The 72,089-nt window shown below is 34.9% G+C and overlaps 2 protein-coding genes across 2 annotated transcripts in view; both read left to right on the top strand.

Annotated features, from left to right (window-relative positions):
- Window positions 1-18,948: 18,948 nt before the first annotated feature.
- Window positions 18,949-28,246, top strand: LOC123551861 (uncharacterized). The gene is made up of 2 exons (XM_045341098.2): window positions 18,949-22,467; window positions 27,797-28,246. Exon 1 carries the CDS (start codon window positions 19,167-19,169, stop codon window positions 21,900-21,902), a length of 2,736 nt encoding a protein of 911 aa, XP_045197033.2. The 5' UTR covers window positions 18,949-19,166; the 3' UTR covers window positions 21,903-22,467; window positions 27,797-28,246.
- A 30,391-nt stretch (window positions 28,247-58,637) lies between these two features.
- LOC123551863 (terminal nucleotidyltransferase 5C-like) overlaps window positions 58,638-72,089 on the top strand; it is a 14,971-nt gene continuing 1,519 nt past the window's right edge. Inside the window, exons 1-2 of the mRNA XM_045341099.2 lie at window positions 58,638-58,727; window positions 60,694-72,089. The exon at window positions 60,694-72,089 is cut by the window's right edge and continues 1,519 nt beyond it. Of these exons, the coding sequence (XP_045197034.1) occupies window positions 60,922-62,160 (1,239 nt within the window). The 5' untranslated portion in view covers window positions 58,638-58,727; window positions 60,694-60,921 and the 3' untranslated portion in view covers window positions 62,161-72,089. The remainder of the gene's footprint in view (window positions 58,728-60,693) is intronic.

Genomic DNA, 72,089 nt, shown 5'->3' on the forward strand with positions numbered 1-72,089 from the left:
TCAAACTTAAAATAGTTGTTCAGCATCATCACCCACATCATATGACACAAGATGCATAACTCTGGCACAATTTTTCATGAATTATTTCCCCTTTTTACTTAGAATTTCAGGTTTAAATTTTATGCACTTTCACTCTATCTCTGTTATTACTGAATGGATCTGATTCAAACATAAACAATTGTTCAACATCATTACCCTTATCATATGACACAAGGTGCATAACTCTGGGGCCAATTTTTCATGAATTATTTCCCCTTTTTACTTAGAATTTTAGGTTAAAGTTTTGATGCACTTTCACTCTGTCTCTGTTATTACTGAATGGATTTGATTCAATCTTAAAATAGTTGTTCAACATCATCACCCACACCATATGACACAAGGTGCATAACTCTGGCACCAATTTTTCATTAATTATTCCCCCTTTTTACTTAGAATTTTAGGTTAAAGTTTTGATGCACTTTCACTCTGTCTCTGTTATTACTGAATGGATTTGATTCAAACTTAAAATAGTTGTTCAACATCATCACCCACACTATATGACACAAGCTGCATAACTCTGGCACCAATATTTAATGAATTATGCCCCGTTTTGCTTAGGATATACTTATATAGTGTTTTGATACATTTTATCTTTACCTCTCTTATTACTTTAAGTTGATATTTTTGACATAGACTCAGGCTGTTGTTCAATATCTTCATCCAAAATTGGAGTCATTAAACACTTCAGTGACAGCTCTAGTTTCCTCAGATGTGCCCAGTTTCACTATCCAGCATCGAAATAGTCGAGCGCGCTGTCTCCTGTGACAGCTCTTGTTTTTATTTTCTGTCAAATGTTTTTGTTTGCTGTTAATGTTTTACATTTATTCTCCTACTCGTTTCTCCGGATTGGACTATAAGTAGACTGTCTATCATGAAATTTAGTCCAAAATACGTTGTTCAGGTTGTGTAGCATTCGATATATGATTCTTCTTACTCATACCCGTTCATAGGAGATTGCCTGTACTGTAGTGTTTTCATTCAGTTGTTAATTTTATTATTTTATCTTATTGTTTTTTGTTATAAAAATGTTTTTGTTGCATTTTACTTTTAGTCACCTACCAGTTATGTCAGCGGATCGGACCATGTAAACGCGTCAATTATACGTTATTAAGGTTCATTTAAATTTATTCATATTCATAATCTGTTTTTGTAGTGTATACGATGCAAGTGCCAAAACAAAACTCGAAAATGTCGAATGACACTTCGTGGTAAAACTTATAATAGTAGCTAAAAGTGTCTTTTTCTTAGTTTGTTATGCCTTACTGACTTTCAAACAGATTTTAAAATAACTGAATTTATTAATAGCATTATATCTAAATTAGACCGTATCCCAGTTGCGAGGTGTATTCCGTTGATACTTTTCTTTTAAGTCCCAATTAAGGTATCAATTGTTTAATCATATAATGAAGAATTGTAAGATCTCATTTCACCGAAAGCACATTCATGTACGGTTTTGGAAACAGATCATTTTAGAGTCTGTTTTGTACGGCCATTTTCAACATTATTCCAGTTATATCAGGCAGCCAGTTCATCTAACCATCGTTCCTGGGAAAGACCAGTACTAGAAGCCAAAGTCCGTAAGCAACTGCCTACTTTTTCACATAAAAAATCCTAGTCGGTAGCACAGCTCGAACCTGCGACCCTCCGTCAGTGAGAGGTTTCAGAGATTACAAGTGCACGAATGTATCTCCTACATTACGGACCCGGACTATAAATTAATATAATGAGTATACAAAGGCACATGTGAAATACTGAATACTGTACCATTTATAAAGCATTCCAGAGTATCCATGCATTATAATGCATGGAGCTCAAAGTCAACATTACCATTGTGTACTTTGGGATAATTTAAATGCATTCTTACCTAAAGTTTGAGTTTTAAATTTGAAAAGTACAATACTTCCATAGTGGACAAATTTACACACGTCTAGTATGCAATTGGAAGAAGCGATGTGTACATATGTATTACCGTTGCGGCGTAAAAACGATGAAGCGTTCTGTAGAGAATTACCACAGTGTATATATGTATGTTCCATGTGCAATAACAATTTAAAATATTACTGCAGTAGTGTATAAATGTACACCAGTGGCGTAGCTTCTATATGGCACTGCAGGCCCGGGCCTGCAGATTATCCGAGAAAGTGAAAAAAAAAAAGCCAAATATGCAATAAAAATCGAAGGGTAAAGGGGTTAGGCTGTAGGTAATGAATCAGTCACTAACGGGAGCGTACCTGGATGGTTTTGAACTGTACGCTAGATATGAGCAGCATAGTTACGGACGAAGCAGCGATGCTGCGAGTATGATGTAGGTCAGGGAGGGGGTCTCCATCTCCCAGAAAATTGAGATTTAGTGAATGTTTTAGGCAAGAGATGCGTTCTCTTGCTATATTCCAGCGTTAATCTATTTTGTTTGTCACATTTGTACTACATATTACGGAGGTAATCATTTAAAATCAAAGATTAGCACACCGCTCATGCTTAATGGCAGGGATCGTGACATTGTCTAAAAGCAAAACTGCAACTCGAGCAGCCCAGGATATTTTGAGGAATACAACCATTTTTCGTATACTTTATTTACAATGAAGAGTTCTAATTAACTTGACCATGAAATTGTGTATCGCTCTAGCACGGCTGAGGCTTAGAACGTTGAAGAATCAGAGTTCTGTGAATTGCTCTACACAATATACTCCCTGTTTTCGTACATTAGACATCAATAGTAACAGTAGATATATGGTTATGTTTCAAAATATTTGTGTTACTGAAACACTGTGTCATTCTATAATATATTTTGCTACACACTTGAAAGCATCGAATATTCGAACCGTGTGCAAAGCTGTCACTATGATTATTTATTTATTTATTTATTATTCATTTAATATCCTCCACAATGTCAAGATTACATAGGCAATGAATGGAACGTTACCTAGCACATTAAAGGTATACTAGGTTTTTTTTTGTTTTTATCGTAATTGAAATCTTCGTCATGAATTAATGCATTGCGTCTGCATCCGCATTTTGGTAAGTTTTTGATACCTCGCACTTTAAAGGTATAGCAGGTTTTTTTTTACTTTTGTTGTAATCGTATTTGAAATCTTCGTCAGTGTTTAATTTAATGCATTGCGTCTGCATCAACATTTTGGCAAGTTTTTGATTAATACAGTAAAACACCGCTCGCTCGAGGTCGCAAGGGGATGAGCAAAATGCTCGAGTTATCCATGGTTTCGAGCGACCCAAACATTGACCAACATACAAAGAAAACTAAAGTTTGTTTTACCAATTGTCATCGGGGCCGTTTTGCTGAGTAAACGGTGATGCGTAATAATAACATACGTGTGACATTTTCAAAAACAAACGTATTACAAACGTCATCTATTGACAGATGTTCCAATATGTAATTTGTAAATGGCACATGCGAAGAAACAACTAAGATTTTTTAAAAAATATTATTCATCAACAAGTGCATATCATAATTATCGTCTCAATTTTATGAAACGGCTATATTATTTCCTTCATTTGCATGCAAACAACTGCTGATTAAATTACTAAGATCTCGTAACTATCGTCTCTAAATGTATACCGTCTGGAAAAATGTCGTTACTGGAGAATGTCAAGAATGTGGCCGAATGGTTAGAGTAGTTGACTTTGAATGAATCATTTTCCCATCACTTGTTGTTTACAAAAGTAAACCCAAAAAACATTCAGATTTGTCGATCTGCCAGCATAACTGAATCTCTGTCTCGAGATTTCTCAAAAGATGTATCTCTCGATTCCGCAGAAAAGATGCTTTACTTTTGTTGATCGATATTTGATAATCATAATTTTTTAATGCATTTTGATCATAATTTCAAGTTATTAATATTAATATATACCGACAACAAACGTTTAAGATTTCTGGGAATAGACTTTTTAGCATTTCTTAATGTTGAAATGCAATTAACCTACATTCTAAGGGCCGCATCAGATGTGGATATTATTGACACTCTGTTATTAGCCAAGCAAAAAGTCTTCGATTATCACAGTTATAGCTAAGGTCACGGTTTTCTCATCGATCTCGGAGGGTTATTATATACGGAAGAATTTCTATCATATTTTTATTCAATTCCCTAAAATCTGCTCTGTTTTATTGCCAATAATCTATATATGACTAAAACTTCATGATTATAGCAGTCAGGCGCGGCGTGATCCTTTGTGCAAACAGATTCCGACATGCCCAAATTGAGTATACCGATGTTTAATGGGCAAAGTGATATGTAGGTATGTTTGTAGAGAAACGAGCGCTCGGTAGTTGCGGTAGAAACTTGCATGCACAACAGAATCTCGCTTTTGACTGAGTATCGCAACTAGGGGTTTGTGGCAAAATGTTTCGCCTGAAGTGGTGGTCTAAATCTAAAACATGCAAACATCCACTTAATATACATGTACCGGTATGCTGAGATTTAGTGTCAATTAAATATAAATCATTGGCTAAACTTTTTGTAATAGCAGCAAATATTTATACTGTGTTTAGCTATACATGCATTATGTGTTATTTTAAACCTAGGGCATATAGTACTGTTAATACAGATAAACCTGTTACTTTATGTTTACCTCAACTATATGTAGTAACTGTTCATATTTCCAAATATAAAAGTCTTTAGCTTGTATCCGCTTGTATCTTTGTATGTTCGAAACCTCGCACGAGGTTTCTATTTTTTTCATTTTTCATTGTGAGGAAACCATCAGGTTGGCTTTCTGAACAATTTATGGCTTTATCCAGGTATCAGTTCATACATCAGGTTGGCTTTCTGAACAATTTACGGCTTTATCCAGGCATCAGTTCATGGCCTAAAGTTATGTCCGAAGGAGATATCCGGGGTCTTCCTCCCAACATTAAACACTGTTAAAAGCTGGACAGTTCTTTTGAGACATAAACACGTACTTGTAAAAATTACAGTTGATGATTTTATACTAAACCTCTGAAACTGTTTAGAGTTTACCTACATAATTGTTTTCCATGGCATTAAAACACTTGCTTTACTTTCATTTTTTGCTTGTTTCTACTAAAGTTTGTCACTTAGGCAGACAGATTTTTTAGTTCTTGTGAGACATATCTATGCGAAATGTCTTCTACATGTATAGAAAACTTCAACTAAACGGATGCATAATATACACATATGTAATTAAGATCATATGACATTACGAATTCATTTAAAATATACGAAACTTAAAACGATTCACAAGATATGTTCGACATCAAATGATATGTCCGTATTCCCTATATAAGGTTTGTTCACTTTTACGCTATAGATCACAATAATCCAGATGCCACTGATCATATGAACTGCAAACTGCAAAGAAGATAAGTATGATATACAGAAATGAAGCAGTATCAGTATGCCCAGCTTTGTAAACAATGTGTAATTTAGAAAGGAGAAAAATACACATTTATCGTTCGAAGGTGTTGCCACCGGCCGTTCCTGTGCGGTTCCCACTGTGTTCCTTTATATGTTCGTTATGTTCTCGCTGACAGTTTGTGTCGAATTTCAATTGTACGCACAGGCGTATAGGCGTATGCCCAGATACGCGCCTGACCAATATTGAACACGTAATTAGAGCGTATTTATTAGATATTTCCATGATTAAAAAGATAAAACAGATACCAGTAGTTTTAATTATATTTTTGCTCGTATACCACCGCCCCGCCAATATCGCCCCACAACTTTATATATGTTGGCAAATAGACAGTACTTGCGCCGAAAAAAGGGGTTGCGAATGTCATGATCAAATTACGCGGACGGGATTCGAACCCGCGACCTCCGGGTTAGGAGTCCGACGGTACTTACAGGGTTTTTTACCAAGAGGGGAAGGGGCCAAGGCCTGTTATTTGAGGGGTGGGGGGAGGGGGAATAGCTAGGTATTTGAGCAAAGGGGAATAAAAACCTGATGCAAAGTCAATTTTTGTAGAAAACTGCATGATTTAAAAGAAATTTACTGAGGGGAAGGGGCCTATCAGCGGCCCCTATTATGAAAAGGAAAAATCCTGATTTAATTCTACCCCTACACCTCGGTGCCTCTCAATAATCCGTGAATCTAATGCATTTTGGAAACATAAACTGTTTCAAGTTTATTAAAGTTTGAAAGTATTGTTTTTGATTAAAGAAGTCTAGACTGTGCTGTAAAATCTGTTTCATAGTACAAAATGCATATCTTGAAGTGCGTATACAGCTTATTTTTCAGTTGAATAATTATTGAAATGTGCATCTGTTTAATAAATAATGATTTACTACATTTTATCGGTGAATAAATATAATCAGAACTTCGGATGCTTCGTAATTAAATCAGGAGTGTGTAACATGAGTGATTTAATTATTCGCATCATTTTATCCATCAACAAAATACAGGAACATATTTTTTATCAGACACACTGTGAGTGATATAGGTTTGCTGTTTCTTTTATTAGCATTCAGCAAAAAATAAACAGAATTTGTTTGCTGTGAATGGATATGGAATATCACATCGAGAACTGATACAATAACTCGCGCTACCTGCTCATGAAAATATTTAATTGCATCAACTGTCAATGTGATATATTCCATATCCACTCAAAACAAACAAATTCTGTTTATTTTGTTTTGCTGAATGCTAATAAAAGAAATAGAAAACATATATCACTCACAATGTGACTGATATGGAACTGATAATACTGATGTTGGGTCAGTTATACTTAGTTATGATAACTTAGTCATAAACTGAACTTTGATCGTTTTTTGTGTGTTTTTATTGAATTAAACTCTCCCGCTTAGCATTGGTTTTATTCCTCCAGAATGGCTCAGAATGCACCATAGAGACTCTTAGTTTTTCCAAATTTTCGTGGGGAGGATACCCCAATACCCCACTACCAAAGTCGCTTCTTCGGCGCATCGGGCCTGCAATTTATAAAATGCCAACTACGCCCCTGTACACTACACTGCTCCTGAGCTCTCGCCGCGTGCACGTCGCGGAGTAGGCATGCGGCTCTACCGGAAGTGGTCATAACTATATTGAGGACAGCCGGTAGAGTCACAACAAAGGGCGAGGGCAGTGGCCCTAAGAAGGATTGTTTTACCACCTCTTTGTATTGTCATCTTCCACGCTGAACGCTGAGATTGGTACTCCGCAAGGACTACGAGGGACAGCATGACAAGACGCCCGCTGACGCTCTAGGATGGACAGTGAAGGCGCGAATACTCTCGCTCATATGGGACTCCCGGCAGCGAGTATAAATAAAACTACATATCATCATCTGTACACTACAGTGAAATTTTGTATTTCATGGAAAAAGGTTCAGAACTACCGTAGTGCCACAGTGAAAGTAACTGGTGAAAAGTCTACAAAACGCATCAGTGGCAGACCTGTGGTTTTCAGACTTCTAGAATGCCGGAGCCGCATAATGCAGACGTAGTAAAATAGCTTTAAATACCGTAGCATAGAAATGAGTAATGAATTAAGTTTTAAAAACTGAGTTCGGTAATTACCGCGACGAGCAACCATCAAAACTAATGGGTATTTTTGGAGAGTAATGAGCCCTTAATTGTCTGAAAAGGACTTACTTATCAACAAATTGCGATATCAATGATTTTAGAACATTATTGCGCACGAGACGTTTGGTTTTGTTTTTAAATTTTATGGAGACCTGTAATTTGTTGCGTAATATTATTTAGTATGTCATATGAATGATTTAACTTATTAGTTTAACTGATTCTATACCGTTTTGTTAATAACATAAATGAAAGTTTACACATCAGATCAAATTCTGCAATAAATAAAAAGCATTCAAATTTCCCCCAGATACAAAGACAAATTAAAAAATTCCGGTAGTCCTACGCTGTACGATGTCGGTAATCTGGACCCTCGTTTTGGTGGTACGTTTTAGGCGTCTGCGGTAGTCAGTCGGTGTATGATAGCGGTAATAGCGACCCCCGTTTTTATGGTACGTATTAGTCTGCTATGGTTGCCGAAAGGATATAGTGTTACCCCTGTCCGTGTGTGTGTATGTTCGGGAAATGGTGGTGTTCGTGTCCGGGCCATAACTTTGACATGCATGGTCCGATTTCAGAATAATTTCACACAAATGATGAGCATGGATAGGCGATGTGTCAGGCTCAACAACCATTTCACTAGCTCAAAGGTCAAGGTCACAGTCCTTTGTTGAACTTAGCCAATTTTCACTACATATATACTGATAATGTGGTCTTCGTGTCCGGTCCATTATTTGGCACAGATAATAAGCACGGATAGACAATGTGTCATGCAAAACAACCAGGTCCCTAGGTTTACGGTCACGGTTACACTTAGAGGCCAAACGTCACATACAAGAATGACTTTTTCCTGAGGATTTCTTCTTCATGCATGGAGAAATTTTGATGTAAGTTGGCTGAATTGTACACCATCATGAGACAGAATGTCATGCGCAAGAACCAGGTCTTTAGTTTAGAATTACTTCCCTTTGTTTTTACTATAAATAGCTTATATTGTAATTTTTTTATAACTGGTCGTAGGGAAAAATCAAGAGCACTTTTCTGTTACATCCAATTTTGAGAAGTATTTTTACCTATCTCTACCTGGTAGGGATTTTTGTGTTGACTTAGAGGCTATATACCAATAAAAGAAATTGTTCTTTGTTTCATATAAAATTCAGCTACTACAGAACAATTTTGTTACAGTTTCTAGATTTTCACTCCGTCGTAGACCTATTTTCTAAAAGATATCAATATATTTGCTTCAAGAAAACGAAAAGAAAAAGGGGTGTTGAATAGTATGCAGTGAAATGCAAGTCAAATGAAGTCAGGTACCCTCATATTGCCGCATTTCAGAAAGTGGTACGCAGAATAAACACCCTACTTTCGTTTTCAAGTAAACAACTCGAAAACATGCGGATATTAGCATGAAAAGTGTCCTATTTAATGTACAAATTCATTCCAAGAGTTAATTAATGCCCATTTTGCCCCCAATTTACGCGCAAATGCGCGAAAATGAAAAAGTTAGGATTTATTTATTAGGGACTTCTTTCGACTTCACCACCGAAGCACATTTTTGACCGAATTACTGCAATATAACCTAGAATTTTTCTTTTTTTAAGATTAACTTCCCTTTGTTGTTACTATAAATAACTTATGCCTGTGACCTTTCTCATGTTGCGGGGGATCCGTGTCTGTGACACATTTCTAGTTTAGTTTTCTAATCATGTATACTTTTCTTCTACAGAAATGCAAACCTAAGAAGAAACCGAGTCTGACACTTGGGAAAAAGAAGTGAATAAAGAAGCAAAACAAGAATATAAATATTGAAGTAACTTTTCAGTTGCCGCAATCCGCCAAGAAATCACCAGCGAGAAAACAAACAAAAAGGCTGCTTACGCCATTCAAAAATCAAACTTACTATAACTCACGATTAAAGTTCAAGTCTTCAAGATCACTTTTTGGACCTGTAGTGATATCTAAGACAATGTAAAACAATTACAGTATGAAGAACTGCATAATACAGACAATGTTGGCCCCGTTGATGTGAATGATGAAAGCAGCACTAAAGCATTTAATGAAAACTTATTGTCAGAAGTTTTGTCGGTATTATCAGAGGAATGGACTTGATGAAGTAATGATAAAATTTCTAAATTTGGTTAAAGAAAGAAAATTTCCACTGAACAATACAGCAATTTCTTTTGTGGATGGAGGTTGTTCGTTGGTTTGGGAGCAGAAATACAACACAAATAAGATACTCGGATAAAACTAACTTAAAAATGTTTTGGAAACTTGGCTGGAGAATGTTTGGAGAACGGTTTATTCATTTTATGAACGGGTACAAATATAGGGAAGAGATCGTATTGGGAATGTTAGATCCAGGGCTGGCGTCACCCCAAACGTCTTTTATAAACTTCGCCGTACCAGATTTGCTAGTGTTCATGACATTTATTAACACATAACAAGTTTTACAAAGCTGACCTTTTACAGAAATTAAGTCTCGTATCGTACTAAAATCATCTAAAGAGTTCGAACTAATTATTGAAAAATGTTACCATATATTTTTCTGTAGCATTTTAGTCGATAGTTTCTTCGTGGAAACATTTAACAGAAAACGTTTCTTATTTTAGGCAGTATCATTAAAAAATACTACACTACATTTTGTATATGGGGTCTGGAAAACTTATCCCCATTGGCCAGGCCCACATATCTGCTATCCCCCCACCCCCGTACAGTATTTTTTAACATTATGGTACATCCCGAGATAAAAACAAACATACAAAATATATACATGTAGCCGTCATCGGATCACAATTTAAAAGTTCACCAACCTCAACGTATATGTGTGCGATACCACGCCGATGTGTGCGAACTGGGTGAACTTTTATATTTTGTACTGGGGATGTACAATAGTGAATAAGGGCCTGGCTAATGTTGGGCCTGGCAAAGTGGGTATGTTTGCCAAAACCCATGTGTCTGTGGGATATTTTTGGAGCGAATAAATATTACAGTCTTGGTATATCGGTAATTTAAGGCTTGTAATTGTTTCATAATACACTACCCGCGATTTTATGTATTTTTTGTTACTATGTTTATTGTAAAATGTTCTGTTGGCATTTCAAACGTTTATTTTTTTATGTGACGGTATCACATTTTTACGGTGGTATGTTTAGGACGTGCAATTATTTTTTTAGGATTAAATTATCTTGAGCGATCAACATCTTATCTCGTGCGCACGACATCTTATCTTGAGCGATCAACATCTTATCTCGAGCGATCAACATATTATCTTGAGCGATCAACATCTTATCTCGAGCGATCAACATATTATCTTGAGCGATCAACATCTTATCTCGAGCGATCAACATATTATCTTGAGCGATCAACATCTTATCTTGAGTGATCAACATCTAATCTCGTGCGCACGACATCCTATCTTGAGCGATCAACATATTATTTTGAGCGATCAACATCTTATTTCGTGCGCACGACATCTTATCATGAGCGATCAACATCTTTTCTCGAGCGATCAACATATTATCTTGAGCGATCAACATATTATCTTGAGCGATCAACATCTTATCTCGAGCGATCAACATATTATCTTGAGCGATCAACATCTTATCTTGAGCGATCAACATCTTATCTCGTGCGCACGACATCTTATCTTGAGCGATCAACATCTTATCTTGAGCGATCAACTTTTCTCGAGCGATCAACATATTATCTTGAGCGATCAACATATTATCTTGAGCGAACAACATCTTATCTCGAGCGATCAACATATTATCTTGAGCGATCAACATATTATCTTGAGCGATCAACATCTTATCTTGAGCGATCGACATATTATCTTGTGCGATCAACATCTTATCTCGAGCGATCAACATCTTATCTTGAGCGATCAACATATTATCTTGAGCGATCAACATCTTATTTCTTGCGCACGACATCTTATCTTGAGCGATCAACATATTATTTCGAACGATCAACATATTATCTTGAGCGATCAACATCTTTTCTCGGTCATCTTATCAATATCTATTAAGGACATTTGTGTGAATAAAAACATACGGCTGCCACCGTTTTTGTTTTTATTTAGATTATACTTACAACCGTTTCACATGTTTGCAGGGTTAGACATTTAAATACGGAAACTGATAAAAAAGGCAGCAAAAAATCAGTGATGATGCAAAGAAATAAATCTAAGTCCTTTACAAAAAAATAGTATGTAGGCTTCGCTATGGAAGCCCTGGAGGGACAATTGATTTCCGTACTTCCCACTTCTGACTTGTAACTTTTGCACTTCTCACTTCAAACTTCTTGACTTCCTACTTCCTACTTCTAACTTCCACACTTCTGACTTCTAACTTCAACACTTCTGACTTCCAACTTCCTGACTTTCGACTTCTGATTTCCAACTTCCACACTTCTTACTTCCGACTTTTGACTTCTTACTTCCTTCTTTTAACTTTCGCACTTTTGACTTCTAACTTCTGCACTTCTGACTTCCAGCTTCCTGACCTAATACTTCCGACTTCCAACTTCCACACTTATTACTTCCGACTTTAAAAAAGGAAAGTTGGCAGTCAGAAGTGCGGAAGTTGGAAGTCTGAAGCCAGGAAGTTAGAATTTAGAAGTGTGGAAGTCAGAAGTCAGAAGTGCGATAGTTAGAAGAGGGAAGTAAGAAGTCGGAAGTAAGAAATGTGGAAGTTGGAAATCGGAAGTCGAAAGGCAGGAAGTTAGAAGTCAGAAGTGCGGAAGTTAGAAGAGGGAAGTAAGAAGTCAAAAAGTCGGAAGTAAGAAGTGTGGAAGTTGGAAATCAGAAGTCGAAAGTCTGGAAGTGAGAAGTGCGGAAGTTAGCAGTCAGAAGTGCGGAAGTTAGAAGAAGGAAGTAGGAAGTCAAGAAGTCGGAAGTAAGAAGTGTGGAAGTTTGAAATCAAAGTCGAAAGTCAGGAAGTTGGAAGTCAGAAGTGCGGACGTTAGAAGTAGGAAGTAGGAAGTCAAGAAGTTTGAAGTGAGAAGTGCAAAAGTTAGAAGTCAGAAGTGGGAAGTACGGAAATCAATTGTCCCTCCAGGGCTTCCATACTTCGCCCATATATTAAACGATTTTCCTTATTTTCCCTTAATTCCTACATGCAACTTTTCTGCGCGAATTTATCAGTCGAACTGAAATTTGTTGCTGTTTTAACATGCAGTATGCATCATTGGTTATGTTCATTTGATTTTGAAGATAGGATGACCAATTATATGCATTGCTTTCCCAATTGATGTGATAAACTTGTACATGTACTTGTGGGAAGTTTAAATAACAGCCGAATAGACGGGACCTTAATTAACAACTTGTCCGTATGTTTTACTGAGGTCCTAAATGCACACACAAAGGGCATTAATATATATAAATAAGATGTCGTGCGCTCGAGATAAGATGTTGATCGCTCAAGATAATATGTTGATCGCTCAAGATAATATGTTGATCGCTCGATATAAGATGTTGATCGCTCAAGATAATATGTTGATCGCTCAAGATAAGCTGTTGGTCGCTCGAGATAATATGTTGATCGCTCAAGACAAGATGTTGATCGCTCAAGATAATATGTTGATCGCTCAAGATAATATGTTGATCGCTCGAGATTAGATGTTGATCGCTTAAGATAAGATGTCGTGCGCACGAAATAAGATGTTGATCGCTCGAGATAAGATGTTGATCGCTCAAGATAATATGTTAATCGCTCGAGATAAGATGTTGATCGCTCAAGATAATATGTTGATCGCTCAAGATGATATGTTGATCGCTCAAAATAAGATGTCGTGCGCACGAGATAAGATGTTGATCGCTCGAGATAAGATGTTGATCGCTCGAGATAAGATGTTGTGCGCACGAGATAATATGTTGATCGCTCGAGATAAGATGTCGTGCGCACGAGATAAGATGTTGATCGCTCAAGATAAGATGTCGTGCGCACGAGATAATTTAATCTTAAAAAAATAATAATTATGATAATTTAAACTGATTTTACTTTTGTTGGCTACATTGTCCATTGAAACAGTATTCCAGATACTTATGGGCGGATAGAAGCCTTGGAAGAACCAGCACAAGATCCAGTGGGACTCGAACCTAAACCCTCTATCATTTTAATTTCACAGTGATTAGAAGCTCGAGTAATAGTTCGGTTACTTTTTTATTGCAATTAAACACATAAGTGAACAAAACTATGTCACCAAAACATATGTAAAACAAATCTATATGATTTTTTAATTGAAAAAAATACTATCAAAGCCATTAGTTATTCTCATTTGCATTATCTATGCAAAATTTATGCAGCAAGTTTCCAAGAATAAATTAAAACAAAATGAAAGAGGAACACTGGTCATTAAAATTTTTTCTCATTGAGTATTTAAAACACATTTTTATTCTCATTCTGTATGTCTATTTATATCACATAATGTTCTTTTGCATTTAGCCCCATGATTTTAATTACACTGTTTTAACATTGTTCACTGAATATATCAAATTTTCTTTTCCATTTACTATTTTAAAAAGAGTTCTTTTCTCACTCAGTATTTATATCACTTCCCGTATTTGCATAAAAGGACCTCGGACATTTTTCTATTAAGATTGCCTATCCAATTAAGCAAAAACTGACCTAGGGCTAGACTTCTGAAATTGTATAATAAAGATAGTTAAAGAACATTTTTTGATATATTCGACTAAATTTTACAAGTTTGTGAACAAAAAAGAAGACTTCCGAGGGATCTACTTTCCAGATTTTATTTGTATACATTTCTCATTCTTATTTCTATTGAAATATGAACATTAATCAGTTTTAAGTTTTAAACACCTTTCCCCACAGTGACGCGACCTAACCAGTGTTCCTGGATTCTGTACCAGTACAAACTTGCGGAGAACAGGTTTGTACTGGTACAAAATCCAAGAACACTGGTTATGTTAACTGCCCGCCGTTGCATGACTGAAATACTGTTGAAAAACGGCGTTAAACCCAAAACAAACAAATAAACAAACAAAACAAAATATTTCACATGCCATTGTAAGTAATTATTATAAACGTCTGCTGCAAAAATGATACTTGGTCACAGGGGGGAAAGTGTTAGAAATTGAAAACAACTACATACAGGGTGTCAGCAAATGAATTTTACATAAAATATTTTGACACTTATTGCATGTGTTTGTTAAACCTTACATATCTACAGCTTTATTCGTTTTTGTAAATATTTCAAGCATAGAAAACACTATAATAAAAAAATAAATAGCGGACATAGAAGTCAAGCTTGAAAGCAGACTGATCCTGATAATTATATATTTTGAATTTTTCAATCAGGTCTGTTGCCTCATGACAATCTAAGTCCGTCGATTGAGTGTCATCTGGATTGAGACAACTGCGTCTGCCGCAAGTGATGAACCAAACAAGTGGCTTAAGACATATACAACTAGATGTATGTGTCTTTAACCTAAACATGACAAAGAGGTTTAGACGAAGTTCTATGGGAATAGTGCCACTGTGGTACACAATTATGGCGTACCTAGAGTGCATTTTAAGAACAACCTTTGCTTTAATTCGGACCAAAGAACCACTGGATCCAGCATCCTAAATTGTAACAGAACTACACCAGACACCAACTTCTGAACTGACCCTGGTGCCCCCAGAACTAACACTGACGCCCCAAGAACTAATACTGACGCCCCGAGAACTAACACTGACACGTCCAGAATTAACACCAATTCACTCACACGTCTGAAACCTATTCAGAGGCCGACCTAAATACTAGCAAGGACCTCCAAAGAACTAACACTTACACTCCAAGAATATCTTCATAAATGTTGATACTAGCTAGTGAAGTTCTGTCCAACTGATATATTGGACCAGTCGGTATTTTATTACTACATGTATTGTTATGTTGTTTTATTCTTTTTGTATTGGAGTAACAGAAAACACATTTAAATGTTTGCTGGGCATTAAAAGATATTGGCTTAATGTGCATGACTCTGTGGCGTAGCCGCTATTATATAAGCGCTGCAGGACTGTGCCTACAGATAATTTAGGAAACTGAAAAACTAAACACACCAAAATGCAATATGAAGGGACCTTGAAAAGAGCCCAAATGTGCCATAAAATGCTAAAACCCAGGCACCCCTGAACCCACAGTGTTAGAAACGTATTACATTTCTAATTTGAATTTACGTCTTTACCGCCTTTTCTAACGTGCTTTTACGCGACGTCCAAACATTGACGTCGACGTCATCATTTTCTGTTGTTATTGTTTTGAACGTCGCTTCCGTTAGCGCAAACATACATTTCAATTCAGGAACTTGATGTAAAACTTGGTAAAGATCAAAAATCGGTAAGATTTATCGAATTGAAATTGAGTGTTTTGTTTTAAAAGGTTGCTTATTAAATATTTGCACTTGAATACTATTTAGCGTATTTAAGAAATTTAATTAGAGATATTTGCGTAAGAAATGTAACTGTCGCTTTGAATATATTGTTGAATATATGTTTTTACCTGTGATTTAAATATACTTTTTATTATATGTATAATTGTTTGTAATTTCAGAGAATCGCTACGCTAGAGAATAAAATTGTAAAGTGAATCAGCGCATACTCGTTTTTTACTGTGGTATCCAAGTTCCCGAACAATTCTCGATTTACGGTGTATGTTGTGTAAACGAAGAAGATTGCTACCGGAAATGAATCCATTCCGACGCACGAGGGATTTGACAGCGCAAAACGTGCGCGCACAGCCCAGTTGTCACAGATGACGAAATTATACAATGAAATAGAACGACACATGATCTCGCACGACAATGAAGAAACTGTCAAAACTTTATACAGTAAAATATGTGAGCGATTTGAACAATTTAAAGCTGCTCATTTACGATGTTTGGATGTGTGCTCAGACTCTGAAGTTGTATCTAAATTAGAAATGAACTATGAAAGCTGTTATAAGAACTTTGTTGAATTCCGGGAAAGATTTTCACAGTGGATTTCTTCTGAGAAAACGCCTGATGATAATAATGATACCTGTTCTTCAGTCAACCATGTTAGTTCGTCTTCAACAGTGTCCTCGCGCTCCAGATTAAGAAGCGCGAAAGCTAAACGTTTAATTGCGGAACATAAAATTAAAATGTTAAATAAAAAGCAAGAATTATAGCGCGCACGCGTAGAACTACAAATGAAACAACAATTACTAGATCAACAGTCTGAACTTGAAGAAGCGCAGTTAGAAGAATCAGTATGGCAACAAGCTGTACAGGAAGAGAATGGAGTGAACTTAGAAGTCCATTCTCAGACAACAGTACAACATTCTACTTCCGGTGAAACAACTTCCGTTACTGGAAATGTGACAGGTACAGACAGTGATTATATTCTTCCGCCTAAAACCCATACGACAGCAAGTACGTCTTCTAACGGAAGGAATATAAATTATAATGATATGTGTAGCAGTGCACGTGATCACGGGCATAATCAAGATGAGGCTAAGAGTGCGCATTCTATAAACAATATGAACTCCGATGTTAGTGTTTCTACAATAGACATAGCGTTCCAGAAACTTGCATCTACACTTCAGGAAGGGTTCAATCTTCCGAAACCGGAATTACTGACATTTAGCGGCAAGCCAACTGAATATTGTAAGTTCGTCAAAAACTTCGAAACTAATATCGAAAGTAAAATTACCGATGATAGACTTAGGTTGAGCTATTTAATACAGTACTGTTACGGTGAAGCAAAGTGTTGTATTGAAGATTGTGTTTTGTTGAACCCAGTGAAGGATACAGGCGCGCACGTGACATCTTGTTCTCACGTTATGGAAGGCCGCACGTGATCGCTAGAACATATATTGAAAAGTTGGTATACGGTCCACAGATAGCAGCATCTGATACAGACGAACTATCAAAATTGGCATTAGAAATGCAAAGGTGTGGAATAACTTTATCGCAACTAGGATATAATTCGGATGTAGATAATTCTGAAAACTTGAGGCGAATTGTGAAACGGTTGCCTATGCATCTGAGAGTGAAATGGGTTGATATAGCATATGTAATTAACGAATCTGGCAGGGAACTTCATTTTACCGACTTAGTGAAATTCGTTGGTGAGAAATCACGTGTTGCCAGTTCAATGTATGGAATCGATCTCATTAAAGAAAATCGAACAGCGAAGTCAACTTCCGGTAAACCGCATGGTACAAAGCCTGTAAAAGATGTAACTACATTGACCACACACAGTAATACTGATCAGAGAAGAAACGAAAGAAAGTGCCGTTGTTGCCATGGTAACTGCCTGGATGTATCTGTATGTAGCAAATTTAAATCTATGAGTCTAAATGAGAGAAAAGAACTGGTGCGAAAATTCAAGTTGTGTTACAACTGTTTGAAAGGCAACCATTCATCTAGCAAATGCAGAAAACCAAAGTCATGTACAGTACCCGGTTGCGAAGTGAAACATAACATGTTGTTACATAGTTGGAACAGACCCAATCCTGAATCTTCGGCGACACAAGCTGTGACTTGTGCATCTGTGAAGAACTCAAATGTGAAGAACTTTAGGAATTATACCAGTTATTGTGAATGCTGAAAATGGAAATTCCTGTCAAACATACGCTCTGTTAGATGACGGTGCAGATAAAACCTTATGTGATGAGAGGTTGTTACAGTCTTTGAACGTCACAAGTAAACCTGTTACATTCAATATTTCAACGGTAAACTCAACAAGTAGTACCATTCACGGACAGGAAATAGATCTTACTGTAATGGCGGTGGACGAAAACAGAAATGAAGAAGTGACACTTTCCAAGGTGTGGTCAGTGAAGGAGCTTCCAATCTCAACAAGATCCGCAGCAGTAAATGTTGACTTAAAGAAATTACCCTACTTATCAGATATAGACATACCCCAAATTGACACAAACAATGTTATGCTACTGAACGGTACAGATTCTCCAGCTGCACATATTCCACTCGAAATGCGTTCAGGAAACATTGATCAACCGTACGCCGTGCGATCACGGTTAGGATGGGCAGTACGTGGTCCAGTTCAAGACACTTGTGAGCCTAATACCGTAAATGTCCACTTTGAACAATCCAGAGACGTGTTACTGCAACAGCAACTGGAAAGAATGTGGAATACAGAATTTAATGATAGATCATTGAGTGAAAAGGACTCTATGTCTGTTGAAGACAAACATGCTCTGCAGATTATGGAATCATCTCTTACCCATGAAGATGGTCACTACAAAATTGGATTACCATGGAGGAAGGAGAATGCATCCTTGCCGAACAACATATCTCTTGTCCAAGTACGCCTACAACAACTGAAACGTAAACTGTCACGTGACCCGGAATTACATAAAATGTGTACAACATCCCTGAATGATTATATTGAGAAAGGATACGCAGAAGAGGTGAAAGATGGCCTTGAAAATATTTCTAGACGTACATGGTACTTACCACACCATCCAGTAATAAATGTGAACAAGTCAGGCAAAGTACGTGTAGTTTTCGATTGTGCTGCTAAGTACCACGGCATTTCACTGAATAGCCAATTACTTCAAGGACCGGACTTAATGAACAGTCTAGTAGGAGTTCTCATACGATTTAGGAAATAGAAGGTAGCTCTAGCCGCAGATATTGAATCAATGTTTCACCAGGTGCGTGTTATGGAAGAAGACTGTGATGCTTTAAGATTTCTATGGTGGCCTGGTGGTGACATCACACAGCAGCCAAAGTGCTATCGTATGAAGGTACATTTGTTTGGAGCTACATCATCACCCAGTTGTGCAGCATATGCCTTAAAGCGTACTGCAACCGACAATGCCCGTTTATTTGGAAAGGAAGTGGTCTCTACAGTAGAACGAGATTTTTATGTCGATGATTGTCTGAAGTCTGTAGAAACGGATGATAAAGCTATCAAGCTGGCTACAGATCTGCAAACACTAATGAAGTTAGGCGGATTCCGATTTACGAAGTGGTTAAGTAACAGTAGGGCTGTACTGAACGCTATTCCAGAATCTGAACTCGCACCATCTGTCGTCAATCTGAGTCTAGACGAAACTTTACCATGTAATCGAGCACTTGGTGTACAATGGAATGTTAACAACGACAGAATCCAGATTAAAGTCAAGCTGTCTGATAAGCCACTCACGAGACGCGGCATTCTGTCAGTTGTAAGTTCAATATACGACCCACTGGGACTCGTCTCGCCCGTAACACTTCAAGCTAAAGCTATAATACAGAGCCTGTGCAGACTGAAGATCGGCTGGGATGACCAGATACCACAGAGCATCAACAATGAATGGCATACCTGGTTATCAACCTTACCTTGTCTGGAGAATGTGTCTGTAAACCGCTGTTTCCGACCAAGTGACTGTGTTAAATCTACGGAACTGCATATATTTAGTGATGGATCCGAAACCGCCTATGGAGCCTGTGCTTACCTTCGATTTGTTGATACCTATGACAATGTAACATGTTCTCTAGTCATAGGAAAATCTCGTTTAGCCCCGATCAAACAGATGTCTATACCACGTCTTGAGTTATCCGGAGCTGTTGTCGCTTGCCGTATTTATGCGATGTTGTCCGATGAACTAGATATAAAATTTGATCAAGTTACCTTCTGGACTGATTCCATGATTGTGTTAGGATACATAAAGAACGTATCAAAACGGTTCAAGACATTCGTTGGCAATAGACTCAGCATTATACATAATACTACCTCACCAGACCTGTGGCGCCATATTGACACAAAGTCGAATCCCGCAGATATAGCTTCAAGAGGCATACATGCGAATGACACTAAGAATCTACATATTTGGCTAAATGGACCAGATTTTCTAAGAAAAGATCATACTCAGTGGCCACAGAATCAGCTTGCACCGGAAGTAACCGACGATGATACAGAAGTGAAGAGAGAAGCCAAGATAAACATCACAGTGACTAATAGAAGTCTAGATGATATCATTGATCGCTACTCAAGTTGGACTAAACTTAGAAGAGCAGTCGCGTGGTTACTTAGATACAAGGTATTTTGCAGACAGAAATACTTAAATCACGAACTTGACATGGACGAAGGAAACTTAACATTAGCGGAAATCCAGAAAGCAGAACATGAATTATTGATACATGTACAACAGGACACATTCGCAAATGAGATGAACAACTTGAAACAATTCAAGCCAGTCAGAACTGATAGCAGCATTGCATCTCTAAACCCCAAAATGTGTGACAAACTAATCCGAGTACGAGGACGTATACAATCTAGAAACCTGAGTAAATGTCCCATTATACTACCAAGCAAGCACACTATAACAAAATTAATAATTCGACATATTCATGAGAATAACGGTCATGCCGGAAAACAACAGGTACTTGCAATCCCGCGTGAGAAGTACTGGATAGTTCAAGGACTGAGTGCTGTAAAAGGTGTAGTGAGAAGTTGCATGGTGTGCAGACGACAACACTCCCCCCTGCTACAACAACAGATGGCGCCTCTTCTTGAAGAGCAGACGACACCAGATGAACCCCCTTTCACTTACGTTGGAATAGATTACTTTGGTCCACTGATTGTAAAAGAAGGTCGCACACATGTGAAAAGATATGGCTGTCTTTTTACCTGTCTTTCAACTGGAGCGGTACACCTGGAGGTCTGTCATAGTTTGACAACTAACTCCTTCGTCGCAGCATTTCAACGCTTTACCTGTCGCAGAGGATATCCAAAGAAGGTGTATAGTGACAATGGCACGAATCTTGTAGGTGGCGATCGTCAGCTGCGACAGTCGATACAAGAATGGAATTCTTCAGCAATAGGGAAATATATGACAGAAAAGGAAATAGAATGGCACTTTAACCCGCCTCAGGCGAGTCATAGAGGAGGAGCCTGGGAAAGGACGGTCCGTTCCACACGAACAATTTTAAAAGCGTTGGTCAGACGACAATTGCTCACAGATGAACAATTAGTTACGCTGATGACAGAAACTGAAAGAATCCTGAACGATAGACCAATAACCAAGGTTAGCGATGATCCTGAAGACATGTCTGCCCTCACACCAAATATGCTACTACTAATGAAGACTAACAGTAGTATTCCAAGGGGAATATATAATAAGAATGACAAATATGTAAAACGATGGTGGAAGCAGGTGCAATATCTCTCTAACGTTTTCTGGAGAAGATGGATACGAGAATACTTACCAGCTATACAACAGAGACAAAAATGGCAAAGAAAGACCACAGATTTACGTGTAGGTGATATTGTGCTAGTGTTTGACGAAAGTACCACAAGAGGAAAATGGCCATTGGGAAGAATTGTAAAAACAAACAAAAGCCGTGATGGACATGTACGAAGCTGTATTGTAAAGTATAAAAATACACAGTGAAACCAATTACGAAGTTGTGCCTACTTGAAAGTTCAGCTTAAGCTTAAGAGTACGAATGATCTGTGTACGAACAATCCGGGCAATCTGTAAGTCGAATTTATCAGCTGCCGTTTTTACATGAAGTTACATAGACACTTTCTCAGAAGTGAGTCAAGTGACGCTGATATCGTGAAAGAAATATACTTGTAAATATTCCAAAGAGGATAAATTACAGCATTTAAATGGAAGTAGTGTGCTTTCAAATGCTAGGGTATTTATTCGAAAAGCATAATTATCAAGACTGTTAATGATACTACATTAATTTATAACATACATGGTTATGATAAATTTGAATTCTGTTATGAAATCTGGAAATTTCACGGCGAGGACTGTTAGAAACGTATTACATTTCTAATTTGAATTTACGTCTTTACCGCCTTTTCTTACGTGCTTTTACGCGACGTCCAAACATTGACGTCGACGTCATCATTTTCTGTTGTTATTGTTTTGAACGTCGCTTCCGTTAGCGCAAACATATATTTCAATTCAGGAACTTGATGTAAAACTTGGTAAAGATCAAAAATCGGTAAGATTTATCGAATTGAAATTGAGTGTTTTGTTTTAAAAGGTTGCTTATTAAATATTTGCACTTGAATACTATTTAGCGTATTTAAGAAATTTAATTAGAGATATTTGCGTAAGAAATGTAACTGTCGCTTTGAATATATTGTTGAATATATGTTTTTACCTGTGATTTAAATATACAATTGTTTGTAATTTCAGAGAATCGCTACGCTAGAGAATAAAATTGTAAAGTGATTCAGCGCATACTCGTTTTTACTGTGGTATCCAAGTTCCCGAATGTCTTAATTTCATCACTTTTCACGTGTATTAAAGAAATTGTATACCCTTCAACAATGTTTGGACGATGAAGCAGTTGCCTATATCAAAGCGTTCTGCTGCCACCGCTAGCGAAATTAGACATATACCCTACTTGTCGGACATAAAGATTCCAGAGGTTAACATCAATGAAGTCATGTTACTGATACGGATACACCGGAAGCCCATATTCCATTGGAGGTGCGCACCGGAAGTGATTTTGAGCCGTACGCAGTGAGAACGCGACTGGGTGGGCAGTGCGTGGACCAATCCCTCGGACCAGCACTGAACAGAAAAGAGCAGCAAATGTAAGAGAACCGATGAACATTCATTTTGGTCAGTCCAGTGACGTAATACTACAACAACAACTTGAGCGTATGTGGACGTCCGACTTCAGCGACAAATCCCATTACCAGAAAGATTCCATGTCAGTAGAAGACAAGAGGGCACTGGGTCTAATGGATTCTACACTATCATTTGTTAACGGTCACTACGAAATGGGACTTCCGGGGCGGCAGGATGACACTAGTTTGCCGAATAATTTAACACTTGCGCATGCGCGCCTTCATCAACTGAAAAGGAAGCTCTCTCGTGACAACGTGCTACATGAGATGTACACCAAGACAGTAGCCGACTACATTGACAAAGGCTATGCCAAAGAAGTGACTAATGAAGGCTCAGACACGAAAAGAATATGGTACTTGCCTCACTATCCTGTGACGAACGTGAATAAACCCGGAAAGGTTCGTGTTGTATTTGATTGTCCCGCGAAATATAAGGATATTTCACTTAATAGCCAGCTTCTACAAAGTCCCGATATGATGAACAGCCTCGTAGGCGTACTTACCCGATTTCGACAGGAACAAATAGCTATCTCCGCTGATATAGAGGTGATGTTTCAGCAGGTTCGTGTGTGTGAGAAGGACTGTGACGCACTTCGCTTTCTATGGTGGCCTTGTGGGAACATGTCCAAATACCTAGCAGACACATTCTGGAAGAGGTGGATTAAAGAGTATTTGCCTACCTTGCAAACTCGACAGAAGTGGCAGAGAGAAACACGTGACGTACAAGTCAATGACCTGGTGCTCCTGGTGGAAGACAAAGTACCAAGAGGGCAGCGGCAGAGTTACCGAAATCATTGAGGGTAGGGATGGGCAAATACGTAAATGTAAGGTTCAATCTAGGAACTCGAGCTGCGTGAGACCAATTACGAAGTTATGTCTGTTAGAAGCTCAGAGTGATTGATGTATATATGTATAAACGTGAATTCTAATTCATTGAATGAACATTATTCAGGTACTTTAATTATTGTTTGTAATTTATACAAGCGTTAAGCTTTAAAATACTGAATATTATGAACACATTGTTGAAGGGTATACAAGTAACTTTAATACACGTGAAAAGTGATGAAATTAAGACATTTCATGGAGGGCACTGTAAGAATCATTTAAATGTTGATTCTTAAATTAATTTGTTATTTAACATCGCTTGTTAAAACTAGTAAAGTTAATAGTTAATCCAGCAGACGTCATTTTTGGCGCTTTTTGTTAACGTCGCGTCGTGCGCAATTCTGCGCGACGCCCATTACGTCAGTTGTTTATACCGTATGTCAACGTTTGAATTACTTCCGTTAAGAAGCGGCGCATTGCCATGAAAAATAATATTAAAGGTTTCGACGTTTAAGACATCATAGTCGGTATGCAACTTATATTTAATTGTTATAAATACATTTGTGCTATTTCCTAAAATAATTAAGTAATTATTTTAAGCAATGTTTTCATTGCATTGTGCGTTTATGATATTGTACATTATTATAATTTCGAACATGTATATGTTTTTTATGTTTCGAGCGTATAATAAATAATGTCACATACATCGTTTCAGAGAATCCCTCGATCACATGTGTTGGAATTTCATGCTATGAGCATAGAAAATAAATATATAGAAGAGCGCATCTACTCGTCTAGTTCTGTTTATCCGAAACCCTTAAGGAGGTAGGTTACCTTGATATTTGTAAGTGCGCATGTCCAACCGGAAGCTAACGTGACGATTTACGACGATGTTTACGACAAACTAAATGTGTTTGTATATCCATTCTTCTGGAAATAAATCTTGAACCTGCCTCCAATCTTATGTTTAATGGTTTAATAATGCAGAAATAATGAATGAATTGCCGCAGAAACGCTTCAAAACATTGTTGCCTTAAAATGACGTCATTGACGTCATAACGTTACGTGTCAGTTACCGCGCAAAATTAATAGCTTTTATTTTGAAAGTACGTTATTCTGTGCTTTTTCTTTATTTGAACTATTTTTAAACAGCCATTATTTGCTGAAATACTTTTTATTAGTCTTTTGCTCCGAAAAATGATCAATATTTTGCTTCTTTTATGTAATTATATTGAAATGTTATGCGGAATGTAAGAAAATGTGTGATAGTAACTGATGTGATTGGGAATATAGTTGGCTGAAAGGTAACTTATTACGGTCATTTACAAATAAAAATTGGGCAGTTTGATTTGTTATACCTATTTCCCAATTTCCGTTGATAATTTGTTACTTAAATACTAAAACTAAGCTCTAAATTGTTCAAATTTCAGTATAAAATTGTGTGGTGTCTTGAATTAAATTGATGTTACCATGGAAACGAAGCCCGTGACCTATATGTCTAATTGTAAAATTAAAAAGCGTTGACACTGGTCTATTTAAGGAACACAGCTTCGGCTTTTTATTTTCATTTCAACAATATCCATGAGAATAATAGCAGCATGCAGAACGATTTTTCAATAAAAATGTCAGACGACGGGCACTGCTGTAAGTATTTTAAGCTGTGAAATTTGTTAAATTAACTGCAATTCATACGAAAATATTACTAACGTTAGAATAAGATGTTTTAAAGCTACATTAACAAGAAAGATAATTTTATATAATATTTTTTATAAGAAATTACGATAAAAAAGCAACATATAAGCTATTTTAAACATCTCTGTTGCCATGGTTACTCTAAACTTTAAGAAAAACACAGTACCATGTAAAGTTCTTGGTATTTTGCTAATCATATTACCCAAATATTCCATGTTGGTCAATAACAGAATGGCACTGAAGCCGTCGAAAAACCGTTTTCATACATAATTCTTGAAAAAATGAGAGAAAATGCGTTACCATGGAAACACGAGCCCCGCGACATATAATTTTAAGCTTTTATTAGAAAGCTAATGCGCATACTAGTAAAACTATTAATTATGCAGACTTCTACGGATAACAATGAAACCAAAATACACTGAAAAGTGTTAAATATCCGCATTTTCCTTCTTCTTTCTATATAAAATACCTTAAGAGGGTCATGTACTTCAAACCTGGATAAAAATTGTACTTGAAGGGACAGAGATAAACGGAACTGAGATTGTAGCAGCTAAAACATTTAATTACACGAAATACAAAAAAATCACTGCGGTTCAACTAATTTGAATTTACCCTGGTAACAAGGTAACCTACCTCCTTAACACACAGTGTCCTAGGCAGTCTTCTAAACCCCTCCGCTACAACTGAAAAAGGCCAGCTACCCCAATGTTTCTCATATATTTTGAGGCCAGCTACACCACTGCATCTATTCAATATATAACCCTCCCTATAATACCCGGTCAGTATTGTGCATATATAAATACAGTATAGCAATAGATGTATAGAAAACAAACAATAGGCTATAATCAATGCATCAGTTATCATGGGCACTCGGGTGGAAAGAACTGAAGTACAGTTGTGTGACCAAAAGTTTTATGACACTTTTAATTTTTTGCTTTTCAGTTATATTAAAAATGTTAATACAACTGATAATATGCATGGTAAAAGTTTATTTATTGTTTTAAAACACTTTACAATAGACATACCTTAAATGCATATGCTTATTTCACTAAAAATACACATTTTAAATTTTTCAAAAAATATTACCCTTAGTCACAAACTGTTCGAATTTCAAGAAAACGAATATGAAATAAAAAAAATTCTAACAGTTTGATTGGAATAAACTCTATTTATGAGTATTTGAAGCCATTATATAAAATTAGCTATTGAAGTCAAAAAATGGCATTGAAATTTGGGCAAAATCCCTAGCACATTGTCCGATGTCCTTTCTCGTTTTATTTAGTGAATATTTATAAGTACTCAAATAACATTTCTTTTCTCACATTACATTTATATCATCTTCCTTTTATTTTCGGTACTGATATCGTAACTATTTCTTTTCTTGTTTATATGCACTTCTCAGTCCAGTCCCATCCTCTTCGTCGATTCATTCGTCCTAGCCTTCTCCCACCTTACACCAACAGTTCCTTACTGAACTGCGTTCCTTGATGTACTAACAGTTCCCTGTTCCCTTCTCTCAGAAAGTGATTTCTTCACACTGTATTTCAGTGTTAACTTTAAGAAGTGTTCTAAATCCTCTTTAATATCACTGTTTTCATCTACAGGTCCAAAAAGTGATCTTGAAGACTTGAACTTTAATCGGGAGTTATTGTAAGCTATTTTTTTAAACGACAGGTGACCTAAATCACATTATTCTTTTATTTGCTGGAGATATGTTGTACAGGGGGGGGGGGGGGGGGGGGGGGGGGGGGGTTAGATGGCGTAAGCAGCCTTTTTGTTTGTTTTCTCGCTGGTGATTTCTTGGCGGATTGCGGCAATTAGAAACTTACTTTAATATTAATATTCCTGTTTTGCTTCTTTATCCACTTCTTTTTCCCAAGTGTCAGGCTCGGTTTCTTCCTATTTTTACCATTTCTGTAGAAGAAAAAGTATATATAAAAAGACTGCCAACAGTAAGTACGTGTTGCGCATCATAGCACGTGTCGCGTACCACTTCAATAATTTGTCCGTTATTTGCAAGAATTCGCAAAAAAATCATAAACAAACACTGTGCATGGTTACTATATGATAAAGACCTAACAGTTACATATTGAAACAAGCATGAAATGCTGCATATTACATAGATTTTTGTGAGCAAAGAGTGATTACGTGTACCGTACCATTGCGTTTTTACAGAAAATCATCCCCGGTTCGGTCAAAACCTCGAAGGTAACTCAGAAACTAGAAGGAATATAGACAAGAGACATACATCGCTGGAAAGAGCATTAAAATGTGCATAGACTGTGCTATAACACGAGTGGAATAGATGCTGCAGTTTTTACTAACCTTTGAAAATTGGTAAAAAAGTTAAAATCCCCCATGTTGATTTCCGTGTTCCGTACCATTTTGGGTCACGTGATTCCCCAAACTGTTACTATAAATGTGAAGAAACATAGAGAAAAAAGGCTTCAGTTTAAAGGATACAGCAGAAGGAATATCAAATAAAAATGACATAGCCTTTATCGTGTCACCAGCTTTACTGGCAGTTTCTTTTAATGTATATATAAAACGTCTTTAATTCAATAATCCTGTTTGTTCTTTTATGATAATCTATAACATCCTGCACATCCGTGCAGTCTGATCATGATCTGCACTGTTCGCCATTCAGTTAGTATCTTTTTAGTATGTACCCCTTTTAACAGTTAATGACACTGTCCAAATTGAAAGATGGTCAAGTTCATTATAGATATTTAGCAGGGTTAGGGTTAATTGCCAGTTTTACACGGATCGATGTAAAACAAAATAAGAGTATAGTAAGTGACAAAAGTAAACAAAAATTATACTAAAACTTTATACTAAACTCAACTTTCTTGTCACCCGACAGCTTAACCTTTATATTACGTCCAGATGACATTTTTGATCCTGTTGATTATCATTATGTTACATTTTCGTACCAAACAAAATGTGTCTAACTGGTCGTGATCACATGTTTTTAATACGCATTTGACTGCGATACGCAAAAAGCGGTGCTCTACCATTTTCAATGGAATAGCTGGAACAAGAGTTACTTTGTTACAACGATACCTTAAACTCTTACGATCTAAATGCTTAACTTTGGTAAGAGTTCCCATTTTTGGTTGAAACAAAGACAGGAGTCAGCTCATTTTAACAAATGAACGACCAAAGGAACGAGTATTTCATCCCATATTGGATGAATCAAGGGCTGACCGGGAAACTATTGTATCCGACTTTCTGACTAAAAATAGTTTTATTGCATTTTCTTAAACCTTTTATTGTCATGCATCTAATGCAAAAATATTATAAAAACTTTCCAACATTTTCATGTTCTTTTTATTGTATCTGCAACCATCAACTTTTTAGTTTAGTGTGACGTGGCTCTGTTATAACCAGGTAAATTCATACAGTCATGGGTTAGACTTTAATGGCTATGGACTTAATTTTGTACATATGAGCCGTGCCATGGGAAAACCAACATAGTGGGTGTGCGACAAGCATGGATCCAGACCAGCCTACGCATCCGCGCAGTCTGGTCAGGCTCCATGCTGTTCGCTTTTAAAGCCTGTTGGAATTGGAGAAACTGTTAGCGAACAGCATGGATCCTGACCAGACTGCGCGGATGCGCAGGCTGGTCTGGATCCATGCTGGTCGCACACCCACTATGTTGGTTTTCCCATGGCATGGCTCATATGTTTATGAAATATAGAAGATGGATGCAACCATGTGTCATTCTGTAGTATGACAAACGGCTTATCTTGTTGCTTTTTCCTGTCCTTTACTTTTGAAAATGGCAGCGTGACAAAATTAGGTCAGTGAGGCACTGCCATAGAAGTTTCCTTTGTGACTCCTCCCTGATATGCTGTTCTGCCACATGGGAGGGTTGTCTGCTTCAAAGAGGGTAAGGACATGACAGAACGCCAAAGTTACTATTTCATTTATCGCACCTGCGTGTTGTCATGTGCTTAATTTCTGGCTTTTCATTTTACTGTCTGTTATTTTTGAAATTTTAGTCGCAAATATTGATAAAGTTGGTTGAAGTTATTGTAATAAATTGAAAAGTTCTGTTAGAAACATCTAGTCGATTTTGTCATTTTTATTCGTACTTTATAGATTTAAATTTTTGATTGTATACGCATATCTTTGTCCACGAAAAAAAGAAACATGTGGAAATCTCTGTTTTCAGAAGTTTTTGATAAAGATTCTTGATAATATTCTGTCTTTACTTTACCGAAGTTTCATTATACTACTGTAGCCATAGCACAGGTCATACAGAGAGCAAAATCCCATAATTGTTCACATAAAGGTGAATTAGGCCTTATAATATTTTTGTTTTCGGTAACATGCTCAAAATAATATTTCTTTTATTGCAACTTTTCGGAAATTATTTTTGTATCAAGAAATGGATACAAATAAGGAGGTTATGCCTTTAGAGAATCAATAAGTTGATTTCTAACATCATTGACCATGTTTAAAGAATAAAAATTGCAGGCATTTTTTTAATAAAAATTTGAAAAAAAATTCTCCAAGGCCATAAAAACATTTAGGGTCAGGCCAAAAATTTAGGATAGGTCGATATACTGGAAACAAACAATGGAAACAAACACTTTTATGCCTAACACAATCACTTCAAAAACAACAGGACTCTGTAACCATGCCACTGCACACCAATATTGGCTATAGGTTAAAGAGATTACAAAAGTTCTTTAACATTACTGAAATAATGAAAGTGGAAATCACCGACTGTCATGAAAAATTAAATTCTTGTTGAAGGTGTGGGAGGGGCGAAACTGGTCCGAATTAAATTTATCTAGTTAATTTGAGCCGCACCATGAGAAAACCAACATAGTGTCCGCTTGCAAAGCCTGTTGCAATTTAGGAAACTGTTAGCAAACAGTATGGATCCTGACCAGACTGCACATATGCGCAGGCTGGTCTGGATCCATACTGGTCACCGGCGCAAATGTGCTATGTTGATTTTCTCATGCTGCGGCTCATTTATCACTTTGTATAGCTTTATTTTAGCATAAATTAATTTCTTGTATGAAATTTTTATCTGGATGTAATGAAATGTGTACAGTCAAGTATTAATGCATATGGTCACAAAAGAATAAAAATAAAAAGATTATGAAATGTAATGATAAGAATATTTTTATTATACTTGACCATTATTACTGGCTTAAAGTATTATTTAGTTACTTTCAAAACCATAACAAATATATGTTTACCAATTTATCAATGTAAACAGAAAGATAAATAAAGATAAGAGATAATTCAATAAAATAATGAAAAAAATGAAAAATAATTCAGGTGCAGATACAATAGTTTCCCAGTCATCAGAAAGAAAATACTTATCTAACACTATTTTCATTGTGTATTTTAAATTTATGTTATTTATAAGTAAAATAACAATTATATGCTTAAAGCAATATGAATTTTATAAATAATTCTTAACAATGCAGATACAATAGTTTCACGGTAACTTTTTAATTTCATTAATGTCATTTTGAACGTGAAACTATTGTATCTGACACATTTTACTAAATCTTAAAAATAAATTATTTGAGTGCATTTTAAAAGCCAATATATTATTTTTCACTTCAATTTATAGTGATATACTAAGAATGGTAATACTAAGCTGTGTTTTTAAGAAAATACACAGTTTTTACTTTCTCCTGTAAAATTAACAAAAATGCAGATACAATAGTTGCCCGGTCAGCCCTCGGAATGTGTCTGAAGAAAACGGCCTACGATCAAATTTACAGAATACGGTAGTAAAGTTGTTGTTATTTACCAATTTACCGATTTCTTTAAAAAGGAAAAACAATAATGATAAAAATGGTGCATAATTGTTAACAGTGCATATGCCAATAAAAGTTATTCAAATCACGCTCCGAAGTAATTAAAAGTACGTTATTTTGCAAATTGAACATTTCAAAATATGTAATGTTTTGCTGACGAGTCTTTTGATCGTAATCGCAAAAGTTTATTTTTCACAACACGATAATGAGATCATTTGTTTACTGTAATTCAAAAAATAAACACAAGATCTATTTCTTTTTGCAACCAATATAAAACAATATTTAAATAGATTTACGTAATTGGTAATACATCTTGCGAAATCAAATTAAGTGAGAAAATTATAAAAATCCTGAAGCTATCCTTAACGGAATGTCTATACTGTCACAAATAAAAGACAAAATCATATTATTTGATGGGTAGCGGTAAGTGTTGTGGTAGAGTTGCTAATAAAACATCAGTAATTCGTATCGTTATGTTTTAAAGGTAGTTTATCAGATATTGGTCACGTAATGAATTTGTTATTGTCCGTAAGTATTGACCTGGCACTCATTAAGGACGCTTGCTACAGTTTCGTAATTTTTTTCTCAATAATAGATTTTGATGAAATGTTTTGTATTAAAAGATCATGTAATGATGTATTGAAAAATGAAATAAAAATACTAGGTCACCAGCTTTGTTTCAATTTAATTTGCCCCTAGATAGTGTGCTATTTTAAACATTTTTCAAAATTTCTGTAATCCTAAAATATATTTTGGTAAAGTACAATAATCAGCATAAATTTGATTATCTAAGCATTTTTATGACGGAAAACAATATATCTATTTGAAACATGCTCAGAGAAATCAAAAGAACATGATTTTGTAAAGACCAAAGAGCTATTTTTGTATATTTTTGTCAGTTTTAATTTGGTACTTCTGCTATTTTATCGAGTTTCACATGATAGAATTTAATCAAACTCTGCACATACCTTTGGTTATGTCTACCTAATCTAAAACAAAAAGAAAATTGATAGGTCACCATATTAGATTTCGCTTAAATCAAATTACAACGAGGTGGGGTGTGGCGGGCATTTATACAACGCAGGTTGGTACGAAATACTCTTTCAGTGTTTGAGCAAATGACTTAGAAATATATATATATATAATTATCAAACGGCAGATTTCTTAATAAGCGGATTTGAAGGTGTTTCTGAAGCATTTGGATGGCATAGAACAATGAAAGTTTCCGCCTTTTTTTAACAAAACCTATAGTTTACGAATGTACGGTACGGGTACGGTACGACTCGAGATTAGAAACAGCTGTGACTCAATGCAGAGTTTGAGCGCTGGTATAAATAACAGACTCCAGTATATATCGGATTGAAGCAATTTGAACTAAAAGTACTTTAAATGTATATATTTTGTAACCATGGTGATACTTATCCTAACCTTTAGTCAGTATATTATACATTTTGTACATTAAATGCATGCGAACACACAATAATTTGCGAATTTTTGCCGTACGCGACATTAGATAATTACTTCCGGGCATGCGCAGAAGACCGCACCAATTTTGCAGTGAGCTACATCGATTAGAGGCATACAGACACTAAAAAATAAAATGGCGCGAAAACAAAATGATAGTCGCATAATGGCGGATACAAATAGTCCTCAGTTTTTTAGCTCTGTAGAGCTATTTTCCTTATTTTCTTTGCATTTTTTTTTTGCTAAAATCACATGACAGATCTATGCTTGACATATAGGTAGCATTTTCATAATGAAATAACAACATTACAAAAATTTTCATGGAAACGTAGATCAAACACCACCAGTATAATTTGGGGTCTCATTTTTTAGCTGATTTTTCAGTTTGTGTTTTTGACTGAAATTATTTTTCTTGCATCAAACATGACCCCCACTTTTCTTTTGATTTTTAGTTAGTACTGACAATATTCTTCAAGAAAACGTAGGTTACAGAAATTTAAAATGGGTCCTGATGTGTGCTGCGGTCATTGGAATTAGGTCAATTTTATATAGAATAAAGAACAACAACTATTTAGTGTGTTATAACCTAGAAACACAACCAAATTGGCACGGTGTTGGGGTAAATATCGACCCGTCCGGAAAAACTGTAGCGAGTGCCTTTAATATTCCGTATATTTCTGTAAATTAATTTTCGGTGTCCGAACCTAAACAACGATATACCTATTGCATCCATATATTGATTATTAACTGATAAAATGTCGTATGTGCGGGTAGCTGTTCGGACAAAGCGTTTAGCTGTCAATCTCATGGTTGTGTTTTCAAGTCCTATGTCTGAACATATTCTTTTTTTCCCCTAAATTTTATACGCAAACTTATTACTTATCTGATCAAAACTGATCGTGAGTTTTATGGTTCATTTATTGAAAGTTATCATATTTAACCGTTGTAGAAAAAGTGGAATAAACATTGTTTTAAAAATATCTTAGATACATGTAAAAAGACAATTACTTGTCACCAGTGCTTTTAGAAAATAAATACTACAAAAGAAAACATTTAAAATTCATGAAATATCATGCATAAAATAATGTAAAAATAAAAGTAGTATCGATAGCATTACATTAAAAAACTAAGGTGATTTCGAACCCGTGGTAACGTGCGTTGAAGTCAGACATCTTACCACTACGCCACCATGTCTTCGGTTAACTGTATAGGCTAATTCAGTAATAGAGATATTTTCAGGATATAAATATAGCGTAAATTAACGAAAACGTCCGAAAATATTGGCGAAGATTAATGAGTGCCAGGTCAATACTTAAGGACAATACATATATGTTTTATCATTCGTCATTTACACTTACTTATATTCATTGCGCATTTCATACGTGTCAGTTATGCAACAAAGCTATACTAATACATTATTTTCTTTAACTGTTCAATCAAGTTTGCGAAGCAAAAACAGAACTCTTGTCCATATGAATAAATTGTGTACTCTGCACATATCGTGTTATGTTTTGGTATAAAAAGGTAACTGAGGAGAATTTTCAAGATCACTGTTGTATAAACCACATAACTGAATCATAAACTAAACGTAATAGGGCTACTATCAGTATTTTTCATTTCCTCAAACTAAGTAAAACAAAAAAAAACAATTGTTTTTCATTCAAATCCACTTTAGATAAAAAGTCAAGAAATCACATTTGAAGCCGTTTACCCGGATGGTAGCGAGATACAAGTTTATAAGTTCTTTCTGTTGCGAGATCTGATGTGGTTTCTGATGGTTGCCAAATCAGTGTAGTGCACCTCACAAACCCCTTCTGATCATTATTCAATATTGTTTGTGTCAAGTTCCGCCTACACATATGTTAGCATAATCTGTATTTCCTTTACTCGTATATTGACATATGTGTCCTGTTTTCTTTCAGCATTTATTTCGCTTTGTTTGTCAATCTCAATAATTGAAAGTTCACAATGTATTATGGCATAAAAAGCTCCACTCCTGCAACAATATAGAAGTGCATCTTTAATACTTCTAAGGTAATAAGGAAACTGTGTTTGGCCAGATTTCAATTTTGACAAATTATTGCTAACATTTTTACGCTGAGAACAGACATTCCTTAGTATTATAGTCATGGTTCAGGGACATAGATCAATATTACACTCAAACAAAATATATCACTAGGAAGATCTAGTGCAAAATTATTAGTATTCAAACCAGGTTAAGCATGAAAATATAGCCACATCGCAGTTGCGTATTTTTGTCCTAATGGATAGCGTAGATGGACTTCTGGGTATACATTAACATTCAGTATGTATTTTCTTCATTCTTTTCTGTCAAAAAGTGATGGAACTGATATTTAGCCCGTTATTATTCTACGAACAGCTGATTAATAAGCAGACTGAAAATGATATACGATGCCGTGCTGCGGAAGACACAACCCTGTAATTTGTCATGACAAATCTCAAAATAAGAACTTTTTTATGATCGTTCTCGCACTGTTATCAACGCGTGTTTTAATTTACTAACCATTGCCCCTATGTATAAACGGAAAATAAAATGAAAATCAGACCAATTGACACCCATTTGCTGCTACTTAAGGAAAAGAATAACAGTTATTTACATTCAGGGAAACTTTTTGAGGGACATGTTACGTTATATTTATATATCTTATAGGAAACTGATTAAGTTTGGGGCAAGGCTTGTAAAGGTAAACACGTATAAATTAATTAAATGAATGCATGATGAGGAAAAAATACAACCTTTATTTAATTGCAAATGCCGGTTCATGCGGCTGTTATTTCATTACTTTTCATGAACAGACTCCACGAAATCGAGCATGCTTCCAAAGAATATTCCTTTTAGATCATTGTGTACATTCAGTGTTACTTCAATATTGAGTTCCGCCAAACTGTTAGAAGTATTTCACATTTCATTAACCGCAGTCAAGAAAAGACTCATTCAACTGTTATCATTTTGATTCATTTTGCCTGGCTCTGGCACGTGTTTCGAACTCATTTTATTATGTATTTCATTATAGCTCATCGGAATTATCCCTGACATTGAACTTTCCTCACATTTTCTCATAGCTCATTGGAATTTCCCCTTATTTTCTCATATTTCAGAGGATTTACGCTGTTTTTAAAGTTATGGCCCCTGAATTAGACAAAAATGCACATTTTCACATAATAATGTGCCTAGCTCAAAATGTGGTTGATGTAAATTCATGAAACCTTGCTTGATTCTTTATCATGATGTGACCTTGCACACTTGGCATTCTTCTTGGGAATCTTAGCGCTTATTACAGAGTTATGGGCCTTGAAATAGCCAGAATAGTGGATTTTTTGTTTGTAATGCTCATAGCTCGCTCAAAAAGTATATGGCCTAGAATAATGAATCCTTTTCATAAAATGTTTGTTGAGGCTATACTCCCTTCAGACTGCAAACATTTGAATTATTGCCCCTTATTTGTGACAAATGTACCAGTGGGGGCACACTCTGTGTCCTACAGACACAATCTAGTTTGTACTTATATCCGACTCATCAAGAGGTATATGGAGCGGACACTGTCAACAGAACAAGTAATTAACTACTTAGTGAAGTCATATGGAGTACAAAATGTCGAAGAAGTAATGAGCTACTAAGTGATATCATACGAAGATCATATTGTCGAACAAGTAAGGAACTACTTTGTCAAACAAGTAATAAACTATTTAGTGTTACCATATGAAGCAGGACTGTCTAACAAGTAAGGAACTACATTGTGAAACTATATGAAGGAGACTGTCGGACAGATAATGAGCTATTTAATGTTACAAAATGAAGCACGCACTGACAAACACGGTAGGAACGACCTAGTGAAACCATAAGAAGGACACCTTGTCGAACAAGTAATGAACTGTTATAATATGAGGCGCGCTCTGTGAAACCATATGAAGCACAATTTGTCGAACAAGTAGTTAACTACTTAGTGAAACAATATAAAGAACATATCGTCGAGCAGGTAAGGACTTACTTAGTGCTACCATATAAAGCATGCAAAGTCAGACAAATAAGAAAATACCTCGTGATACGATATGAAACACTCATTGACGAGCAAGTAATGGGCTACTTAGTGAAACATTATGTAGCACGTACTGTCGAAAGTAAGTAGCTACTTATTGATGCCATATGAAGAACATATTGTCGAACAAGTAAAGAACTACTTAGTGATACCGTAGGAAGAACATAATTAGTGATACCATATAAAGAACATTGTCGAACAAGAAATTGGATGTTGTTGGATTTAACGTCGCACCGACACATAATAGGTCATATGGCGACTTTCCAGCTTTGATGGTGGATGAAGACTCCAGGTGCCCCTCCGTGCATTATTTCATCACGAACGGGCACCTGGGTAGAACCACCGACCTTCCGTAAGCCAGCTGGATGGCTTCCTCACATGAAGAATTCAACGCCTCGAGTGAGGCTCGAACCCTCATCGATGAGGGGCAAGTGATTTGAGCGACCTTAACCACTCGGCCACGGAGGCCCCGTCGAACAAGAAAGGAACTACTTAGTGATGTCATATGAAAAACATATTGTCGAACAAGTAAGGAACTACTTAGTGATACCATATGAAGAACATTATTGTCGAACAAGTAAGGAACTACTTAGTGATACCATATGAAGAACATATTGTCGGACAAGTAATGGCCTACTTAGTGATACCATATGAAGAACATATTGTCGAGCAAGAAGTGAACTACTTAGTGATGTCATATAAAGAACATATTTTCGAACAAGTAAGGAACTACTTAGTGATACCATAAGAAGAACATATTGTCGAGCAAGAAGGAACTACTTAGTGATGTCATATGAAGAACATATTGTCGAACAAGTAAGGAACTACTTAGTGATACCATATGAAGAACATATTGTCGAACAAATAATGGGCTACTTAGTGATACCATATGAAGAACATATTGTCGAGCAGGAAGGGAACTATTTAGTGATGTCATATGAAGAACATATTGTCGGACAAGTAAGGAACTACTTAGTGATACCATATGAAGAACATATTGTCGAACAAGTAAAGAACTACTTAATGATACCACATGAAGAACATATTGTCGAACAAGTATTGGGCTACTTAGTGATGCCATATGAAGAACATATTGTCGAGCAAGAAAAGAACTACTTAGTGATGTCATATGAAGAACATATTGTCGAGCAGGTAAAGAACTACTTAGTGATACCATATGAAGAACATATTGTCGAACAAATAATAGGCTACTCAATGATACCACATGAAGAACATATTGTCGAGCAAGAAGGAACTACTTAGTGATGTCATATGAAGAACATATTGTCGAACAAGTAAGGAGCTACTTAGTGATACCATATGAAGAACATATTGTCGAACAAGTAAAGAACTACTTAGTGATACCATACGAAGAACATATTGTGGAACAAATAATGGGCTACTTAGTGATACATTATGAAAAACATATTGTCGAGCAAGAAGGAACTACTTAGTGATGTCATATTAAGAACATATTGTCGAACAAGTAAGGAACTACTTAGTGATGCCATATGAAGAACATATTGTCGAACAAGTAATGGGCTACTTAGTGATGTCATATGAAGAACATATTGTCGAACAAGTAAAGAACTACTTAGTGATACCATATGAAGAACATATTGTCGAACAAGTAAAGAACTATTTATTGATATTATATGAAGAACATATTGTCGAACAAATAATGGGCTACTTAGTGATACATTATGAAAAACATATTGTCGAGCAAGAAGGAACTACTTAGTGATGTCATATTAAGAACATATTGTCGAACAAGTAAGGAACTACTTAGCGATATCATATGAAGAACATATTGTCGAACAAGTAAAGAACTATTTAATGATACAATATGAAGAACATATTGTCGAACAAATAATGGACTACTTAGTGATACCATATGAAGAACATATTGTCAAACAAGTAAGGAACTACGTAGTGATACCATATGAAGCACATATTGTCGAACAAATAATGGGCTACTTAGTGATACCATATGAAGAACATAATGTCGAACAAGTGAGGAACTACTTAGTGATACCATATGAAGAGTGTGGGTGTTTGGGTTTAACGTATTTTTTAACACTTTTTTTTCAGTCATATATACGACGGTGTCTACTTGTAGCAGTATGCACAATGCCCAATCCGTGCAGTCTGATCATGACCTGTAATGTTCGCCATTCAGTCAGTCAGTAACTTTTCGGTATGCACCCCTTTTAAAAGTTAATGGTACTGTCCAAATTGAAAGATGGATAAGTTCATTGTAGCAATTTAGCAAGGTAAGAGTTAACTGCAATTTTTTCACGAATCAATATAAAGCAAAATAAGTCTATGTTATCTGAGAAGTGACGAAAGTAAAATAAAAATATATCAAAACTTTATACTAAACTCAACTTTCTTGTCACCCGACAGCTTAACCTTTATATTTCGTCCAGATGACATTTTTGATCATGTTGATTATCATCATGTTACATCTTTCGTACCAAACAAAATTTGTCTATTACTGGTCGTGATCACATGTTTTAGAACGCATTTGACTACAATACGCAAAACGCGGTGCCCTACCATTTTCAATGGTACAACTGGAACAAGTGTTACAGAATTTGTTACAGCGATACCTTAAGGATAACATGGTGTAATAGCCATATTGCATATCTTGTATCTGGATGGTAATATTTAAATGAAATTTGGTCACTTTAAAGACATTCAAAATTAAAAACTTTTCAGCGAAAGATTTTTCAAATTTTATCAAGTTTTGGGGAGATAATCGGTATTGAAGTTAACATTGATGCCTATGGGAAATATATAATTTCTTTGATTATCAGAATCTGAACTTGAGTTTCGAGAAAATTTTGTGAAAGAAAGCTGCATTATTTGATTCTGATACAAATATCAAAAAAAAATCTAAAATTCCCCGTAGGGAAAAGGAGAAAATCATTTTTCTCTAGTTTTCACGGGAGATGACTCATGAAAAACCAAAATTATCAGGGGAGGTAATCTAAAGGAAATTTTTGAGAACTTCTGTCACTATATACTTTGTCAATATGCACCTTATTTCTATCGTTTGACATTTTTAAAGCTTACATTATCAAGTTGTATGTACGCTTTTGGTGAAATTGAGGCCTATTACACCATGTTATTCTTAAATTCTTAGGATCTAAGTGCTAAACTTTTGTAAGACTTCCTTGTTTTGTCTGAGACAAAGACAGGAGTCAGCTCATTACTATTTACCAAAGGAACGCGTATTTCATATTGGATGAATTTATCTGAAGAGAAAGGCCTACGATTAAATTTATAGACATAAGCTAGTAAAATTGTTGTTATTAACCAATACTCCGATTTCTTTAAAAAGGAAAACCAATGATGAAAAAGGTGCATAATTGTAAACAGTGAATATGTCAATAAAAGCTATTCAAATCACGCTCCGAAGTAATAAAAAAACTATGTTATATTTTCAAAAATATGTACTGTTTTTGCTGACGAGTCTTTTGATCATAATCGCAATAATGTATTTTTCACAACAAGATAATGAGATAATATATTTACTGTAATTCGAAAAATAACCGCAAGATCTATTTCTTTTTGCAACCAATATAAAGCAATATTTAAATGAATTTACGTAATTGGTAGTATATCTTGCGAAATCAAATTAAGTGAGCAAATTATAAAAGTCCTGAAGTCATATATTTAAATTCAGCCTTAATTGAATATCTGTACTGTCAAAAATAAAAGACAAAATCATATTATTTGATGTGTAGTGTAGCGGTGTCACTTATGTAAGTGTTGTTGTAGAGTTGCTAATAAAAAATCGGCAATTCGTATCGTTATATGTTTTAAGGGTGGTTAATCAGATATTGGTCATGTATCGTTATATGTTTTAAAGTATTGGTCATGTATCATTTTATGTTTTAAAGTATTGTTCATGTATCGTTATATGTTTTAAAGTATTGTTCATGTACCATTATATGTTTTAAAGTATTGTTCATGTATCGTTATATGTTTTAAAGTATTGTTCATGTATCATTATATGTTTTAAAGTATTGTTCATGTATCGTCATATGTTTTAAAGTATTGGTCATGTATCGTTATATGTTTTAAAGGTGGTTAATCAGATATTGGTCGCGCAATGAATTTATTACAATGTTTTATCATTCGTCATTTACACTTATTTATATTCATTGCGCATTTCATACGTGTCAATTATTCAACAAAACTATACTAATACATTATTTTTGTAACTGTTTTATCAAGTTTGCGCAGCAGCAACATAGCTTTTGTAAATTACATAAGAATACATTTTGTACTCCATACATATCAGCAATATTATTTTCCTTGTACGTGGCTGTCATTTCAGATTGTTGAAACATCCCAATAACTATCAAATGGAGTTGTGATTGAAATCATGTAACATTAAACTTTGAATGCAATACTCCTGTTAGATAAGTAGTGGCTGTTAAAGACATGAAATCAACTAAGCAGGAAGTCTCATGTTACTTTAATGTTTTGGGATAAAAGAAGGTTGTATAAACCACAGAATTGAATCATTTACAAAACATTAAAAAAACTACTATCAGTTTTTCCATTTCCTCAAATTATGTAAAAACTAATTGTTTTCATTTAAATTTACCTTAGATAACTAGTTTCAGAAATCAAAATTGAAGTTTATGCAAATTCTATTTTTCTTTACGAAATCCATGTATTTAAGTTCTTCTGATGTAAGCCAGTTCTTATGGTAGCCAAATCATGTTATACCGTGACTTAAAGCCAAGCAATTAAATATATAAGGGTATACACAAAGAGACACAGAAGTATACACCAGTAAACAAGCAGTGTAGTAAACACTAGTAAACAAGCAGTGTAATATACATTAGTAAACACTAGTAAACAAGCAGTGTACTATACACTAATACACTGGTAAACCAGCAGTATAATATTCACTGCTATACGAGCTGTAATCTACCACTTTAGTATACAATAGTATGCAACAGTAAGCAAGCAGTGTAATATGCAGTAGTTAACAAGCAGTGTAGTGGACGAAGTATAAACAACAATTATATAGTACACCAGTAAACACGCAGTGTACTATACACTAGTATACACTACTTATCAAGCAGTTTAGTATGCAATATTAAAAGTAAACAAAAGTATATGCTAGTAAATAAGCGGCATGGTAATGATTATGCGCATGCGTAAAAAATGGTGGACGTGTTTTTTAATCTGGATAATTTTAGGAGTGAAATAACGGATTTATACGGATATATACAGTCAGTTTTGGTGTAAAATGTGCACTTATGGATTGATTAACTCTGTGATATGTTTCTAGAAACTAAATGGGTAAAAATAAATCAGATAAGTCCAGTACGGGACGCTCAACATCACAAAAAAGGACCAAATCTGAGGCTTCTCCAAATTTGGTGAGCGAAATTCAGGTAGAAAAAAGATTTGCCATGAGCGATATATCGCCGAGTCAGGGATTTTCATCACCCAATTGTGTTCAAAGATCACAGGTATACTATAATCCGCCCAATATGTCTAGTCAATACACACTGTTGCAGAACTCTAATATGAATAATATGAACAATATGAATTCAAATCAGTGCTACCAGACTCCACAGCAATATATGGGTCCACAAATACCTCAAAATACACAGGCACAGATAACGCAACAAGGGCCGCAATTACCGCAGCCGCCAAGTTATAATCAAATGGTTTTAGATAAACTTGAAATAATGGATAAAAGGTTATCAAAACTAGACACAATAGAAGAACAGGTGATGAGAATTAATGAGAGAATTGCAGGGCTTGATATTCGTATATTGGAACTTGAATCAAAGTCGCATGATCAAGGAAGAAAAATGATTGACATTGAGGCCAGTAGAAATTTTGACTCGCAGTTTTGTGAGGAGCTAGGAAATAGACAGAAAGAGATTGACAAAGTTATATTAAATGAAAGAAAACAGAGAGAGAAAATTTCGCTCGACTATGAGCAGTTGAAACAGGATAATGAAAGATTAACAGAAGAGGTAATAGATCTTCAAGCCAGGTCAATGCGTGATAACTTACTGTTTTTCGGATTTAAAGAAGAAGTGTCTCCTGAGGCTCGCAAAAATGAGAACTGTGTAAATGCAATACAAGAATTCTGTAATAACACGCTAGGTTTGGAAAATACATATGGAATAAAAATCGATCGCGCTCATCGTATCGGAAAATTCTCGTCGGAGAAAACTAGGCCCGTAGTTGCCAAATTTCACAACTTTACAGACAAAATAATGATAAGAAACGCTGCATCAGAAAAGCTCAAAAACACCGAATATCGCGTTAGTGACCAGTACCCTAAAGCTATACAAGAGAGACGCCGCAAATTAGTACCGGAACTCATTAAGGCTAGGCGGGATGGCATGGACGCTATACTGTCATATGACAAGATCATTATCAAGGGCAGACGACTCAATCAGCAACGCACCGGAAGTGATGGTACATTTGCAGAGCGCGCCGGAAACGGGGCTGCAGTCATGGATACGGAAATCGCATCCGGTACAGTGAATGGTGACGGATAGGCTGAAAATGAACAGTCCATTTCTTTTCTGCAGTGGAATGTACAAGGTTTAGCGAACAAATTAAATGACAGTGATTTTTTGCAATTTATTTCTAAGTTCGAAATATTAATTTTCACGGAAACCTGGCACTCAAAAGTTACTAACATTGAAATTAAAGGTTTTGAGTATTTCAGTTGTCCACGACCGAGAACAAATAGAAAGGCGAAACGTTGTAGTGGTGGAGTCATAGTATATTATAAGGAATCACTGATCGGTAAAGTTGAATTAGTCAAGATTAATAATAACGGTATTTTGTGGTTTAGGTTGAATTGTGTGCAATCTAATAGTGACAAAGTAATTTATTTCGGTGTTGCGTACATTCCGCCGGAGGACTCGTCTGTATATAAAACTCCACAATCGTGTCTGTTTGAATATGACTTCTTTGAATGTTTGAGTGAAGATATTTTACAATATAGTTCCCAAGGGGAAATCTTTCTTGCTGGGGACTTGAACTGTCGAACAGCAGAATTAAAGGATTATGTTGAAAACTTACGGTTAGACAGATTTGTAAACATACCGCTAAATAATGACATTGATATACCCGTTAGAAATTCACAAGATAAAGGTATTAACTCTTTTGGGAACAGATTGATTGCATTGTGTAAAGAACACGATCTGCTTATTGTAAATGGGCGTCTGGAGCCGGGAAAATGTACTTACTATTGTCTAAATAATAAGAGATACGGGGCTAGTCTAGTCGATTATTTATTAACAAATATAAGAAATTTTGAATATATTTCTGATATGACAACTATGGAATTGACGGAATACTCTGATCATTGTCCAATAGAATATAATATCATGTGTCAGAAAACAGCTTTCTCGAATAGCAGGGAACATATTAAATTTGATAAGATATATTGGGATTCTGGAAGGTCTATGGATTTATTAGTATCACTGGAAGAAAATCGAGAGGTTTTTGATCGATTAACGAATAATATTGTGAATGATAATGAAAATATTGATTCGAATATAGAAAGGTTATCTGAAACTATTTATCAAAACTGTTTTAAGATTTTTGGTAAGTCTGTAAATTATAAACCAAACAAAATTAAAAAAAGAAATGAGTGGTTTAATGATGATTGCAGACGGGCTAAAAATTTATTTTTAGATAACAAAAGGAAAGTAAAGAGGTGTGGAAATTCTGAAAATATTGTCGAATTTCTGCAGAGTCGTAAATATTATTGTGATGTAAAACGTAAAGCCAAGTACAACTTTTTTGCAAAGGAAAAGCGCAACATTTCTGAACTTAGTCGCAAATCACCGAAAATGTTTTGGAAAAAGATAAACAAGTATAGAAATTCAAGTAAAACAAGTAATCCCGATGTTGATGTTTCATTATTTAGAAATCATTTTTCTAAAATTCTAAATACACCTGTTGAAAGTAGTTTTATTTCAGATAATGTACAAATAATAAACGAAAGGGATCGATCTGTTGATATTGATTGTTTAGATAAGCCTTTTGACGTACAAGAAGTAAGCAAAACCATATCTTCTTTAAGTAGGAATAAATCTCCAGGATGTGATCTTGTTGTTGCAGATTTTTTTATAGATGCCAAACAATTTATAACACCATATTTGGTTAAAATTTTTAATAAAATTTATCATGATGGAGTATATCCCATATCATGGACAAAAGGAATAATTGTCCCACTACATAAAAAGGGGGATAAATCTGATCCTTCTAATTACAGAGGAATATCACTGATAAGTACTATGGCCAAGATTTTTTCTTTGTTATTAAGAAACAGATTGAATAAATGGTGTGAACACCAAAATGCTTTTACTGATATGCAATTTGGTTTTCGAAATAACAGAAGTACTTCTGATTGTGTTTTTATTCTTCATAGTATTATACAAAAGATTATTTCTATGAATAGATCGTTGTACTGTGCTTTTATAGATTATGAAAAGGCGTTCGATACAGTTAATAGGAATGCCCTATGGTTTAAATTATTTGAAATAGGTATCAGTAGTAAAATGGTTAGAATGCTTCAGTCAATATACAAACATGTATCAGCTTGTGTTAAGGTTTTTTCAAATGTTTCAGATTTTTTCGAGGTTTCGCTTGTCTTAAAACAAGGGGAACCACTCTCGCCAATACTTTTTATACTCTTCGTAAATGACGTCACAGCAAACCTTGATTTTAACTCATTAACAGAGTACGACTTGCAACAGCTTTCTATTTATTTGTTGATGTTTGCAGACGATATGGTACTATTTACTACCGACCAGAAGAGTCTCCAGGCACAGCTAGATAGCTTGTATATTTACTCTGTTAAATGGGGGCTTAAGATAAATATTGATAAAACGAAAATATGTATTTTTAGAAAAAGAAAACAGAATATTGATTTTCAATGGTACATTAATGATGCACCAGTGGAAACTGTGAACTCTTTTTGCTATCTTGGTGTGAAATTTAATTGTAATGGAGCTTTATCTGAAGCTATTAAGGCACTGTCTGATCAAGCACTTAAAGCTGTTAATGGTCTATATTCACTATTTTCTAGGTTAAAATTTGATGTTAAGACTAAATTGACACTCTTTGATCGTATGGTTGAACCAATTTTATTATATTGTGCTGAAGTATGGGGCGTATACGATACAAGTTGCTTAGATAGAATTCATATGAAATTTTGTAAAAGGATACTCGGTGTAAAAATGCAAACCCCAAATATGGCAGTGTTGGGGGAACTTGGAAGGTATCCTCTCTCAATACTGTGTAAAGAGAGAGTTCTAAAATATTGGTTAAAGCTTGTAAATAATCCAGATTCTATCATGACTGATATTTTTAGAGACCAATGTAACAATGTCAATTCTCCCCGATGTACAAACTGGCCCAAATATGTTAAAACTCTTTTAGAACAATTAGGATATGGATATTTATGGAACCATATAGCGCCAAATATTAACTATTTTCCAATGCTACAAAAACGGTTAAGAGACCAGTTTATACAGGAATGGCATGGTAGTATTACAAACATGCCAAAACTAGAATATTATTCAAGATTTAAAACGCTGTTTATGTTTGAACCATATCTCACAAATGTTGATAATGATTACTTAAGAAAATTACTCAGTTGTTTTAGAATGTCTTCACATTGCTTAGCTATTGAAACTGGAAGGTATAGTGGTATAGCTAGGGATCAAAGAATATGTCAAAATTGTAATTTAAATGTTATAGAATCTGAGTATCATGTGTTATTGACTTGTCCTAAATATAAAAACTTACGTTCAAAATATTTGCCAAAAACATCGTGGCCAAATCTGAAAATGTTTGACAATTTGTTGTCATCTGCTAAGAAAAAAGTCCAATGGAATATATGTAAATATTTGAAGGAAATTTATTTGTTAAGGGTTTGAAATCTTGATTACAAATTATTTATACGCATGATTTGAAAGAACTGTATACTGTTCATTAGCCAAAGGCATATATATGTCGATTATGCTAATAAATGTTGTTGTTGTTGTTGTTGTTGTTGGTAATCGATAGTATACAATAAAAACATGCAGTATAGTATACAATAGTAAGCAATCAGTGTAAAAACACTAGTAAACATACAGTGTAGTATACAATAGTAAGCAATCAGTGTAAAAAAACACTAGTAAACATGCAGTGTAGTATACAATAGTAAGCAATCAGTGTAAAAAAACACTAGTAAACATGCAGTGTAGTATACAATAGTAAGCAATCAGTGTTAAAACACTAGTAAACATGTAGTGTAGTATACAATAGTAAGCAATCAGTGTAAAAAAACACTAGTAAACATGCAGTGTGGTATACAATAGTAAGCAATCAGTGTAAAAAACACTAGTAAACATGCAGTGTGGTATACAATAGTAAGCAATCAGTGTAAAAAAAAACACTAGTTAACATGCAGTGTGGTATACAATAGTAAGCAATCAGTGTAAAAAAACACTAGTAAACATGCAGTGTGGTATACAATAGTAAGCAATCAGTGTAAAAAAAACACTAGTAAACATGCAGTGTGGTATACAATAGTAAGCAATCAGTGTAAAAAAAACACTAGTTAACATGCAGTGTGGTATACAATAGTAAGCAATCAGTGTAAAAACACTAGTTAACATGCAATGTGGTATACAATAGTAAGCAATCAGTGTAAAAAAACACTAGTAGACATGCAGTGTAGTATACAGTAGTAAACAAGCAGTGTAAAAACACTAGTTAACATGCAATGGGGTATACAAATATATACACAAGTAAACAAGCAATGTGGTATACAATAATATACACAAATAAAAAGCAGTTTAGCATACAATAGTAGTTGTTTGGAACACACAAGTAAACAAGTAAACAAGCAATGTGGTATACAATAATATACACAAGTAAACAAGCAGTTTAGCATACAATACTAAACAAGTTGTTTAGAACACACAAGTAAACAAGCAATGCAATATACAATAGTATATACTAGTAAACAAGAAATTCAGTATACAATAGTAAACAAAAAATGTAGTATGCCATAGTAAATAAAAAGTATAGTATACAATAGCATACACTAGTAAACCAACTTCTAAGTGCAGTATACACTGGTATACGCTATTACACTGGTAAACCGGCAGTGTGGTATACACTAGTAAACAAGCAGTAATCAAGCACTGTAATCTATAAAGTAAATAAGGAGTGTAGTATAGTTTGTTTTTGATGTTTGAGAGTTCAGTTTATAGACTCGTCTGCAGATTAGGGAAATCAGCATGATTTACCTTGCCTTAGTTATACTGGATAGTTATACTGAATAACTCTACCTTAATAACAGACCATTCCATTATTAAAAGCATAAAAACATTGCTGACCTCGAAACTGAACAGTACACTAGTAAACAAGCAGTGTAGGCCCTACTCCTCATAAAACAAGCGAATGAAGTATTGCCATGCAATACAAAGTCCCCTACTCGAAGGCACCTAACTTTCTCTACTGCAGTATAACATAATGAACTGATAACTGTCAATGATGTATAAACAATAGTGTACTATATATACAATATGTTATAACAAAACACTTGGATTAAAATTTGCATATATAAAAACCTACAGTTGTTTTCATATGAAATTTTTTGGCCGATTATAAAAAAGTTATCATAAAAGTTATTTATAGTGACAACAACAAAGAGAAATTAATCCTAAAAAATCTATATAATGTAAGTCCACAAGAAACTCTTTACCAGGTAGAGATAAGTCAAAATACAACTAAAAATTGGATGTAACATGCACTTTGTTCCACAGAAAAGTGGTCTTTATTTTTCCCTACGGCCAGTTATAAAAACGTTATATCATAATCTATTTATAGCAAAAAACAAAGGGGTGTAATTCTAAAAACAAGAGTGCCTCATGATGGTGAACATTTGTGCCAAGTGACATCAAAATCCCTCCATGCATGAAGAAGAAATGCTCCGGACAAAGTCTTTCTTGAATTTGACCTTTGACCTCTAGGTATGACCTTGACCTTAGACCTAGGGACCTGGTTCTTGCGCGAGACAATTTGTCTCATAGTGGTAAACATTTGTGCCAAGTTACATCAAAATCCCTGCATGCTTAAAGAAGAAATGCTCTGGACAAAGTCATTCTTGAATTTGACCTTTGACGTCTAAGTATGACCTTGACCTTAGACCTAGGGCCCGGGTTTTTTGCGTATGACCTGTTGTCTCATCCAGGGAAATATGTGTGCCAACTGATATTTAAATCCTGTTTAACATCACAAGTTATATACCGGACAGAAAAAAATCCCATTGACATTTGATCTCAAAATGTGACCTTGACCTTTAAGCTAGGGGTCAGGGTATTGCGTATAACACGTCGTCTCATCATGGGGAGCATTTATGCCAAGTAATATTGTAATCCCTTGATGGATGACAGGAGTTCTGGATCGGACAGGCAAAAAACCTATTGACTCTTGACCTCCAATTGTGACCTTTGAGTTAGGGGTCCGGGTTTTGCGCATGACACGTTGTTCAATCATGGGGAACATTTGTGCCAACTTATATTAAAATCCCTTTATGGATGGCAGAGTTATGCATCGAACAGGGAAAAGCCCTGTTGACATTTGACCCCCAAATGTGACCTTGACTTTTGAGCAAGGGGTCCGGGATTTGCGCATTACACGTCGTCTTATCATAGGGGATATCTGTGATAAGTGATATCAAAATCCCTTAATGAATGACAGAGTTATGGACTGGACAAGAAACAGACCCTGTTCGTGCCATGTTGACCTTTGACCTCAAATTGTGACCTTGACCTTTGAGCTAGGGGGTCCGGCTTTTGTGCATGATACGTCGTCTCATCATTGGGAGCATTTGTGACAAGTAATATTGAAATCCCTTCATGGATGACAGAGTTATGGACCGGACATGAAACTGCGGACGGACGGGCGGACGGACGAAATAACGGAATGACAGAATGACGGAAAAGCGCATTCCTATAGTCCCCGAAACTGGTTTTCAACCAGTAGGGGAATAATAAACAAACGTGTTTGTAAACATGAACGGTTCCAAACTGAAGGGATCCATGCTCAAAAATAATGACAAAATACAATACATATCGCATATCTGTAGCCCTGACCAACCTATAAACTGGGCCAGTCTATTTTATAAGTACAAGAACACTGTTCAGCCATTCAAACGAGGAGTAGTATACAGTAATATACATAAATAAACTAGCACTCAAGTAAACAATAGTAAGTAACACCAATCTTTGACACGATTTCTTAGATAAAATTTTAAGGTCAAGTTTTGTCTCTGAAATGTCAGAAAATGTACAAAATGCATCCACCTGGACTTTTTCCATGACAGATTTAACCAAGTGAAAAATAATGCAAACATGTAAACTTTTACCAAATCAATGTAAAACGACCATGGACTCTAATTTAGCCCCTTTAATAAATAGAGGGCAGAAAATAAATCTGAAAAGATTTTGAAATTTGATAAAAAAAATATTTCCTAAACAGGAGCCTTACTAACATAACAGTTGAATTAAAGACAGGAATATATAAGACAGACGTTTGTGCTTGAACAATCAAAATAGTACATTATGTTGGGGTTAGGGCAGCCATGCAAAACAGTCAATAGGCAAAAAACCAGTTATTTTTCAACGTTTGAGGGGAAATCCATCTAGTAATTGTATCACGCACATGCATAATTATCACATTTATCAGTAAAACTACACCAACCCCTTCTAATCATTATACACTAGTGTTTGTGTCAGATTCCGCCCACACATATGTAAGCATAGGCCTAATCCGTATTTCGTTCCTTTACTCGTATACAGTGATCTGTGTCCTATTTTTTCTTTTAGCATTTATTTCGCTTTTTTGTCAATCTCAAGAATTAAAAATTCACAATGTGTTATGGCATAACAAGCTCCACTCCTGCAAAATTATAGAAGTTTGTCTTAAACACTGGTAATGAGAAAACTGTGTTTGGGCAAAGCTCAATTTTGACAAATTATTACTAACATTTTTACGCTGAGAACGGCCATACCTCAGTATCATATTCATGGTTCAGGGACATAGATCAATATTACACTAAGAGAAAACATATCACCAAGTAGATCCAGTGCAAAATTATTGGTATTCAAAACAGGGTAAGCATCAAAATATAGCGATATCGCAGTTGCGTATTTTTGTCCCGATGGATAGAGTAGATTGACTTATGGGTATACGTTTACACTCACTATGTATTTTCTTCATTCTTTTTTTTTTTTTTTTTTTTTTTTTGTCAAAAAGTAATGAAACTGATATTTAGCCCGTTATCATTCTACAAACGACTGAATATGCAGACTGAAAATGATATCCGATGTCGTGCTGCGGAAGACACGACCCTGTAATTTTTCGTGACAATTCTTAAAATAAGAACTTTTTTATGATCGTTCTCGCACTGTTATCAACGCGTTTTTAAATATAAACGAAAACTAAAATGAAAATCAGACCAATTGACACCTATTTGCTGCTACTTAAGGGAAAAAAATAATAGTTATTTACATTCAATGAAACTTTTTGAGAGATGTTACGTTATATTAATGTATTATCTTATAGGGAACTGATTAGGTAAAGGTAAACACGTATAAATTAATTAAATGAATGCATGATGAGGAAAAAAATAAAAACTTTTTTCTAATTACAACTGTCGGTTCATGCGGCTGTTATTTCATTACTTGTCATGAACAGACTCAACGAAATCGAGCATGCTTCTAAAGAATATTCCGTTTCGATTAGTCAAACGTACCGTGTGGCGGCGGTAAAATTTCGTTCCTTTGGTCCTTTGGATCATTGTGTACATTCAGTGTTACTTTAATATTATTGAGTTCCGCCAAACTGTTAGAAGTATTTCACATTTCATTAACCGCTGTCAAGAAAAGACTCATTCAACTGTTATCATTTTGATTCATGTTGCCTGGCTCTGGCTCAGTGTTTCGAACTGATCTTCTTATGTGTTTCATTATAGCTCATCGGAATTATCCCTGACATTGGACTTTCCTCACATTTTCTCATATTTTATTGGAATTTCCCCTTATTTTCTCATAATTCAGAGGATTTTCGCTGATAATCTCCTAATTCATTGGACTTTTCCCTGATCTTGGCATAATTCAGGGGATTGTCCCTAATTTTCTCACAATTCATTGGACTTTCCCCTGATTTTGGCATAATTCAGAAAATTTTCCCTGACTTTCTCACAATTCATTGGACTTTTCCTTGATTTTGGCATAATTCAGGGTATTTTCCCTGACTTTCTCCCAAATCATTGGTCTTTTCCCCAATTTTCTGACAATTCAGGAGATTTTTCTCTAACTTTCTCATTGTTCTGTTGACTTTTACCCCTTAAGGAAGAAGTGGACTTTCCCTTTACAGCCACACTATTATCAGTCAAGTTTTTCTACCTACTGAATATCAATATTTATAATATTACAATTTCTGACAATGTTAACTATTCTTCCATTAACAATTCTACCTCATGATAGTAAGTGTCAGGGACAGAAGTAAATGCAATTATCTCTTTCTGCAATTACAGGTTACTTAAGAACTTCTGAGACAATTACATGCGCAGTATGTTTGTTAAATTTAACTGACTTTTAGTAACGTCATTCTCTGGAAAAAAAAGAAAGAGACGAATTTCTTGGTATCTTTTTGTGGAAAACTGCTTTTGTATGGGAAACAAATTTCTTTATATAGGATGTTCATCCTACACTACAATAGAATTAGATTTTGCGAATACATTTCTGTCGGTGTGCACTTAACTTTAAGATTCTAGAATTTAAATTTTACTAAATAGATTATGTAATTTATCAGAAATAAGCAACACCTACTATTTGAGACTGGTTTAAAAAATCGTCTGCAATTGATTAAGTCATACCTAAGCGAGTCCGTCATCTATGCCATTGTCTAGGGTGCGTTGACCTACTCTCCACTGTTCTCATTGTCTAGGGTGCGCTTTGAAATATGATCTCCGTGTCGTCTGCTCAGATTCCAGATCGATAATATTATTTTTTTTCGGGGAGGCTTATATTTGATTTGGTAGTGATCAGCCTTTAGACAACATGCATCTGGCTAAGCGGAGTCAAATGAAATCGCATCTGCCTAGTGCTTGTGATGAATTAGCTTGTAATAGTAAGGAAAGTCCCCCTTACATCAAATGTTGTCATGCAGACACTATATGAGCCGTGCCATGAGAAAACCAACATAGTGGGTTTGCGACCAGCATGGATCCAGACCAGCCTGCGCATCCGCGCAGTCTGGTCAGGCTCCATGCTGTTCGCTTTTAAAGCCTATTGGAATTGGAGAAACTGTTAGCGAACAGCATGGATCCTGACCAGACTGCGCAGATGCGCAGGCTGGTCTGGATCCATGCTGGTCGCAAACCCACTATGTTGGTTTTCTCATGGCATGGCTCATATACAGTCTCCTAAATAAACATCGATTCCATATAGGTTTTAGATTTACTTATTAACACATGTTACATCTGGAATGTGTGATGATTCAAACATTCAATAAAACATTTTCTCTCAAGCACGAATGGAAAACGATTATATATAAGACACTGATTGTCTAATAGAGACAAAAAATGGAATTTAGTGAGTCGACACCGATTCAGATTGAAAGCTGCTTCGTTTTCAAACGAGCATGCCTGTCGTTTTCCGTGTTTTTTTTTTTTTTTTTTTTTTTTTTTTTTTTCGTTGTACACTTATTATCAATGAAATATCATGTGAAAGGTTTCTATATTGTTTCTTTATTTTAATTGATTTTCTTGACACTGTCATCTATTTAATAGAATTTGAATAAAGGAGAATATGCCATTTCTGTCCTATGTGTCCTGAAACCATGATGGTTTGTACAATGGTCTCAATATATTTACTGATAAAAAGCTGTTCCAAATTCGCTCCTCTTTATCACATCAAAAAACAAATGTGTTGCAGTATTACTTTTTCTTTTATTTATTTATTTATTTGGGTTTTACGGCGCACCAACACAGTATAGGTTATATGGCGCAAACAGGACTATAAATTTTGGTTCCACATCTCATTTACATCGAAATAAAAACATGAGGTATGGAAGACCACTAACTTGATTATGTGAAATCAATGGCGTTGAAACCAATGCTTAACCAATTGGCTACGTAAAACCCTATAGCGCTTACTTGACACTTATATTAATTATGTCTAAATTTATTTTAAACACTAGAGCTACTTTACCACTGAGCGTTCCATGGCGGTGCACAATTTTGTTCCTTTGCATTTGATTCACTTTGTCTGATTTTGGTAATTCAAAATGTCTAGCATGTGGATGTTGCGTTATTGGAACGAAGCTTTTCAAACTTGGATTTTTGTCTTATTTTAATAAGATTTATATTGTTTTACGTGTACCTAGAAATTATCAAGAACAATCAAAGTTCCACTGTACTGAGCATTTCAATATAAAATTGCATGTTACAAAAGAAATATATTACATGTACTTCGTATATTGACATGATTTCAGTGCAGTGTTTGTTTGTTTGTTTTGTGTTTAACGCCGTTTTTCAACAGTATTTCAGTCATGTAACGGCGGACAGTTAACCTAAACAGTGTTCCTGGATTATGTACCAGTATAAACCTGTTCTCCGCAAGTAACTGCCAACTTCCCCACATGAATCAGAGGTGGAGGACTAATGATTTCAGACACACTGTCGTTTATCAAATCGTCACGGAGAACATACGCCCCGTCCGAGGATCGAACTCATGACCCCGCGATCCGTAGACCAATGCTCTACCTGCTCTACCTACTGAGCTAACCGGGCGGGCTATATTTGAGTGCAGTGTTGATTTACTTTTGAATTCCAAGGTGTACTAAATCAAGTAGAGTGTTAAAATCGAGTCGTTTTCTCTTTTTATGCGATATCTCAGAATCTCGTCGCACTTGGTATCTGATTTTCATGACAGATACAAAAGAAACAAATTTAATGATCTAACTACATCGGCTCCTGGACAAAACATCGCTTAGAATCAATACCTAACCAGATTTCAAATCTTCTTTTATTCATTCGTAACAAAAATGAAGCAAAAACATCACCGAGTCTCTTCTGTCTGTCTCCTTTAATGAAATCTGCAGCTATTTTAAGAAGGAAAATTGTCTTCCATTTATAGAAAGTTCCCGGAGGAAGTATCTGCTGAATTAGATTACATAATATTAGACATTCACGATGGAACTTTGTGAATGAGAAGTCGTGAACTGATATGAATATATTAATCGAGTTGGTCGAGTATACGACGGAGAATAAGGGGGTCTCCGTGGCCGAGTGGTTAAGGTCGCAGACTTTAAATCACTTGACCCTAACCGATCTGGGTTAGAGCCTCACTCGAGGTGTTGAATTAATCATGTGAGGAAGCCATCCAGCTGGCTGACGGAAGGTCGGTGGTTCTACCCAGGTGCCCGCCAGTGATGAAATAGTTCACAGACTGAATGTAATGTGCAAAAAATATATAAACAAAGCATAAAATACGACCGGTCTGAGGTATCAGCCAGTTATAAACACAATACATGTAACATATTTGAACATGTCGAAACACTTTTAAGAAGTCAACTCCCTTCATCCATTAGCTGTACACATGCTGTAGGAGCTTAGAGTGTAACATTTTAATAACCATCGCAACATCAAATAGAACAGGGACATTGATCTTCTGTTGAAAGGATAGTCAGCAAACAAGACTTGTTCTTTACGATGCACGAATTAAATCTTCTTTTAACTAAATTTGTAATAATTATCACAAACATTTTATTTAACATATATTTATCATTGTATTTAAATAGATGCTAAGTTTTGATTTTCAGTGTTTTATTAATATCCTAATGATGTTTCCGGGGCTTAAGCTCAAGTTGAAGAAGTGATTCAATGTTTGTATTTGTTTTGTTCCAGCATACCTTAATTGCACAAAACATCCATTGGGAAATGGTTAACTGTCTTGTTTATTTTACTCCTGAACAAAAAATAACAATAAAAGGGAAAACAAATCTAACAAATACCTCCGTCGTTTATAAAATTTATAAGAAAGAATAACATTGAAATTAATCAATTTCAAAATTTACCGGACTGGCGACTTAACTTCCCAACTGGGAAGCGCCTTATATAGAATCCTGTCGGAAAATGGCTGGTTACCTTATCGTCTGGATTTTTCTGTTATATTCTAAGCGGCATATCACCTGTTACAAAGGAAAACGAGAGTTTCATAAAAAAAAATGTCAGACCTATGGGAATTAACGTTTTGATTCTCAAACAGTAATACCACTAAATATGGCACAGCGAGGTAAAGTACACCAATAGTGTATTGTCACGAATATTTGATAATGCGATAATCTATGACGAAAAGTTTAACCGCACGATATATCTCATTCACTAACAGAATAATCGGAAACTGAAATTGTCGAGAGCTATTTTCAGACGACGCAGTTATTTTAGGACAAGTAAGTTTCTGTTTCAGGAGACAAATATTCAATAAAAGATAATAAAAAAAGAGTATCGAACAATATCTAGGTAACATACAAGAAATGTATCAAGTACAGCCAATTCATGACGCATTATACATGTACGTAGCCTGCACTCAAATTCTATGGGATCATTTCTCGGCTAATGAACTGTTTAAGAGAAACAAATATTGAAATATAGAATGAAAACAATAAAAAAAAATATACCAATACATCGGGTCGCGTCTGAAAAATCTCGTTGATTAAGAATCAATACAGTAGGTCGCATGTCCTTTCAAGAGAAAAACTGATACGCGTAGACAGTTATTGTCTATTATATATTTTTAGTAAAATGGCAGTTATTTTAGGAAAGAATATCCTGTGTCATTTAATTAAGGTAAATTCCTCGGGGAAATAATCTGTTTCATCCTCCTACAAGCCGCGCCATGGGAAAACCAACATAGTGGGTTTGCGACCAGCATGATCCATCCTGTTCGCTATTAGTTTCTCTAATTCCATTAGGCTTTGAAAACGAATAGCATGAACCCTGACCAGACTGCGCAGATGCGCAGGCTGGTCTGGATCCATGCTGGTCGCAAAGCCACTATGTTGGTTTTCTCATGGCGCGGCTCAAATGTGTTTCACATTGCGTCAATTAGTCAGTTCGCTAAGTTATTTCAAACCCATACTTTTTACAGTTCGTAGCACCAGCTGTCGCAGCATGTTAAATTACACCAAACCAAAATAGGATGTAGGTTTTCACATATACGCCGAAACCACGAAACCAGTGCAAAAACTTGTCCTAAAACTTTATCAGAAGTCATTTTTCCGTTCTGGGCTATACGTCAAACTCGAAATACCGGTACGTGATGTATACAGAAACTTTATTTTCAGAAAATTGAAAACATTACACCGTTTTTTCTCATAGGGTTCCATAATAACATTTTGGCGTTTCAGGTTTTTTCATAAATCGAAACATGTATATCCAATCACATTAATTTTTCAAGAACTATCTTAGTTCCATCAAAATAAAGCACGAAAAACATGTGAATAGTGAGACTTTATTTAAGTACTTTCGCTTGAATGATTTGAGCCCTGTTGGCATCGTTGGCATGGCGAGAGAAAACGATTTCATGAAACTTTTTAATATACATTTAATTTAACAAATATTATATATTGTATGATATTGTCAAAATGTGTAACAAAGTACTGTAAACGTAGTAAATATGTCGTTTGGAGAGAAAAACTCATTTCTTTGGTTTGTTTACTTACCAGTCAGAACCCTATTATTCCCATGTATACGATTACCTTGTTCCTAGTAAGTTCCCTTGTGCTTTTCTGAATTGGTTGTCTCTGACCATTAAGGTAGTTTTGCATGTTTGATTACCTGGAAATGGCAGCATAATGTCATTTATCCGGAAAACCTGGAATAATGACTGGTTGACGTTATACGGGTTATGTTACCGGAAATCTATTGTATCCCGTGTATTAAGTGTTACACAGTCAGCGTTGATGTCTTTCTTGAGGTTAATTTCGAGAACACATGGTTTTTGATTTAAGATAATACAAAATAATAACATAAAATAAGCAGTGATGTAAGGACTCCAATTTAACTGATATTTTGCAGAATGTCCGATTTTCAAGGGGTCAGATTTATACTATTCAGAACCGGACGAAACATTTGATTTTGGAAGGGATCCGATTTAGAGAAACGGATTTTGTGGGGCTTTACTGTACGACTACTTTTCAAAACAGCAATGGCCATTCGTGCGTGCCTAAGTCTGTTGGCCTTGTGTTTTTCATTCAAAATAGTCGTAAACAAACGTAACAGCAGCCGCCTACATTCATTCATAATTTTTCTCTTCTAAATACGTCACTACAGTTCCAGTTGCCACAGCAACTGATCAATAAGGTAATTGTTGCCATATATAGCTCAAATCGATCCAGAATCTGGCGCTCTGGTTGGTCAATTACTTTGACGTCATTATTAAAAGATGCTGCTAGGATAGTATCAATTTATTGAGAAAGGAGACAGTTCAACTTCATGCCGTAGTAATTCTATCGATCTATCAATTTACGATCATTGACGAAACTCCCACGTACGGTCTGCGTCCAAATATAGAAAGTCTCGAACGCATTTCATTGATTCTGTATAATAGTAAACAGGTCGCCATTTCTTGGCACAGTAGAAAAAAAAGTCGAGAGTGAAATGTTCTTTTATTAACATGACTATAGGAATAAATAATATTTGAAAAAAATGTAAGTATGTCTTTTCTGTTTTCACTTGAGTTTTAAGTAAATTAATATTTGCTTACATACATCAAAACAAAACATAACTGTATATCCAATTTATTTATTTATTTAAACAGTCAATGCATTTACGTTGTTTATTGCCTGATTAACCATGGTTCAGAGGTCAGATTCGCAGGACATGCATCATGGGGATGTTAGAATTATTTATTTATATTTCTAACCCATAAGCATGTGTTCATATACACCCATATGAAGGTTTTGAAAAAAAAATAGTCATAAGGTTAAATAAATCCTTTTTTCTCTACGTGGGTATCCTACATCTACCCTTTATTAAAATACACATGTATTGTTGTTGTTGTTTTTCTTATGTGTTGAATCAGCATTTATGCACCTGTCAATATTTTGCCCGCCCGGGGGAGCGGCGGGCATACACGGGACTTTAGACAGAAGACCATTCCCGACAGGCGGGAATTTGACAAACATTTGATGTACCAACCAGGCTCTAGGGTGGGATTTAGACAAAAAAGGTTGTCCCTAGGGTGGGGATTTAGACAACAAAATTTTTGAAATGTCAAATTCCCCCGGGTCGGCCCGCCGCCCCCCTGGGCGGGCAAAATATTGACAGGTGCATTAAATGTCTATAATCCATGGCGTATCACGTAAGGAGTAGCTGTCTGCACATCTGTTGTCCTACTTAAACAGCTTGAATAGTTGTTCCAGTATCACGGTCATTAAAGCCTACATTGTGGACAAGAATCGATGTAAAATATTTTTTCTCATTCTAGCCCTTACCCTGCTAAATTTCTATGATGAATTTGTCCGTCCAAAGTTTCAATTTGGACAGTACCATTAACTGTTTAAAAGGTACTTACCAAAAAAATCTGACTGAATGGCGAACAGTGCAGCTCATGATGAGACTGCACGGATGCACGGATGTGCAGGCTGATCATGATCTACACTGGTCGCAAAGGCATAATCAATCGTGTCCAGCATGATAACGGCTGAGTGTTCGTATATACACGTGCATGCATTTATGAATGGGAACATACGGGAACATATATTCTAAGTGAGACAGTTAGACTAGAGAATACTTTTTCTTAAGATACAAATAGAGGACATTTAGATAGTGCTACATGCCTGATATCTTAGCTTTAGACCTTGAGGGTGGGGTTGAATTGTTCTCGAATAACTCTTTGTAAAATATGTGACCGCTGACCTGTGTCCAGTTTTACGATTTGAACTAAGTTGGTAGAAGACCACTACACAATGTTAAGATTTTAGACAAGAATGTGTTAAAAATTATCCTATTTAAATAAAAGAAATGGATCCAGTGCGATTTTGACCCCGGCTGGTACGTACATGACTAGAGGACCACTAGACTATGCTACGTACTAAATATCTAAGCTCTGGGTCTTAGTTAGACTTGGGAATACTTTTTGCTCAAGATACAAATTTATAGAGGACATCTAGGTAATGCTACATGCTTGATATCTTAGCTTTAGGCCTTGAGGGTGGGGTTGAATTGTTCTCGAATAACTCTTTGCAAAACAATGACCGCTGTGCCCAATTTTACGATGCCAGTGATATGATTTGAACTGACTTGGTAGATGACCACTACACAATATCAAAGTCCCACGACTTGAGATTTGAGGCAAGAATACATATATTATATGTTTTAAAAGTTTTCCTATTTCAGGCTGTGTAAACTAAGTGGGCCCAGTGCGATTTTGACCACTAGACTAAGCTACAAGTGTCGCGTAGTTTACTACGGCGATATACGTTACTTAGCAGTACAGGATTACAAGCAGTGACTGCGTTAAATGTTGTAAAATAGTCCCCAAAAAATGAACTAATTAGAAATACTTAAAGGTGTTTTTGTGTTTTGTTGTTCTATGGAAAATATCAGTTTCGTTATTTAACACTTCATGACAAAACGGAATAACCTGTTTCCATTTCTGTTTTTGCATTCCAGATTTTTCCATAGTTCGGTGAGCAATCTATCTTGTGGTTCCCTGCACAGAACGCTGTAATATTGAATTTCATTGCGAAGGCAGGGCTACAGTGAATCGATTAAAAAAGAGCAGAAGTTTCACGAGTGGTGAAATGTCAGTAAGCGACTAGTTGTGAAAGAGAACGGACATATTTTAATTTCGGCAGCTTTCAGATATTAAGATTAAAACATTCTGAAGGCTTTTAAATAATGGCAACGCAGGATTCACCTCGTTGTGGACGTTTTCAAGTGCTGTGTTACGAGCAAGTGGAGAAACTTGACAAAGTGTTGGAGGATGCCATTCCGATTCACGGACGCGGAAATTTTCCAACTTTGGAAGTGAAGCTCAAAGATTTGGTACAAGTTGTGAGAGAGAAATTACGGACAGAAGGGGTGAGCGTGCGGGATATTCGCCTGAATGGCGGTGCTGCAAGTTATATTCTAGGGAACGGTAACGAAAATGTCCAGCCATACAATGACTTAGATTTGATCTTTGGAGTAGATCTCACAAATAACAATGAATTGCAGAAAATAAAGAATTGTGTCTTGAACTGTTTGTTAGACTTCCTTCCAGATGGAGTTAACAAGGAGAAAATGAGTAGCTGCAGCCTGAAGGAAGCCTATGTGCAGAAAATGGTGAAGGTTTGCAATGAGCATGGTGACAGGTGGTCCCTGATCTCACTTTCCAACAACAAGGGTAAGAATGTGGAACTGAAATTTGTGGATAAGGTGAAACGGCAATATGAGTTCAGTGTAGATTCCTTTCAAATAATCCTTGACAGTCTATTGACGTTTCATGAAATATCTGATCCTGGCACCCCAATGAGTGAAAACCTGTACCCAACCCTTGTTGCTGAAAGTGTGTACGGTGATTTCAACGAAGCTTGGACACACTTGAATTCCAAGCTTATTGCGACAAGAAATCCAGAGGAAATTCGTGGTGGTGGGCTTCTGAAATATTGCAATCTCTTAACACGGAGCTTTCGAGCAGCTGATAGTATGGATGTATGCCAAATGGAAAGGTACATGTGCTCACGCTTTTTTATTGACTTCAATGATGTGAAGCAGCAGAGACAAAAACTGGAAGCGTATTTGAATAACCATTTCAGTGGTGAAGAAGAACTAAAGCATGAGTACCTGTTGACTCTGTATCGCGTGGTAGATGAAAGCACAATATGCCTGATGGGCCATGAAAGAAGACAAACTTTGAACCTAATTCAGCAATTAGCGTGTCAAGTCCTGATGGAACAGGAACAAAGAATTCACAACAAATATTTAGAAATGCAGCAATTTGACCAGTTGAATGGATTGACAATTGACCAAGTGTATTATGGGCCAGTGAATCTGAACATTTCTGGTCAGTATTACTATAACAATAACTACCCTCAGGTGTACGTGAACGGACAGTGTCCGTATTGTCCCAGCCCTGCATACCTTCCTTGCTCATGAATCCTTTCATTGACTGATTCAAGGAATACGTGTCCTTGGAATTATGGTGTTGAACCATATGTCTCGCAAACTTACTGCTAATAAGTGCATGAAACATGTGATGTGATAGTAGCAATTCAAAACTTTTTTGCAAATTATCCAGTGAAATAAATTGTGTTCAGTGTCTGTCATGACACATCTGTGCATATAAACAATTAATAACTTATATAAATAGCTCAATGAAAGCTTATGAAGAGGTATTTTCGCTCAGATATAAATAATATATGTGTAAATTCATCCCTTTTGAGAAGGATTATGGAACCAGTGTGTGTGTTAGGATTTGCCAGAATTTGTGAGTGCTCACAGATTTATCGTTTGTTTATGTAAATAACATCCAGGATAGATTTTCAAGATAAATGGCCTTGGCGCTGATGGAATGTGCCAATTCCTGTAACACATATGAATTCTTCTCATGTTATCTAAAGAGTGTGCAGCTTTGTGCTGTAGACTAGGATGCTTCCAGGAACTCGGCTTGAACATGAAAAGCATTTGGTGTTTTGTAAACACCAGCCTGTACATTTATAACTGGTTATGATGTAAAAATAATTTTTCAGCTACAAACAATTTGAGAGTTAAGGAGAGATATTTTTCTATGTATATAATCCACATATAAATACGTATATATATATATAATTGTTATTTCAAATTGCAAGTGTATTTTATATAAATATCTATTTTTGCGCGAGTCAGCGAGAGTCTGATACATTGTATAATATATTTTGTTGATGTAAAGTTTTATAACTTCTCATTTATGATGACCTGTAAAAAAAAAAAAAGGAACAAAATAGTCAGAAAATATTGTGGAAAAACACACAAATAACTCATCAGTGCAGGATGCTTAAAGCATATTTTTGTATATAAATCATAATTATTCATTTCATCATAAAGTATGTTTGAAATAAGTTTTCCATATGGTATGAAACTGTATAAGTTTCCAAGTTCCCTAATCCTCCGAAATTTAGAGAAATAATTTTTATACTTCTGTTGTTTTGTTTTTATTTCTTTAGACAAATAGAGATATTAGATAGCAGGGATTTATATTTCTGTTTTAGAAAAAGAGATTGAATTACACTGCTAACCTGAATCACCTTTATCATAAGTTTAAGGTTGTAATATCAAGAACATAATTATTGAATGTCTGCTGACAAGAAACATTTCGTGGACAACATACAGAGTTCTATGTCTGAATCCAAGAATTTTACCAATAAGAAGTAAATTATAAATTATTTATTGAGTGTGTTATTAAAAACAAAAGATTCCGATGTAGTTTACGGTTATACTCCACCAAGATTTCCATTATAGACAAAGTATTTCCCACTGAAAAAAGGTGTAAGAGACAATCTCCTAATACTACAGATTAATTCAGATTAGGTTAAATTATTGGTAAACTACTTTATTAGTTAAACAAAATAGACAATCTTGATAGTTAATTGTTAATATATTATAATGTTATGTTTAGATATAGTATAAGATTAAATTTTTCAAAAATTTAGTAACGGTTTTACACATTTATAAATTAAGTGTGCTGGAAAACCCTTAGTTTTCAGTTAAGTTTTCTAGTGTGAGAAAGACAGTAATGATAGATGCTTGTATAAGACTTGTACAGTTTTATGAGAAATGCAAACATTTTAGTTTATCTTCCGCCAAGTAATTAATTTCTTAAACTACAAACCATGTGGACATTAGCTGGCCTATTTACCATTCAATGATACAGTCTACAAATAAATATATCAATAAATTTTTATGTGTGACAATGAATAAAGGGGAACAGTATCAAATTTGTATGTAAAATTTGAATCATTTTCGCTCGTAATTACCGAATACGTAACTTTTATTGCTTAACCAATAAAAGTTACTTTCCATTTTATTTTTTACGTTCAACATAAAAGTTTCTACTTTTCCTTTCGAATTTTATGTTAACTGTAACTGGTCTGGATACAGACATTGAATTTTCTATCTGTTATAGGATAGGGCCATATATTAACATGTGTAATTGTAGAGTTTTACTGTTATGAGTATTTTATTAGTACTTAATTTTGGAATATGTTCAGTATGGTGGTGTGTTACAGCCAGGTCACTGTCTATAATACTGATTGGCCACAGCCATATGATTTATATGAGTGGTGTTGACCACAAAACACTAGCTTGACAGATAAACTGCCACAATGATCAAGTGGTTTCATCTTTGGCGAAAATAAAACAGAATTCCCCAAAACTGGTATCAAACAATAGGTGTTGTATTGAAACGGAAATAGACTCTTCCATAACAAAGTGATCCTTTTAGGAAGTTTTTTAAAAATAAAAGGCTTTATCTATGATCTCATGCATATATATTTCGACTTGGACATCTGACTGAAACTGCTTGACCTCACACATGTTTAATGGCCTGTTCTAATTGGTCACACAAGTACATGATTACCATTATGAGGTTGTAATCACGTTTTTTTTTATCAAAAGGAAGTTGTACTACATTGTTAGGATGAGTTTTGTATACCGAAAAACATGAACACTTTTAGTAACATAAACTGGTACATATTTTACCAGCATTAAAAAAGATATTGTCCAATTTCATATTGTACTTTATTTAAGTACATACATAATGTGTCTATAATTATGCTGTGTGATTGATGTCTTACTTTCAGACCATACTTCATACTTAAACTGAATAATTTTTTAAGATTGATTGATTTGGTTTCTTTATTGTAATTAATCATTGTTATTGGTTGGAAATAACAAAAGTTGCTGTTTAAGAATTCAAATTTTATTGTTGTTTCATAAGACATTGAAATAGTTATATCAAGGCTTTATCTTACATGTTAAGTGTATAAATAGGACAGATAAAGATAACATCATTTTGAAGATGGCTTCCCAAAATAAAAACAAGTGTTTCTAAATTTGATAAAACTGATAGTTTGCAGTTTTTGAGATATCGCCCAATGTTACTTCACAACCCGGGCTCAGTTTGGTATTTGCACTTACATGACCATGTCTGTAGCTGTAAACTACCGCATATTGAAGTAACGTAAGAATTTAACATCTAAATCAGAAATGCTTGTCATAATAGTTTACAAGCCAGATTTTTCCCATATGAAGTGGAGTTGTTTCATTTACATTTTGTCCGAATTCCAGCTGGCTTTAAGATTTTGTTTCAAGTCCTGTATTCTGAACAAACAGTACTTCTCTAATCGGTGAAATGCTAGTTGACCTGGTTGAACCTAACTTGTCCATTTTAAAAAATCATCTGACAGTGACTTTTTAGTATGTGTATTGACTTTTATAAGCAAAATCTGTTTTATAATACAGATAAAATATCTGTAAAGTTATATCATCTATATTGAATATATATACTATGTAAACTACAGTATTGACCAGGTCACGGAGTAGGACAGCTTTAGATTTCTCTGGCTCTATTGATATTTCTTACAGGTCTTTCCATTAAATCATGTATACACTAACTTAAATACTGTCAATATAAGTACAGATACAGAAAGGTCATTTGAAATACAATGTAGGAATGATGTTTATATTTATATGTATAGATCGTGTGAATGTTTAACGTTAGCTTTGCTACTGTTATAATTTTAGTCTCATTTTTGCACATTGCATTAGAGATGAACATTTTCTTTTCATATATAAAAGGGTAATTGGCAATGGCCGTTTAAAATTCCAATTTTAGTGATCATTTTCCAGAGGTTCGGAGAAAAAATCATTGATTTATTGGTGTACATTCCATATCATACCTCCAAAATTTCAGCACATTAAAGTCATTTTGAAATATATGTCAGGTTTAGGATTGTCATTGTTACTTATTAATACCAACCTGTGATTTAACTTGTATAACCTTAAAAATGACTTCAGGGGATTCAACTGGGAAAGTTGTGGGTCATTTCATTGCATTTTCACCACTACTTCCTTTAATTTCATCAAAATTAATATTTGTAATTATGTTATCCAGTGAACACTGAAAATCCATTGAAAAGTTCATGTAGGTATATGTTATGTCATTAAGTTCATGAAATTGATGTAATTTTTGAATTTCATATCGCCCCCAATAGGGCAAGGAAGGTCATAAGAGCATGTTGTAGTAAAGTCATTGATGACTGTACAGTATATGCTTACTAAGAAATTAAGTAAGTATCAGCTGCAGATTATATTGGGAACCGTACTATAATATATACATAGGTTAACCCTTACCCTGCTTAATTTCTGTAATGAACTAGTCCATCTTTCAGTTTGGAAAGTACCATTAACTGTTAAAAGGGTGCTTACCTAAATGACACTGACTGAATAACGAACAGTGCAGATATGCTCAGACTGCACTGGTCGCAAAAGCAGAATCAGTTGTGTCCAGCAGAATAAGGGTTAATGGTAGAGACAGCTGACATCTCCAGTCTGTTCCTCACCCAGGCACCAGAAATCTGCTTTACATGAATTTAATATCAGGATTTTCAAAACAAAGATTTCATTATGCTGTTCCAAAGCTAAGTTGAAAATAACCATTATAAAAGAAGATGTGAAATAAATATTTCTGTTGTATTTTTTCACTTTAATATTATGTTGTTTTTCAGTGTCCAGTCTACAAATTATTAATTGTAAAAAGATTGTCCTTAATGTAAAATAAATTTGTATGTTATCAGCTGACCTCATTCAGTTAGAAAAGTGGTCACATAATTTTTCAATAATTCAACTCATTGAAACAAAAATATTTACTTAAACTGGATTAACAGATTAGGTTAAGACGATTAAACTTAAATCACAAAATATCACAAATGCATAGTGTAAAGAAACTAGTAAGAGGTCTTGATAATGGAATTGCTGTATGTGTCATTACCTAATTATACATGACTGTGTATTATTACTTAATAATACACATATGTTATTACCTTATAAATAAACATGTATTATTACCTTATAATACACATGTGTGATTACCTAATAATAAACATGTAAAGTGGTAATTGTATTAGGTTAAAAACAATCCCAAGTCTAAAATGATTATGCATCTTCAACCAAAAATATAAGTCGTATAAGAACTTTTCAAGAAAATCATTGTAATATTTGAATAAGACATGAGGCTGTCTATTTCCAGAACATATATACAGTATGAATAATTTAGTGACACCTAGTTACAAGGTATTAACATCACGATTGTAACCGATACTTTGTTGTATTCTTACATGTATAATTGGTGTAATAACTGAACAAGAACAAATTTAGACATACAAAATGTATGAATGCAAAACTGGAGAATTCTATTTTAGTTCTGTTGTTAATGATGTTATATAAAACAAGGCTGTTAATGGGAAAAAAAATATTATTTTTGGAAACGTGTTCGTGAATAAGTTGAGAGAATTGACTATTTTAGTCAGATAGTACTGTTTTTGTATAACGATAATATAGTTTTATCTATGTAGTCATCATTAATTTATATGTATGACCTTATTGATCTACCCTGTTAGAAATAGCTTTAAATTACATCATAGTGTTTATAGATAAACTACATAAAGTTAGGATTTTGCCGAATTATGTCTCAGTAAAACTTTTAATTACTAAGATTTAAAGCAGATTTGATATTGTGATGAATATTAATGATACATCAGTATACACTTGCTGTATTATGTGCCACGTTAATTATTAAATTGTAATCACTAAATCAGTCAAATTGCCTTTATGATGAAAAAAATCAGATAACAACAAGTTATGATGTTTTTTTTTTCTTTTCTTGTCTTTTTTCTTTTGTTTTTTTTTTTTTTGTACAAGATCATTATTTGTGTGTGATTTATGTAATCATTTAAATCTTTCTTTCGATTCATAAGGCTTGTCAGTGGAACAGTGAAATGGGTAAAATACATTATCCTTGTCAAATAGGTACTAAATCTTGTCTAATTTATATTTTTGGGAATTCAGCAGTTTTATGCAACTGAAAGAAATTATTCATGTGAAACATAAAATTTTTACTGACTCATTAGTCATTCGCATTGGTTCAGATCAGTAGTGACAGTTTTTTGGATTGTACCAGTAATACTAACGTTGATTTGACTAATTCAGAAATATGTATATGAAGAACTAAAAGTTTTAAAATACCTATCAAATCATATTTTAATATTTCTGTGTGTCATATTTCTGATTGGTCACTAAATACAATGACAGATTTTCCCATGTCTCAACTTTTTTTTTCCAAAAAATAAGTTAGTTTCGCATTAACTACAAAATCACTAAATTTGCCTAAACTGGAATTTAAGTGCATTTTTAATTGGGTAATAAATATGCATTTGTTACTGTGTATTTGGTTCTTAAAATTTGACATAACATATGGTAATAATTTAAACAGGATGTTGATTTCCCATAACTGACAATCATTACAAACCAATTTATATTGTAGAAGGGTTTTATTTTAGAATTCGCCTTTTCACACTTTATATTTACATATATCTTGCTGTAAACTTGCAAGTTTTTTTCTGAGTTATTTATAAATATCCAAATGTTATGCATAACTTAAAAGCTGAAATAGTGTTTTGTTAATTAGACGTTATTGTTATATCTAATTAGTGAAACATTATCAGAATAGGTTGACAAAGGTTATGTTTTTGTAACTATCTAAAGTTCATTACCAGCAATTAATGTCACATGTTTATTGAATTGTTTTGTTAGAATTAATTAATTTTTGTTGATAGCGAGATTCTGCAGGTATGTGTTTAGGCATAAAAAAAATGTTTGTTTCCAGTATACCAACCTACCCTAAATTTTTTGGCCTGACTCTAAATGTTTTTATGGCATTGGAGGAATTTTTTTTTCCAACTTTTTAACAAAAAGTTGCTAAACTGCACTTTTTATGCTTTAAACATGGTCAGTGATGTTAGAAATCAACTTTTACAGATGCTGTAAAGGCATAACCCCCTTATTTGTATTCATTTTTTGACATAAAAATAATTTCTGAAAAGCCTCACTTAAAAAAAAAAATCCAAAAAAAAAATTTTCCCACCTACCTAACCTAATTGTTTGTAGCATGTTACTGGAAACAAAGAATTTTTTTTAGGCCTTATGAAAAAGTATATATGTATACATGTTGCTGTGTATATTTACTTTCTGTGCCTTTCTTTTGTAGTATAATACTATAATGCAGTAAGCCTGTTGTTGTACATGCAGACAGCTGTTGTGGATTTATGTGATATCTGTCATTCTTTATTGATGTAAATAACCAACACTATTCAGATAGTGCTCCAGGTGAAACAGTTATAAGTCGGGCATGTATACTTGTTAACCGCATGTAATAATTATACCAAAACTGATATAACAATAACTCACCGTAATTACACCACGCACAGCTCCCAGGTTAATTGAAACCATTGTCATTAGTTTTGATGAGATAATTTCGCCTTAATTAAAACACCTACATGGTAAACACATTTATTTATATTGACTCTGGCAGTACTTACAAAAATGTCAGAGTTCAGATTGAAGTTCATGTTAACATTTGAAAATACTTTCTCCCTTGATTTCGTGATGGAAGAATAGTAATCACAGGCCATTTAACCTTTACCCTGCTGGCGGCAAGTGTTTCTGCCTTTGCGACCAGTGCAGACCAATTTCAGAGCTGTTCCCTGTTCAGCCATTAGATTTTCTGCAAACACCTCTTTGAATAGAAAATGGTTCTGCCCAAATTGAATGAAAGACCAGTGCATTTTAGAAATTTAGCAGGGTAAAGGTTAATTAATATTAAATTGAAAATGTTAATTAAAATCTTCCCGTTAAGAGTTTTGTTATCAAAGAGAATAACAGTCTCTGGAGAAAACTAACATATTGCAGTTTCTCAGTAACAACCTTGACATAAAAACACTCCATCTAAAACCACTTACTGTTAAACAAGCACTTGCCACAAGATAGCGGTTTTTGAAGTTGATGAAGAACAATTACTGGAGCACTAAGTTACTGATAGACTGTACAAAGTCCATGTTGCCACTTGAATATGTGTAGCTGTACTTAACCCTTACCCTGCTGAATTTCTATAATGAACTTGTCCATCTTTCAATTTGGACAGTACCATTAACTGTTAAAAGGGTTGCTTACCAAAAAGATACTGACTGAATGGCAAACAGTGCAGATCATGATCAGACTGCACAGGTGTGCAGGCTGACCATGATCTGCATTGGTCGCAAAGGCAGAATCAATCGTGTCCAGCATGGTAAGGGTTAACAGACTTCTTGTTAAGGTGTAGATCTTGGAAAGGAGTGTAATTGGTAGAAATACAGTTAAAAATGTTGATTAGGCATAAAAAAAAAAAAATTTGTTTCCGGTTTCCCGACTAACCCTAAATTTTTTGCCTGACCCTAAATGTTTTTATGGCCTTGGAGAATAATTTTTTCAACTTTTTGACAAAAAGTTGCCAAACTACACTTTTTATGCTTTAAACATAGTCAGTGATGTTAGAAATCAACTTCCTGATGCTCTAAAGGCATAACCCCCTTATTTGTATTCATTTTTTGACACAAAAATAATTTCCGAAAAGTCTCCCTTAATAAAAATAAATTCCAAAAAAAAAATTTCCGACCTACCTACCCTTATTTTTTTTAGCATGTTACCGGAAACAAAGAATTTTTTTTTTAGGCTTTATTGTTCACAGTAACATCTCTGTACCCGATTATGTCAAATACACCAGATGTGAAAATAAAACAATAACGTAAGAAAGTTTTTTTAAAAAATCCATTTATGGAGTGAATATTTTTTTGTACTTAAAGGATAACCTGAGAAAATGTACTTGAGAAAGACAATTCTTCTTGCATATTTGTTGTGGCATATTAGACTTAAGTTTTCCTTTTTACTGCAACTTGTAAAAAAATTTGGATTAAGGAGTTTGTAGGGTTGACTGGAGCATATATAAAGTCTAAAATTTTGCTACGGATTTTTTATCTGGTTCAACACGGATAATAATTTATCTTAAAGACACCCAGCGAATGATAATTTTTTTGAAAACAAAGAGATTATGATATAACCTATTGAGATTGATAGAATCTTCAATGTCATCTTGCAATTAATATACCATGATGGATACAGGCTTTCATAAAAAACTGACACATCAAAAGTGACAGTGAAAATTTTATTCAAAATTTATAGGAAATATATGCAAAAATGCATAAAAAAAAACTGTAAGTATTTTAACATTTGGCACTCATCAATTAAATAAACAATTTGGAGTGCAAAGTTTTCATAATGTTAGCATATTCATACAGTAAAAGGCATTGAATATGAACAATATAGAGCATGCTGTGATCTAAAGGTAGGGTGGCCTGCTGCCCTGGAAACAGTTTTGGATTCCTTATGTTTTTAGGGTTTTTTTGCTGCAATTTGGATATATCTAAGCTACCTTGACACAAAAAATGATTATAGGCAGGTACCTGGATTCTAAAAATTGGTGTAAATGATACACTGTTTATGGTAAATGACATCAGATCTTGTACCAGATTTTTTTCTTGTGATAATGAGAAACCTGTGGGAAATCAGCAAGAAAAGAATTAGCTCACAGATGTATGGCTGCTATAATGTTATTTTAAAAGGTTTAGGGTTATGATTGAATTATGTAGATAAAAGAACCTTAATTAATAGACTTTATTGTCTAAGGTATGTCTCACTAGGCGCAAAAAAAAATTGTTTGTTTCCGGTATCCCGACCTACCCTAAATTTTTGGCCCGACCCTAAATGTTTTTTAAGCCTTAGAAATGATTAAGAATTCGTTATAAACATTTTATTAAGGATAAGCTTTGCAAGTGGTGATGTAAGTCTCCCTCCTCCCGTCCCACCCCAAAGGTAGCATGCAACGTGGGCTACAGAGGTTACACTAAGCACTTGTTTTTAGTCATGTACATTTGCAAGATGGGATTTCTACTGTTTGTAGT

Source organism: Mercenaria mercenaria, chromosome 4 (assembly GCF_021730395.1).
Source record: "Mercenaria mercenaria strain notata chromosome 4, MADL_Memer_1, whole genome shotgun sequence".
Lineage (NCBI taxonomy): Eukaryota > Metazoa > Mollusca > Bivalvia > Venerida > Veneridae > Mercenaria > Mercenaria mercenaria.

Coding starts and splice junctions, on each gene's coding strand:
- LOC123551861 (XM_045341098.2), top strand. CDS start 19,167: ATGTTTCACCAGGTGCGTGTTATGGAAGAAGACTGTGATGCTTTAAGA.